The 72,089-nt window shown below is 38.8% G+C and overlaps 1 protein-coding gene across 1 annotated transcript; it reads right to left on the bottom strand.

Moving 5' to 3' along the window:
• Positions 1 to 38,553: 38,553 nt before the first annotated feature.
• Positions 38,554 to 39,956, bottom strand: LOC149159631 (putative xyloglucan galactosyltransferase GT11). Its single transcript, XM_089434368.1, has one exon. It carries the CDS (start codon positions 39,946 to 39,948, stop codon positions 38,554 to 38,556), a length of 1,395 nt encoding a protein of 464 aa, XP_089290494.1. The 5' UTR covers positions 39,949 to 39,956.
• Positions 39,957 to 72,089: the final 32,133 nt, after the last annotated feature.

The raw sequence follows: 72,089 nt of genomic DNA, 5'->3' as shown, positions 1-72,089 counted from the left end.
CCGTCAGATCTTCGCCCGTCCATCCAACGGTCGATGATCATTTCACACCCCCCTCCATCGTCGAATGTTAACTCGTAGGGACAGGGAGGTTTTCCTGCCGTACCATTGCCACACGTCGCGCTCTCGGCCTGATCACTTGCCCTCCACCCGATACCGCCCAGCCCCAAAAGCGGTGCGGGAAAAACCACTTACCACCGCCCTCTATTGATGTCATCCACTAACGTCAGTTGTCCTTTGCTGATGTCACTCGCCACGTCACCATCCGTCATTGTCACGTCACCTACCCCATACTTCCACTGACGTCATCTGTCCTTTAAATAAAAAATTCCCGCCAAGCTTCATTTTTGTCGAATAAAAAGGGTAAAATATCATTTTTTGCTATATTTTTACTGCAAACGGCGCTCCGGGCATGATATATACCGTGTTCGAAGTTCATTCTCGACCACCTCCAGACCAGAAACAGACTCCATCAACGAACGCCTCCGCCTGTCAACCGACCCTCCAGTATATGGTTTCCTCCTCTTTTGACACAGGTACCTATAAATTTTCTCAATACATGGCTATCAGCGCATCAATTTCCAGGGCTTCTCAACAATCTCCCAAGAAGTTAGCATACCAACCATAGAAAAATCTAAGTGTTATGAATCAAAAGGCGTAGAAAAACCTCCAGTATCCCAAACAAACAGGTGTTTATCCATAGTTACACTGTTACCCTTGGAAAAAGGAAATTTTGGGCGAAATGCCAGACAACGGTGAGCAAGGGGTAGTTCAAACTTAAAGTGTATCCGATCCGCATCAGAACAAGTCAAAGAGTATCAATTTAGCATTAAAGAGTGTCAGAGCAGAATTAAAGAAAGCAAATCAGAAGTAAAGAGGGCAGATCAAAATTAAAGAGCACATTTAAGATAGGCAGTCAGTGCAAAGCTACTATAGGACAGCTGCAAGTTGAACCCTAAAAGCCTGCCTCCAACACTACATCAGTTAGTTGTTTCTATTTTTATTGTAAATTATTATTAGGTTAATCCTAGATATTATCTCACAGCTGTGATGATATATTTTTTATACATATTTTGTTGTATAAATACCCCCTCCATTAGAGTATTGAGAGGATTTTTTTTGGTGTGTGTGGATTTCCTAGACTCTGCTATAATACTGAATTTTTGGAATAAAAAGTTGTTGGAAACATCTGTTGTCTGGTCTACTGGATGAAGAATTGAAGCAGAGGACTTGTCACAGAATTCTTGAATCAACCTCCGGATCAATAAGTCCCCTATATCTTGTGTTTTACAGTTTCTTGGTTTATTGTATCATTTGTGTCTCATAATCTGAATGATTAAGTAAAGGTTAATTTCATAATTTGCTTGATTTCACTTTGTATTCAATCTTTATTATTCTCTGTGTTTTCTTCAGAATTAGAATAAACAGTGAACTCTTAATTGCTCATGTTTCATGATTCTTTGACGTTGATTATTTGGTGAAGAATTCTTAACTGCTCTTTGTCAATAATCATTCATTTTCCCTCTTTCAATATGTTGAAGGATTCTTAACTACCCTTCACCCATTTGAGCCCATTCCATATGTTTCAAGTCTTTTATTTGTTCCCTGTTTGACCACCTTGCTCTGTGAAGCCATCCTCTGTTAAGAAACCAAATCTAGAAGCCATCCCCTTTGACTCCATCATGCCCAATGGACTGAACTACTCAGTTTTACCCTCTTTGTTCTATTAAATCTCACCACCCAAACTCAAACAAAACCCTTGAACTTCATAACTAGCCTAATATCTTCAAAAAAAAAGTTAAATCATAAAGAGAGAGCCCTCTGTGGATACATATTGGCTAGATTTTGTATCTAAAAGATTGGTCTATGGTTACCTCAGCATTATTCCCTTTCTTACAACTTTTGGGAAAAACCTGAGTGATAACATCATTGGCGACTCCACTGGGGACTGAATAATTGTTTGTTACTATTTTTTATTTCATAAGCTACAGATGGAGCCTAAAGTTAGCCAGGTAGCCTTTGAAATTCTTTTGCTTTGCAATTGCAGAAGTAAATAAATGCTGCTTCAGTCTATCTCCGGTCTAGTTTATGGATTGAACAGTTGGTTCCAAATACTTGATCAATTCCTTTTTTCAAAAAGTCTTTAGGAAAGTTCAAAATTCCCACATCTAAAAACTCCTAGAAGAGACTATTAAAGTTGTATTGTCAAAACTATTTCAAGAAAAAACCAAAAACACACCTAGAAAATGGCTTCAGAAAGGATTCATTACACCAGATCACATCCTAATCCTAGTCCTCCACCTGTGTTTGAAAATCCTAATTTGATTCCTAGGATTCTTAGAAGACAAGAGAGCCAAGGAAATTCTGCTAGTTCACACCTTAACAAACATTTGCAGAACTCCATTCAATCTAAGCTTACCTCTGGAAGAACACCAAACCTTTCTGTGATTACTACAACTTCTCCAAGTTTACCATCAGCACCTCCAACTACTCTTTCCACTCCTCCATCTATAACACGCATTTCCATTGTTATCCCTACTCCTCCAGTTGTCACATCTGTTTCTGCAACCATGGAAAACCAATATACTCCCCTAAACTTACCTGCCAATCTAGGGGCTATGCCCCAAGACTATCAAAGTAAAATCCCTTCTTTTGAATGTACTGGCACTTACACAGCTCAACAACATACCATTAAAATGACCAACTATTTTGAAAGTTATGAGATTGATGATGATGATGTTAGAATGAAAGTATTTGTTCAAAGTTTTGGAGATGTTAGAACCTAGTTTAGAGCCCTCCCTTCAAATAGTATCAATGACCCACAAGCTCTTTATCAAACCTTCTTGAACGGATGGGGAAAGAAGAAAGATCCTCTCCACATTTTATCAGGATATGAAAACCTAAGAAGAGGCACACAAGAAACTATCCAAGATTACTGTACCAGATTCAATAATGTCTACAATGCTATTCCTCAGAATCTCAGACCTCCTCTAGATTTGGCCTTGATCAAGTTCCCTAACGCATTTGATTCTGATATGGGATATCAACTTAGGGAAAGAGCTCCTCAAAACTTAGAAAAAATGTGGAGTATAGCTGTTAGCGTTGAGGCCAACCTGATATCTAAACGATCTAGAGCCAGAGCTGAAAGGAGGACACCTTTCAAAGAAGAACCTTCTGCCTTTGAACAGAAATTGGATGCCATTATTAAAGGAATGTACAGACTTGGAGATAGAATAGAAACAATCGAGAGAAAATCCCCTTGGGATTGCCAACCAAGCAATACTAGGAGAAATCAAAATTTCAAGAAGAACCAAAATCATAACACTAGGAAGACAGGACCTGACCAAAATATTAGGCCCCCATTTCAAGAAAATTATGCTGAAGCTTCAACTTTTGACGAACCAACAGAAGACACTCAAATTAATCTAATGGGACTCAACAATGAAAAAGAAGTTTTCTTGACCCAAGAGGTTCAAGAAGCTCACAACCTTAAACAATTCCAAACTCAGTCAGGTGAATCATTTGACTTTAGGGAGGGATATGATACAGCCATTTATGAAGTCCACAAACAATACAATCTGAGGAGCAGAAGAATAGATGTCCTTGAAACTAGTAAATAGAAATATATAAGCAGCCCAACAAAGGAAAGGTCACTACCCCCTGTATATATTCTTGCTAGAGCAGATCCTAATCCTAACAACCCAATTGTTGAAGACATATTAGACAATCAGCTACCTAACAGAAAACCTTCCACTTCTATTCTTGCTAAAGAAAAAGAAGAAGAACCTCTAGAACTTGATATAGAAAAAATTTCAGCCCATAATCCCAGTCCCAAAGAAGAGAAAAACGCAGAAAATCCAGCTATCCGAAATACAAGAACTCAGACCGAAAAACCTTTCAATCTTGAGATAGAAGTAGGCAAACTAAAGATAGTTGTTGCATTATCAGAATTAGATAAACATGATCTCTACAGAAGTCAAATCAGCAGATCACTCAAAATTTCTGTGAACGAAGATTCAGTAAACGTTTTTTATGACCAACTTGAATTGATATTTGGCCCTAAAGTGAATGGAAAAACAACAGAGGGAGGAGTTCCTCCTTTCTATGTAGGTTTAAACATACATGATAAAATACTTCATAATTCCATGTTTGATTCTGGTGCTTCTCATAACTTAATGCCTAAATCTGTAATGGAGAGACTTGACCTTGACATCACTAGGCCATATAAAGACCTTTTCTCTTTTGATTCAAGTCAGGTCAAATGTTTGGGTTTAATCAAAGACTTATGTGTGTCACTAGTCCAATATCCTACCAAAACCATCTTAATGGACATAGTAGTAGCCGATATTCCACCAAAGTATGGTATTTTATTGTCTAGATCTTGGGGTGCAAAGCTTCAAGGATCTCTACAACTAGACATGTCTTACGCTACTATTTCAGTGTTTGGCCAACCCAAGAGACTATACAGAGAAACCTTAATGAAGTACGTAGTAAGTAGTCAAGAGAAACCTCAAACTTTCCCTGTCTGCTCAATACATTCAGATATGGATTATTTTATCCTTTACAATGTTGAAATTGGTCCCCCACATGAAATGAAAGGTTTAACAGATAAAATAGAAAAAATTGCAAATTAAAGGTCCAGTGTACAAATCCAAGAAATTTCTGAAAATCATGAAACATCAGATAGATCAGAAGAAACTAAAAAACCAGATCTCCCTCTTAAACAGATCCTTGAAGCTCCAAATACTAATTATAAGCAGGAAATCCTTTGGTACTTAGAATTTGATGGTTCTGTGAACAAATTAGGAGCAGGGGTCTGGGTGCACAATTTTGAAAAAAATCATGTTGAAGGCCATGCCTATAGGTTAAACTTTAGGTGCACTAATAATATGGCTGAATATGAAGCTCTGTTTCTAGGTCTTAAACTGGTCAAGAAATTGGTAGCAGCTAGAGTGTCAGTCCAAGGAGATTTGGATTTGACCATTCAATAGATAAAAGGGAAGTTCTTGACAAATGATCCCAGATTAAGAGAGTATAGAGGAATAGCTCTAGAGATCCTCAATACATTTCTAGAAACTTAGCTTGGCAAAATCTCGAGAAAATAGAACTTGCAAGCTCATAGCCTATCAAGGTTTGCCAGCACCTGTAAATTACCATTTGAACCAAATCATCAATTCACAGCTAAAATTAGACACAGGCCAGCCATACCTGATAATGTAAAGAACTGGAAAGTGTTTGAAAGTGATAACCAGATCAACAATTTTTCAACCCTAGAAGAGGAATTTTCCAGCACTAACGTAGATGGAGATACAGTTAGAGAGTTTAGTCCAGCAAATCAGATGGAAATAGAAATTTTAGCAAAAAATACAACTCAAATGCTTCATCCAACAAAATTTACCAAAGAGGAAATGCAAGTTCTGAAAGAAACAGATGTTGATGAGATTATTGAAGGAGAATCTGAAATTATCAATTTGAAAGACAATCATTTGCCCAAAGGATTAACCCCTTTGGAAGATCTCTTTGATTTCAAGGATATTCCAAAGAAACCCCATATGGAACCTCCAAAAGCAGACATTGAAGACCACAACATAGGAACTGAAGAAAATCCAAAAATGGTAAAATTGTCCAAATCTTTGCCCCCTGATCAAAAACTTAAGTATGTTGAACTGATCAAAGAATTCCAGGATGTTTTTGCCTAGAGCTATGAAGACCTGAAATCTTATGATACCTGTGTAATTCAATGTACAATACCCCTCAAGGAAAATCAAAAACCATTCAAACAAAAGCTCAGAAGAATCAACCCTATACTGCTTTCCTTAATTGAAAAAGAAATCAAACAAATGCATGACGCAGGGATAATCGCTCCAATCAGATTTTCAGAATGGGTATCTAATTTAGTGCCTACCAGGAAGAAAACAGGAGAAATCAGATTATGTGTTGACTTAAGAAATCTAAACAAGGTTTCTTTGAAAGACAACTACCCTTTACCTAAGATGGATCATATATTACAAATAGTAGTAGGTGCTTCTAGGATTTCACTTTTGGATGGGTTTTCAAGTTTTAATCAGATTCTGGTTCATCGTGATGACCAAGAAAAAATTGCATTTACAACACCATGGGGTAAATTCAAATATGTTAAAATGCCATTCAGACTTAAGAATGTAGGGGCAACCTTTCAACGAGCAATGGACATAGCTTTTGCAAAAGAAATTCACAATTTCCTGGTTGTATATCTAGATGACCTCACTGTGTTTTTTAGATCAGATCAACAACATTTAGATCATTTGAGACAAGTGTTTCTAAAATGCAGAAAGTATGGTGTTTCATTAAATCTTAAAAAATCTTTGTTTGTTCTAGAAGAAGGCAAACTATTAGGCCATAACATATCCAAAGATGGCATCAGAATTGATCCTGCTAGAATAGAAGCTATTCTGCAAATACCCCACCCCAGAAATGTCAAAGAACTTCAAGCTTTCCTAGAGAAGATTAACTTTTTGAGAAGATTCATATCTAATTTGGCTGAATTAATCAGATTGTTGAACAATATGTTAAAAAAGCATTCAAAGGTTAAATGGACAGTAGAAGCCAAACAAGCATTTGAAGAAATTAAATTGGCTTTGACTAGAACACCAATCCTTACAAGTCCAAGGTTCAATAGAGACTTCATAATTTTCTTGTTTGCATCAGAACACACTATCGCAGTTGTTTTACTGCAAAAACATGATCAAGGATATGAAAAACCCATAGCCTTTTTCAGTAAAGCACTCAAAGATGCACCTCTAAATTACAAAATCATGGAAAAATAGGCTTTTGCACTTGTGAAAGCTATTCAAGACTTCAGGGTCTATATACTATACTCCCATGTAGTAGTTGATGTGCCAAATGCTATTGTTAAAGATATCCTGACTCGGGATGGAATTGAAGGCAAACGAGGTAAATGGATAGCTAAAATATTGGATTATGGAATTGAATAAAACCTATAAAGCTGATAAAAGGATAGGAATTAGCTAAACTCATGACTAAAACAAACTTTCAAGCCCTGGATATTAATGAACTAGATAACGAACAAGAGATGACGACTCCACAAATCAGCTAGGCATTCTTAGAATCACCTTGGTATGCTAATATAATTCATGTATTATTAAACCTGTAGGCTCTTACAGGGTTATCCAAAACAAAGAAAAGGTTTTTAAAGATGAAAGCTTCAAAATTATGTGATTTAGATAATGCTATTTTTTGGAAAAATCATGAACGTATCCTATTGAATTGTTTGATAAAATAAGAAGCTGACAAAATTCTCAAAGAATTTCATGCAGGGGACTGTGGTGGACACCTCTACTGTAAATCAACTGCAGACAAAATCCTAAGGGCTGGATTTTACTAGCCAACCTTGTTCGCTGATGTAAAGAAGTTTGTCACTGCTTTCCATAAATGCCAAATTTTTGAAGGCAAAGGGAAACTGTTACCCCCACCCTTGAGACCAATTTCCACTGAAAAACCCTTTCAACAATGGGGTTTGGACTTTATTGGAGAAATACATCCTCCCTCTTCTGGCCAACATAAATGGATTCTTACTACCACAAACTATTTCACCAAATGGATAGAAGCCATCCCTTATAGACAAGCCAATGATACAGTGATTATAGGATTCTTAAAAACCAACATATTGTCTAGATTTGGTTGTCTTGAAAAGATCATAACCGACAATGCTGCTGCTTTCAAGTCCAAGAAAATGATAAATTTCTGCAGCAAATACCATATCACTTTAGGTCATTCCACAGCCTATTACCCTCAGGGTGATTATCTAGCTTAATCCTCCAATAAAAGCCTGATTAATATTATTAAGAAACTGCTGGAAGAGAACAAGAAAAACTGGCACAAGAAGCTTACACATTCACTATGGGCAGACAGACTTACTACAAAAAGATCTATTGGAACTAGCCCTTATGAGTTGGTTTATGGCATGGAGGCTATGTTTCCTTCATCTTTAGGAGTTCCTGTGATGAAATTGCTGCAAGAAGCTCAGGTGGAACCAAATGGAATTCAAAGGAGAATCAATCAGACCATCCATTTGCAGTATACCAGAGAAGAAGTTCATGAAAGATCCCAAGTGTTACAAGAAAAACTCAAGAAATTTTTTGATAAAAGGACCAAAGCAAAAGACTTCTACATTGGAGATAGAGTTCTAAGGTTGGATTCCAGGAGAGAAGACAAAGGAAAACATGGGAAGTTTGACTTCCTGTGGAAAGGGCCATTTATCATCCATGCATTGCAAGGGAACAATACTTACTTTCTAACGAGCATGGATGGCACAGAAATAGAAGAAAGACCAGTGAACAGTCGAATGTTGAAACATTACTTTGATCCAGTTTTTTAATGAATTTTTACTCTAACATGTACATAATATATCCTTGATAAATATCACTGTTTTGGATTGGATAGTAACTTGCTGGAGTTGAAACCCGAAGACAAGGCCCTAAGCTTCACAAGTATGTTGTCATACAAATAAAGTAACCAGCAAAGGGATATTTCAAAGCAAAGTCAAAGTTATGCAGAAGGCCATCTGACCTGCTGTTCTTGACTTTCCACCAAAGAAAGCCATCCCCAAGTGGAGCCACTGTTATACTCCTATACCAATAGGTGTCATATTTCATGATTGACTTGTTGAGCTCTGTAATATGTTCATCCTTTTCCTCGCTGCAAAGGTTTCCATATTATCAAAAAATAAAAAAATATAAAAAAATGTAAAGAGGTTATGCCCTAAAAGAAAAATCAAAGGGTAAAAAGAATAAAATGGTCAAAAGAAAAATTGAGAAGAAATGAACCCCAAATAAAGAAAGACCAGGAAAGTGTGCAAGTCCAAAAATCCACTACTTTTTCATTTTTTGCAAATAACCATTGTGTGCAGCTTGTTGAACTTTATGCCACAATTGATGAATGGCCAAACAGCTTAATCTTAGCTAGTTCATGTTTTGAATTTTCTATTTTAGAGATAGAGAATACAAATCTGACCAAATTGTTTAAACTTGGCAGATAAGTAGATAGGTAGAGAAGCAAAGGATCTCAACTATTTAATCGAAGCCCTTGGAAGTAATAAGTGTAGACTTAGGTAGGCTTACCATGCAAAGAAAAGAAAAGTTGATGAGGGTTTGCTAGTCTAAATTCACCCAAGTAAAGAAGGAAAAAATGCTAGACAAAGTAGGCCGGGTAAACAGATTGGTATTGCAGAATGAGATTTGTGATGGATTATGTTTCTAAAAAAGGGTTAAATTTCACTTCTATCACAAGTACATGGCAGACATTACACTTGGAGCAGCTCAAGCGAGGCAAGATTTCATGACTAACTCCCCTTCATACTTTTCCCTAAGTCATTCACTAACTTCCCCAGAGCTATTAAGATCTGCTTAATATCATTCATAAAACACTCATCCCATTTCAAAAACATTACCTAAGTAAAACCCTATTTTACTTAGGAAAATGGCAAAATTCTCCATGAAAACCCTTTTTCAGTTCTAGCCTAAGTTTTTTAACATTGGCTTAGTGCTTTCATTTCGAAATTCATATTAATTTCTAACTCTTATTATATAAATCCCATGTAAAATATTACCCTTCCCGTAATATGTATATATAATAAAAATCTCGATATCATTACATATTCCCACCCCCGGTTGAAATATAACCGTAAACGTTTTGTCGGGATTAATAGATTTATTTGGAATTTATTAACAACATAAACCCATCACGCGCAAATGGGATTAATTAACCTCTGGTTAATGAATAACCAAACCATCCCGAACCAATAGAAACACGCCCCATATGATTTATCAACATTAATTATATTGGGCCCACACAATGTTAACCTCCCGCCATCTCTGAAGCCTGTTCGCCATCAGATCGTCGCCCATCCATCCGACAGTCGATGATCATTTCGTGCTCCCCTCCATCACCGAATGTTAACTCGCAGGAACAGGGTGGTTTTTCCACCGTACCATTGCCACGCATCGCTCTCTCGACCTGATCACTCGCCCTCCGCCTGATACCGCCCAGCCCCAAAATCAGTGCGGGCAAAACCACTTACCACCGCCCTCTGCTGATGTCATCCACTGACGTCAGCTGTCCCTTGTTGATGTCACTCGCCATGTCACCATCTGTCACTACCATGTCACCTGCCCCGTACTTCCACTGACATCATCCGTCCTTTAAATAAAAAATTCCCGCCAAGCTTCATTTTTGTTGAATAAAAAGGGTAGAATATCATTTTTTGCTATATTTTCGCTGCAAATGGAATTTCGGGCATGATATTTACCGTGTTCAAAGTTCATTCTCGACTGCCTCCAGACCAGAAAAAGACTCCATCGACGAGCTCCTTCCCCTGTCAACCGACCCTCCAGTATACAATTTCCTCCTCTTTTGACACAGGTACCTGTAAATTTTCTCAATACATGGTTATCAGCGCACCAATTGCTAGGGCTTCTCAGCAATCTCCGCAGGAAGTTAGCGTACCAACCACAGAAAAAGCTAAGTGTTATGAATCAAAAGGTGCAGAACAGCCTCCAGTTTCCTAAACAAACAAGCGCTTATCCATAGTTACACTATTACCCTTGGAAAAAGGAAGTTTTGGGCGAAATTCCAGACAACGGTGAGTAGGGGGCAGTTCAACATTAAAGTGTATCAGATCCGCATCAAAACAAGTCAAAGTGTATCAGTTCAACATTAAATAGTGTCAGAGTAGAATTAAAGAAAGCAGATCAGAAGTATAGAGGGCAGATCAAAATTAAAGAGCACATTTAAGACAGGCAGTCAGCGCAAAGCTACTACAGGACAGCTGCAAGCTGAACCCTAAAAGCCTACCTCCAGCACTATAACAATTAGTTGTTTCTATTTTTATTGTAAATTATTATTAGGTTAATCTTAGATATTATCTCACAGTTGTGATGAGATATTTTTTGTACATATTTTGTTGTATAAATACCCCCTCCATCAGAGTATTGAGAGGGTTTTTTGTGGTGTGTGTGGATTTCCTAGACTCTGCTGTAATACTGAATTTTTGGAATAAAAAGTTGTTGGAAACATCTGTTTTCTGGCCTGCTGGATGAAGAATTGAAGCAGAGGACTTGTCACAGAATTCTTGAATCAACCTCCAGATCAATAAGTCCCCTATATCTTGTGTTTTACAGTTTCTTGGTTTATTGTATCATTTGTGTCTCATAATCTGAATGATTAAGTAAAGGTTAATTTCAGAATTTGCTTGATTTCACTTTGTATTCAATCTTTATTATTCTCTGTGTTTTCTTCAGAATTAGAATAAACAGTGAACTCTTAATTGCTCATGTTTCATGATTCTTTCATGTTGATTATTTGGTGAAGAATTCTTAACTGCTCTTTGTCAATAATCATTCATTTTCCCTCTTTCAATATGTTGAAGTATTCTTAGCTGCCCTTCACCCATTTGAGCCCATTCCATCTACTTCAAGTCTTTTATTTGTTCCCTGTTTGACTACCTTGCTCTGTGAAGCCATCCTCTGTTAAGAAACCAAATCTAGAAACCATCCCCTTTGACTCCATCATGCCCAATGGACTGAACTACTCAGTTTTACCCTCTCTGTTCTATTAAATCTCACCACCCAAACTCAAACAAAACCCTTGAACTTCATAACTAGCCTAATATCTTCAAAAAAAAAGTTAAATCATAAAGAGAGAGCCCTCTGTGGATACAGATTGGCTAGATTTTGTATCTAAAAGATTGGTCTATGGTTACCTCGGCATTATTCCCTTTCTTACAACTTTTGGGAAAAACCTAAGTGATAACAGGTTTGATGATTGGTTTGGCATGTGCAAGTTAAATTTCTACAACTTCATGTGAATTTTCAATTGAAGTGGCATAATCAGTCTGCTCATATGTTGGTTATTGATGGGAATCAATCTCAAATGCGGAATTTCTCTAAACAAGGATTAATTTATAATGATGATTTTGTTGACAGTGTTGGACCCGCCAACATTCAAGGTATCTCCCCGATATGAGGTCCCAATTAGACCTCACACTATTTGGTGTAGGAGTCCCACTAGTATAATGGCCCAGTTGCCAAATTCTTAAAGGTTTTCCTCGTCTTTATCTTTCAGCATGAGAGAATAATGCAATGGTATATTTGAACAACAAGGTGAGTGTGTCTGGTGAGTGTCCAACGCAACTGTGTCTAGGTTCTCTTACTGTAGAAGGAGGAAGAAAAGTTAGCCTCTAAGTGAGAGGTAATAGTTCCACCTAGGAAGAGACACACATGAACCAGAAAAACATGTCCAACATGCAGCGGAAAAGTCCACAGCAGATGCGACAGTTATTACAACCAATGAACAGGGAAATCCATCTACTATCCAGCAGAGTAGTCCACAACGGATGTGACGGTCGTTATACCAATAGGTAAGGAAAGGTTTTTCTAGTACCCTGCAGAATAGTTCACAAGGATGAGACAACAATGACAACCATTACAACACATTCCCAAAAAGATAAGCACTAAAACAATTGAAATAGTTCAACTATCTTAGTACATGTGAGAAAAAACATGAAATATAAATGCTGAAAGAATAGTATTATAAACATCCATAAGTCATGCATGGAAACGTGCTAGCCTGAAAAGGCTTCTGTAATTAAGAAAAAGTTCCAAGGCACATATTTACATTGTACATCACTAGCCCCAGTCGTGGGACATTGGAGCCACTCCTTTCTCCTCAAAGAGTTGATTGAAACTCTTTATGCTTTGTGGGAGGAGCCAAGGTGAAAATTCATGCTCTCATACAATGAGTGGGTATATATAACCAAGAGGTGATGCTTGACTCTTGTGACTCTTTGACACCCTCATGACTGTTCAACTTCCTATGAATTTTCAACTGACATGACTCTTCATATTCATGTGTGTCCATTGGAATTCCACTTTACATTACATTTGATTTACAATATCAATGGCTCATAATAGTGATGTGGCCTTTGACAACTCATGACATGACTTGACATGACACTACTGACATGGACTGGATTGTTGAGGTGGCAATGTCAAGTTGTTCTTGCTACTGAGTGATAGATGTGTTCTTGGATGTGCTTTCTCTTCAACTCTGCATAGCTTTATGATGTTGGGTCTTCAATGATCTTTGGTCTTGAGAAGTGGTTGCATTCATGTGCTCCTTTTGCATTCAATTGATAGGTTTCTTTGTTTGTCCAGCTGTAAGTGAGTCTTCAAGCATGTTTCCTCCATCTTCTCCTTCTTCATCATCTCGCCATGATCTAATAGTGTACATGTTCTTGCAATTCACTCATGACGAGATGACATCAATCCAAAAGACCCCTAGTCTAAGATGATGCATTGTTATCCATGGAATGAACCCATGACATGTGATAGGATGGAAAGAGGGCCTAGTAACTATGCATTGTGCAGTTCTAGGTGACAAGAAGAGATGCCAGTCACTGAGACTGCGCATAGCATATCTCAAGCTTGGATGAGGAACTTCTTAGCACAGTCTTTACTGAGGGGGGAAATTGCATATGGCCCATTGGGAGACAGGATTGCATAGCTAAGATAGTCATTGGTTGATGTAGGATGGGACCCTATGAGACAGATTTGTGTCATTTTCAGAGGCAAGGAGGACTGGGCAGCAGAGAGACCTGGAGGACAGATATGCACAGTTCATGAGGTCAGTGAGCTCTGATTGAGGGAGGACACTGGGGATCACTTATGCGTAGTTATGGGAAGCAAGGAAGGTTGGGTTCTCTGCTCATTGTGGGGTTCTAGTAGGTAAGGGGAGAAGCTTGAGGACTGAGATTGTGAAGTGCGCAGTTCAAGTCAGGCTGGGAGGAGTTACTGCACAATTCTAGCGATGAAGGGAGCCTGCTTAGCTCTAGAGTTTCAAAGTGCAACTACCCTAGGGGATAATGACTGTGCATTGCGCAGTTTTAGGAAGCAAGGTTGCATCACTGAGGGCTAAGATTTTGTAGTGCGCAATTCAATCAGTTTCTGGTGAACTTGTGATCACACATTTAGCATACTTAAACGACACAACACCATAGACCACCGAAACAACAAGACAAAGCATTACCCTCTATGTGGTTGTCCTATAACAAGAAGAAACAAGTGCGACACTTGATATAGACTTCAGGACGGTCGCGACAACACTTGTGTGAGAATTCTTAAAACCTTGTGTATGAGTGTGAAAGGTGTTCACATAGCTAGGACAACTGAAATACACAAAGACCAACCTTCAAAATCAGCAGAAAAGGTCCGCAAGCATGGGAAAATAGTCAAACATGCCAAAAGACGACAATTGACAAAACAAGAAAAATGGGTGAAAAGGCTCTAAGAAAGTTCATGTGTTGAAAATAACAACAAGAAATGATAAAAATAGAAGTGCTAAAAATAGCATTTCGGGATACAATCCAATTTTAGTTAGTCCCTAAACTAATATTGAGAATTAAAATTTGAATTTGATCTTAGCAGCTGTTTGAAAAATAATTAATTAATTCATCTTGAGTTAATTAGTTAGAGAAAATAAAACATGAAGTCTATGTGAAGACATGCAACAGTTATCCCTTTGATTGAGGAAATTATCCCTTAATTAAGGAGATCAGGATGAGTTGTACTTTGATTTGTAATTAGTTAGCTCAGTTAACTGAGTTAAGTCTAGTTAGATTAGTTCCAACAGTTTGTGGAACTGATTGTGAGTTCAGTTCATTAATGCATGCATGCATGTAACTAGTGTACTTCAGATAATTGAATATTCTCTCATAAATAACTCATGCATGTCAGTTTAGTCAGAGACCCATTTGAGATCAGAGGATGGGATAGTGTACTATCAATTGTAGGAATATTCCATTGAGGATATCTCTTGCATGCAGAAGGAATTCATTCCTTGAGGATTGCGCAGTTATTTCTGAGTTTGGTGAGTTCTGTGAGAGGTGAATTCACACAGGTGGTAGCCAGAGGACCCAAGAGAAACTGTGCAAGGAAAAAGGAGGCTTGGAGGATTGAGGGAAGGCATATGTTGTGTCTATTCAATCGATGAGCAGTATTGAGGGATTGTACTGAGAGTTGGATAGCTTGTGAGCTAAAGCTTTGTGTAATCCGGGGATATTTCCACTTGTATGATAATACAAATATCGGGGTTTTTAGCTAAGGCTTTCCCTAGAGTATTCTTCTATGTTCATGTGTGATTGATTTCTCATTCTCTGTTATATGTGTTCTATTTTATCTTGCTCAAAATCGATTAAGCTTTCGCAAGTTTGTTTGTAGAAGTAGATCAAGTATTTTGCTTTAGTATATTGCATTATCATGTGATCTACGGTGAAATTTCTACATGGTATCAGAGAAAAGGTGATCAAAGCGAAGAAAAATATACAAAGAAGGGAGAAGTTTGAAGTTTGAAGTTCCTGATTATAGAAATTGAATTCTTATCACATCTCAAATTTCACCAATGGCATTCAACGGTTTGAGACTCGAGTATGCCCTTGATGGCAGCTCAAATTATATAGCCTAGAAGGATCGCATGGAACTGGTATTAATAGACAATGGTTTGAAGGACTTCCTTGATCAAGAAGTCCCCAAGCTAGCAGTTTCTAATGCCCAAGAATTGGCGGAATGGAAGAGATGTGTGGCTAGAGCTAGGAGGATTCTTCTGGAGGGAGTTCGAGACCACATTGTCTCGAGTCTCCAGGGGAAGGAGACACCGTTTTCAATGTGGAAAACATTGAAGGATCTATATCAGAATAGCAGTGATCATAGGAAGTTGGCGCTGAAAGACAAGCTTCGGAAAATCAAGTGTGAAAAGGGTGACACAATCTCTACATATCTGAACAAGCTCATCACTTGCAAGGATGAGCTTGGAAGTGTAGGAATCATGACAGCCGATGATGACATGGTGAGTCTTGCTCTCCTCGGTCTTCCTAAGAGCTGGCATAGCTACCAAGACTCGGTAAATGGAAGAGAGAAACTGCCAAATTGGGAACAACTATGGTCGGATCTGATGCAGGAGGAGATAAGGAGAAGCGCCAGAGATGGATCTTCATCAAAGCATGATGATGAAGAAAATCTAGCCTTAGCGAGTAAGGGGAGGAAAGGGAAAGGGAAGGCTTCCCCTTCCAAATCGAGTTCTTCCCATGGTGGGAAGAAGATTGACAAATCGAAAATGCAATGCTTTCATTGTCATGAGGTGGGCCATTATGCTACGAATTGTCCACAAAAGAAATCCAAGAAGGGATCCTCGAAACGATCAGATGGTGAGGCACTAGCCTCACAGTTCAAATTGGATTTCACCCTCATCGTATGCATGGTTTCATCGATGGTGGGTTGTGTTTGGTACCTAGACAGTGGAGCCTTATTCCACATGACCGACGATAAGAGTTTATTAAGTACCTTGGAGGAGAAGGACCTCCAGATGCACATAGAGATGGGCAATGATGGAAAGTACATGTTTCAGGTGAAGGTACGGTTGTGTTTCAGAGGGAGCATGGAGCTTCTCTCACCCTAAATGATGTAAAGTATGTGCCCGGATTGAAGAAGAACCTGGTGTCCGTCGCTATGTTGGAAGACAAAGGCTCTGATGTAGTCTTTAGTAAAGGAAAGGCATTCCTGAGGCACATCGGCATTGGACAGACCAAGAGGATTAGGATTCAAGTAAAGAATCTCTACAAGATGGAGGTAGATGACTGTGCTACATTGAGTTCCAAAGCAGAGTTGGTGCAAAGACAAGATATTGGCAATCTATGGCATAGAATATTGGGCCAATTGCACCATGGGGCCTTGAAGATCATGCACCAGATTTCTACCGGACTACCCAAGGATAAACTGGAGCAAGTGGATACATGCAAAGGTTGTACCTTGGGTAAGTATGCAAAATATTCCTTTCAAGATCAAGACAGTTGAGCTAGAGCAATCTTGGAGCGAGTTCATACAGATGTGTGTGGACCATTCTCAATAGCCTCCAATGATAAACAAAGGTACTATGTTATTTTAATTAATGATTTTTCTCGTAGTTGTTGGATATACTTCATGCAGAAGAAGGATCAAACCTTCTCAAGGTTTTGTGAGTTCAAAACCTTAGTTGAGAAAGAATCGGGAAAGAAAATAAGGGCCTTACGAAGCGACAATGGTGGAGAGTATATCTCCCAACTGTTAGTTCCAGTCTCCGCAGCCTATCACCAAGGATCAAAATGGGCTCTTACTATGTCTGGTTTTCAGAGATTTTTTGCACATGATGTTCAATGAAAATCATATCCTAAGTATTTCCATCAGAAGAATCTCAAAAAAACATTTCCAATGGTATATCACACTCCCATAACCGGTTTCTGGATTAGAAGATATGATCGAAATGAATGAGTGATTCTTGGTTATGCATGTTTTGAGGTCAGTTGTTGCACATAATGACAAGTTTAGTACAAGATCAGTTTCTGAAATAATAGTAAGGAATTTTTCAAAACTGTAAGAGGTTTTTTTTTCCAACGCATTCCAAGTAACAAAAACCTCCTTCATTTTATGCACAGGTGCTACTATGTGGAGATATGCAGTGATATTTGGAGCCTACATTAAAATAGAGCAAATTTTTCATATTTTTTACTGTTTTAGTCATTTTAGTGCGGTGCCATTTTACAATAGATGGAAAGTAATTTTAAAAAACCAAGGATTTTTTTTGTTAACCACGAGCCATATAACAAAAGACTCTTTCAGTTTATTCACAAGTGTCAAGAATTTGAATATGTGACTAGATCTTTACAGCTCATTTTGACAGATTTAAGTTTTTAATGATTTTTTGTTTTAGAGATGATTTTGTGGCACAGATTCCGAGTACTTGGAAACTAATTTCTAGAATTTGAGAGAGGTTTTTCTCCAACATGACCTTATCTACAAAAACCTCTTTCATTTTTGTAACAAGTGCTATTTTTTAGGAGATATTAGTTCATATTCAACACCTATTTTCATAAATTCGGTCCAAGTTTAATGTAACTAATTCTATTTTGAAGAAGATGGTTGAGCTCAATTCCCTTAGTACAGGGATGAGAAAATGTATATATTTGATGAATTTCAAAGTGCAATGGTTCGATTTTGGAAGCAGAGAGGTTGTCTTGGCTTTGTGTAAATCTTTTCCTAAATATCATTTTAATAAAGCAGTCTTTTGCCCTTTGGATCTGGGATTCATCACGGTGCTGATGTTTAGTATGTTTTTCCTATAATTCATTTACACATTATGTTTTTTCTGCCTTGTTACAGCATTATCTAAGTGATATGTTAGGAATTCATCCATAATGATGCTCATTTCGTGATGATTTTGTTGTTAGTTGTAATGGTTGTCTTAGCAGAATTCATCCGTTGTTAGATGCTCTGTTGTGCAAACTCGTGATTCTCTTTTGTCTAAAGTTGTTGTTTGCAGATTCATCCTTTGTCTGATGCCTGCAGGGTAGTGATATTTCTCGCATATACTTCTCACATTTACAATCTTGACTTGGTTGAACATGGCACTTAATTTCCCCCAGGTTTGTCGGCAGAAACTGACATCGATTCCATAGTCCAAATCATCCTTTCTCTTGTTGTTTCGACCCAAAAATTTTCAAACAAATCCAATAAAATCCTTTGAGCTACTATACCTAGCCTAAAATCTATATTTGATTTAGTCATCTCAACTGAGATTGACAAGGAGAGAGCCCTCTCCCGACCTGGTAGGGCTAGCTACCAGGTTAAGCTTGGTTTGTGGTTATCCTAGGATTGCCTCCCTTTAGCCTGAGGTCAATCTAGGCTCTAACACCAATGGTTTAAGGACTTATGTGCAACAGAAGGAATTAAGCGGGAGTTGATGGCACCCCATAACCCACAGCAGAATGGGGTGGGCGAAAGGAAGAACAAAATGATTGTGGGAGCAGCTTGGGTGATGCTACATAACCAAGGCCTACCACTTCATTTGTGGGCTGAGGCATGCAATACAATAGTATACTTGCAGAATAGAATCCTACATTATATGCTGGGGATGAAGACACCAGTGGAGGCCTTCTCCGAGAAGAGACTAGATGTGAGTCACTTCGGGATCTTTGGATCATCGGTTTATTGCCATGTGACCAAAGATGCACGAAAGAAGCTAGAGCCAACAGCGGAGTTGGGGATACTTGTGGGGTACACTGATACACCCCACAACTATCAGGTGTTCTTGCCTACCAGTTAGAGGACAGTGGTATGCAGACATTTGAAGTTTGACAAGAAGAAGGCCATGTGAGTTTCCCTTCAGAGGAAGCTCAAGTTGCATGTAGAGGAGGAACTTTTGGTTCCTAAGGAGGAGGAGCCTCAGACTGATGCGAAGCAGCCGCATGTAGAGGATCCAGGAGTGGAGACATCCACTCATGCAGAGTCTTCGAGAGATGGGTGGAAATGCTCAAGGGAATATGATAGAGTCATGATGGATGCGAGAGAGAATGTGGAGATCCATCCTCTCAGCGCAAACAGAGGAGATCACCTGAGCGGTACACTAGTTACATGGCCCTTGTTGGGGAGTGTGTAGAGATTGAACTGTCTTCCTTTGAGGAAGCAGTGCAACAACCAATGTGGGTTGATGCGATGGTGGAGGAGTATGACTCCATAGTTCGAAACAGTGTTTTGGATGTTGTCCGAAGACCAGAGTACAAGTTAGTGGTGAGTTCCCAATGGCTTTACAAGGTAAAGCAAGCAGCTGATGGTAGTGTGGAGAAACATAAGGCAAGGTTTGTTGCCCATGGTTTCTCACAGGTCGATGGGATTGACTATGATGAGACTTTTTCTCCTGTAGCAAGGTACTCATCTATCAGATCGATGTTGGAACTATCAACACAGATGGGTTGGAAAATCCATCAAATGGATGTGAAGATTGTGTTCCTCAATGGCACAATTGAGGAAGAGGTGTACATAGAGTAGTCGAAAGGATTTGAAACCTTCGATCATGAGTCACATGTGTGCCGACTCAAGAGAGCTTTGTACAGGCTAAAGCAAGCACCTCGTGCTTGGTACACCAGGATAGACAACTATTTCACCAGGTTGGGATTCACAAAGCGTGAAGCGGATGCGAACATTTACCACATCATGGTAGAAGGTAAGCCATTGATCATTGTTCTTTATATTGATGATATGATATTGACAGGTGATGATCAATTGATCAAGTCTTGCAAGGAGGACCTTGCAAGATAGTTCAAGATGAAATACATGGGTCTCATGCACTACTTTCTAAGCATGGAAGTGTGGCAAAAGGATGGGGAAGTGTTTGTGTCTCAAGGCAAGTATGCCAATGAGATACTCAGGAGATTCCACATGGAGAAGTGCAAGCCCATGCAGACTCCTCTAGCAGGTAACTGGAGGAAGGAGGATGCTACTTCAAGTGAGGTAGTAGCTGCTACTGTTTATTGGCAGCTTGTGGGTTCATTGATGTATTTAGTGAACACATGACCAAATTTGTGCTTTGCCGTGAACCAGGTGAGTCAAGCTATGGTTCATCCTACAAAGATGTTTTGGAAGGCAACGAAGCATGTGCTAAGATACCTCAGAGGCACATCTCAGTATGGATTATGGTACAGACGGATAGAGGGAGTGAAGCTTCAGGGCTTCACAGATGCAGATTGGGCAGGGAGTCCATCAGATCAGAAGAGCACTTCAGGAGGAATTTTCAACCTTGGTTTAGCTATAGTTTCTTGGTATGGCAGGAAATAGAGGTCAATTTCACTTAGCTCAGTAGAGGCTAAACACATGGCTGCCAGTCAGGCAGCATGTGAGGCCAATTGGATGCGGAAAATTCTAGTTGGATTGCTTGATCAAAGGATGGATCCAACTATGATCTATTGCGATAATTAGAGTTGTATCAAACTCTCTGGGAATCTAGTATTTCATGATAGGTCCAAGCACATCGATATCCGGTATCATCATCTTCGGGACTGTGTGGTGAAGAGGATCATGTTGTTGCTATATGTTTCGACCAAGGAGCAAGATGCAGATATTTTGACTAAGGCATTATCAAAATGTAAATTCGAGTTCCACAGAGACAGGATTGGGGTGACAGATAATCCCTTTCTTGTTGAGAGGGAGTGTTGAAAATAGCAACAAGGAATGCTAAAAATAGAAGTGATAAAAATAGCATTCCTATAAATAGCATTTCGGGATACATTCCAATTTTAGTTAGTCCCTGAACTAAAATTGAGAATTAAAATTCGAATTTGATCTTAGCATCTGTTTGAAAAATAATTAATTAATTCATCTTGAGTTAATTAGCTAGAGAAAATCAAACATGAAGTCTATGTGAAGACATGCAACAATTATCCCTTTGATTGAGGAAGTTATCCATTAATTAAGGAGATTAGGATGAGTTGTACTTTGAGTTGTACTTTGAGTTGTAATTAGTTAGCTCAATTAACTGAGTTAAGCCTAGTTAGATTAGTTCCAACAGTTTGTGGAACTAATTGTGAGTTCAGTTAGTTAATGCATGCATGCATGTAACTAGTGTACTTTAGATAACTTAATATTCTCTCATAAATAACTCATGCATGTCAGTTTAGTTAGAGACCCAGTTGAGATCAGAGGATGGGAAAATGTACCATCAGTTTCAGGAATATTCCATTGAGGATATCTCTTGCATGCAGAAGGAATTCATTCCTTGAGGATTGCTCAATTATTTCAGAGTTTGGTGAGTTGTGTGAGAGGTGAATTCACACAGGTGGCAACCGGAGGACCCAGGAGAAACTGCACAAGGAAATAGGAGGCTTGGAGGAATGAGGGAAGGCATATGTTGTGTCTATTCAGTCCATGAGCAATATTGAGGAATAGTACTGAGAGATGGATAGCTTCTGAGCTAAAACTTTGTGTAATTCAGAGATATTTCCACTTGTATGATAATACAGATATCAAGGTTTTTAGCTGAGGCTTTCCCCAGAGTATTCTTTTGTGTTCATGTGTGATTGATTTCTCATTCTCTGTTACATGTGTTTTATTTGATCTTGCTCAAAATTGATTAAGCTTCCGCAAGTTTGTTTGTAGAAGTAGATCAAGTATTTTGCTTTAGTATATTGCATTATGAGGTGATCTACAGTGAAATTTATACATCATGAAATGAGCTCATGTGTTTGCAACAATAAAGGGAAAGACAAAGGAAGGCTTTGAAATTTGAGTGTAAGCCAAAATTTTGGAGGGTGTTGCAGTCGCTACAACACTTGGCAACATGCTGGTTGAATTTTAACTTCTCTATCTTGGTTCCCCTTTTAGTGCAGGGCCTTGGTCCTTCACGGAGTATTGATTCATTGTGTAGATTACTTTGGCTTCCCCACTTATCTGATGGGCAGACATGGTTCCCTTGCTACCTTCTCAGTTGAAAGCATCATAAGATTCAGCTAGATCACAATGTTTCGAATTAGGAAGGATAGTTTAGCTCGCGAGCTTAAGATTTTTAGAGTATAGTTTTTCATCTCTGGAGTTGCTCCACTACTAGTAGGCCTAGACAATAGCCTAGCAGAGTCATGTAGGAACAAAATCATTTCTCCACTGCTAGTTAGCTTGGAGAATGCCCCATGGATTTGCTTGCTCCACCTCTCTACGCAGGAAGCCTTTCTCTTCTTTCACCTTTATTTATTTATTTAAAGAGAAATGTGCATCAACACCTATTTATTTTGGGGCTGAAGAGGGATCTTGACTTATTGAGAGCAGGAGAGGTTGTTCCTTCAGAGAAGCATATAAAAACCTCTGATTTAGGTTTTCTCATTTATATTTTTCCCTTCTCCATTTCTAATAGTTGGATAATCTTGAAAATACCAAAGAATAAAACTGAGTATAGGCATGAGGTTCCCCAACTAGACACAGGTATATGGTTGGACCAAAACTCTCCTTATGGACAGATCGAATTTTCCATCAGAAATTCATCAGCCAAAAGTTGCAACCAATACAAGGAAGATGGACACAGGATTGACCAAGGGCTACAGTGTCACAAGACTCTTTGAACTTCATCCACACACACACTTGGAAGTCATAACGCAGTAAGGCACAACACTTATTTTCATAATCAAAACAACATAAAACCAAAGAAAACGTATCAGCAAACAATAAAAGACTATGTACATAGTGCAAGGCACAACCCTAGATATTCATTCAAAATATTGTTTTAAGTCTTGACCATTGACAATGAGAGAGTCAATCTTCTCGTCAAGTGAATGAAGATGATGCGTGTATTAGCCAAGATTTTCGTGGATTGTGTAAGGACCAATCCACTAGGATTGAAACTTAGTGTGCTTACCTTTATCCTCGTGGGATTTGTCCCACTTCAAGACTAGGTCACCCACACTTAAGTTAGTCTTCCCTACAAAATTTATGTCAAACCATCTCTTGATATGACTTTGATGGAGTGAATTTTTTTATTTTTCTTTCAACCTTTCTTCCTGTAGCTTGTGCAAAGTGTCCATCCTACATTGAACTAAGAGACATGGCTTTCCTTCAGATTCTTGGGACAATTGGAGAGAAGGCAAGTAGATGTTTGGAAGGAGGATGGCTTCCTTTGTGTACACCAGGAAGTAAGGGGAGGTATTTAGAGAAGGCTTAGGTGTGACTCGATCATCTTATAAGGCAATCACCAAAGCGAAGTACTAGTTTTGCTACTTAGATAATATGGTCTTTTTGATGATACGAATGAGGTTCTTATTCGTGGATTCGGCAAGACCATATGAATGAGGTTCTTATTCATGGATTCATCAAGACCATTCCCCTTTGGATAATATTTAGCATAATGTTTCAAGTCAATACCATTTTCCAATGCAAAATCATAAAGATTTAATGAATAAAAGTACGTTGCATTGTCAAAAACAAGTGATGTAGGAATGTCGAACCTGGGGATGATATTATGCTACAGAAAGATGATGATTTCTTGATCATTCACTTGTTTTAGCTGAATTTCCTCCATCCATCGCATGAAATAATCAGTAGTGGTCAAAATATAGCGGTTCTTGTTTGATGAATCAGGGAAAATTCCCCAATTATATCCAAGCCCCACTATTGGAATGATTCTTCCACTACAATGGGCTGCAGTGGGGCTACTAACTTCCGATTTCGGTCAGTGCACCTTTGATAGACCAAACACTTGTGGGAATAGGCATGAGAATCCTTGAATAATGTAGGCCAGTAGTAACCAACTTGCATGACTTTGCGTACTGTAGTGTTTCTTGCAAAGTTTCCTTTGTCTAGTCTGTCGTGGAGATCACGTAAAACCTTGTTTGAATCATGTGCCTCCAGACACCTGAGCAATATCCTGTTGTGGTGCTTTCTTGAAAGCACCCCATGCACCAGATGATATGATAATTCTTTGAGTTAGAGTGCCCTCTTCTATTGCATATAAAAATGAGAGGGCATGGTGCCATTCTCAATATACTAATGCATATCTGCATACCAAGAGTTTATGTCTAAAGCAGGAGAGTCTCACTCAACATTGTACATTTAGATTTATTTCTCCCAACCTGTGAGTTCTTCTTCTTCCTCTTGAACATTGACTACTTCTGCTGCTAACTTGCAAAAACCATGACTCTTGATGGTGTGAATTAGTTTGATTGCAAGATCATATTCATGTAATCTAGTCATCCAGTTCACCCTTCTCTCACCCAACTCTTGCTGAACAAGCAATGATTTGAATGCTTAGTGTGGGACAAAGATAATACAATAATTTTTCAATAGATAGGTTCTGAAGTGATTTACTACATTCTATATTGCATAAGCTTGCTTGTCCATGGCAGGGTAGTTTAGTTCTGGTCCTTGCAGGCTTGCGCTCATGAAGGAGATGGGTCTCTCATTGTTCAACTCATCCTTTTGAGTGAGCACAACAACAAGAGAAGTGTTAGACATGAAATTTTAGAGCAAGAAGTCCTTGTTGAAGTTTGGACTGTACAATGCTGGTGCTTCTGCTATTTCTTGCCTAATATGGGTGAACACGTCCTTTTCCCTTTTATCTCATTTATAGACTACATCCTTCTTGATAATCTTCTGTATAGGCTTGACAATCTGAGCATAGCCAAAGATGAGCTTTTTGAGGAAGTTGATCTTCCCCAAGAAAGACTACATAGCTTTCTTGTTCACTGGGTGGGGAATCTGTGTGATGGTTTGAACCTTGTCCGGATCTACCTTCATCCCAATTTTAGAAACAATATGTCCAAGCAGGTTACCCTCAGACACTACGAAGATACTCTTCCTAGGATTCAAGGATATCCCATATTTTTGGTATTGATGAAATTTTTTCTTAAGGTGGCACAGGTTATCTAACGTTTGTTTGGAAAAAAGTATTACGTCATCGAGGTAGACCACTATGCTTTGTCCAATAAGCCTATGGAAGGAGATGTCTAATGCAAATTGAAACGTTGCACCCGCATTGACCAACCCAAATGACATTCGATGAAATGTGAACGTGCCCCACTTAGTATAGAATGTAGTCTTTAGCCTGTCATGCTCTGCTACTAGAACCTAGTTGTATCCCGAGAAACCATATAAAAAAGAAAACATTTCTTCTGCAGATATTTTTTACAATATCTGCTCCATGGACAACATTGGGTAATTATCCTTGTTTGAGGCATAGTTAAGATTGTGGAAATCTACACACAGGCGGATCTCCCCAGACTTCTTCCTTACAGGGACTAAGTTAGATACCCATGTCGAATGTCTCACTTTGTAAATGATATGAGAATCCAGCAACTTCCTCAATTCCTTATATATGAGGGGCTCAAGTGTTGGGTGAAATTTCCTTCATTTTTTCTGAAAAGGCTTGGCCCCTTCTTGAAATTTGGTATCACATGTTGGATTATTCGTGTGCCATATGTCATGAGATCATCGTATGTCCACTCGAATACATCACAACACTTCTTGAATAGGAAGATGAAAGCTTGTCGTTGTTGTGGTGTACAACAAGTACCGAGATTCACATACTTTAGATCTTTTTCTGTCCCCAAATTGATCTCCTCATACGACAACGTAGAACTGTGGGTTTCGGCATTCACAGGTGCCCGGAAACGGTTATGCATGTCATATAAATTTTCTAGTGATATCGCACCCTTTGGGATAAGGTTTCCTTTGATTGCACTAGCTGTGCCATGAAGAGTATTCTCGTGCTCATCCTCATCAATTGATGCATCTTTGAATACGTCATCATTGGCCATAAAGTACAATATTTGTTGGTCATCATAAAAAACATGTAAGTTAGTTATGTTGTCTGGGATAGATGGTTTATATAAAATTTCAATTTTAAAGTTGTCCCTTAATGGTAACATCCTAGCAGTTGCATTTTCCAAGACATTCACGGCTACATTACGCATTATTGGTACTGAAATGATATTGAAAGCTTGGAAATAAGAAATAAGTCACCACACCTCTTGTTGGTAACTCTTAAGACGAGATGACACACAGTGTATAGTGTTACGTACCTGACACACCATGATTTTGGAGTCACCTACCACTTTCAAGACAATGACATTGAGTTCAATGGATTTTTGTAAGCCCAAGATGAGTGCTTCATACTCTGCGGTGTTGTTTATGCACTCGAATTCCAAGCGACTAGAGATTAAGTGTTTTCTTTGTAGTAGGTCTATTAAAACACAACCAACTCCAGAGCCCTCCTGTGTTTTGGATTTGTCAAAGTACATGGTCCACATATCATCTATACAGGGACTGCTTACCGCACTAGTACTACTACTACTTACTATACAAAGTTCATTATTGTTATTTGGACATGGAGGGAGGTCCAACTATGTGTCTGGTGGGACTAGGGATGGCTCTGCAAGATAGCCACCCAACTGTTTCTCTAGAAAATAATTGTCGAAAATAAGTTCCATGAAAGCCAATGGCTTGTTATGTCCATCCAAGGGAGTTACGTTGTGCTTCATGTATCTCTTTGACGGTACTCGGATCTAATTTTTCCTACCCTTATACGGAAGCAATAAGTGTGACCAGTCAGTGGCAAAATATCCTTGTAGTTTATTTGACCAGTCTCTACTCAAAACTACCCTATATGCTTCCGGGATGTCCACAATTACAATGTTGATGCACTGATGAACTCGTTTGTCAGAGGATAATAGAATGATCACATCCTTGAGTTCACTAATTTTTGGGACACAAGTTCTGTCTAGTTGGATGATCTATGCATTTGTCTTACTCCATTGAGCATTGATCTTCTTGGCCATGGAGAGCGGCATGACATTGACTGATGCACTGGAATTAACTAAGAAATTGTGTACATTGAAGTTAAAGATTTAAAATGTTAACAAAAATGGTGGGAAGAGTGATTTTTCCTCAAGGGAAAGCACATTAAGCACATATGTGAGGGTTTCAACAGACTTACTAGATCCCTTGTCTAAAGAGGTAGCATCGCTAGTAGAAGTTTTCCCAAGTTCTTGTAGAAGAATGTCCTGTTGGTTCATGATTTTTGTGAGTTTGAACAGAGAGATGTTCGAGGCAAACCTTCTTCATGTCTTCTAAAATGTTTTACTCTATTGTGGTAAGACTAAGCTGTCCGGAGGTGGTACTGAGTTTACAGTTTTCGGTGGAATGGTTTTGTCTTTCATACTGGTGGAAACACTTTTCGTTGGAACTATCTTCTCAGACTTGCTTTGAGTGTTTTGTGTTGAGTTAGCCAGAGGAGTCATTTTTCTTAACAAATTTTCCCTAAATTTTTGTTTTGGCACCTCAATCAGAGTGGTCGGCCCCTAAGTTCTCAAGTTGTATCAATTATTCTACTTCTGGGTCGGGCCATCACTCGAAGGCTCCTTATCGATAGTGCTTTTCTGTGTTGCAAGAACATACTAATACATGTTTACTACATGCCCAGTTCTTGGAGCTCCATCAGCTGCAACAACTTCTTCTTCTTCATGGTTACTCTGGTTGTTCATCAACCATAAATGTGTCAAACAACTGCGCAACAAGACTACTCATTCTGAATGGTGCTCATGATGGAACTTGTAGTATGTATTTGATCCGGATTTGAACAGGAACGCAATAGATTACAAAGATAACCATAAATACAAAGATGCAATAACCATAAACACATAGATGCAGCGGAAATAATGCTTCATTTCATTAATAGAAAATACTGAAATATGCTTACAACCAGAAATGGAAATAAACCAGCTAGGGCGATGGTAGCTTATCTTTGAGAAGAGATGTGTGGCTACATGCCTTTGAACTGTTCCGAACTGTATTACAATGAGGCTCGAAGGCCTATTTATTGTTGAGAAACAATGGAAAACCCTTCACATACCGAAACCTAACCCTAGAAGATGAAACGCCAAATTGTGGGCCCCGTTTGGGTAAATTGGTACATCAATTTCCCGGGGTTGTAACTTTGGCATACGATCTTCGTTTGACGCGTACGATAGCTCGTTAGAAAGATCTATCCGAGTACTACCACTTTGGGTGGGAGGCAACATAGGGCTCGGTCACCCCAGAATTCCAAAAAAACGTCGTTTAGGGCCTCAAAACGGCTCCGGAAGTTCAGGACCCGAAAAACTGCTAAAAATAGTAAACTGTGCTACAATTTAGGAAACTGAAAAGACTGAAAGAGACAGTTGTGAGGGTCCAAATGGGTTGGTGGGTGGCCACCAACATCCACCTGGATCATTCCTCCCCCCTTAGGAAGCAATGGTCCCCATTGCGTTGAGTTCCTCCATCTGCTGAACTTGTCCTGCAATCTCTGATGTGTCCAGTGATGGTGGGAAGCATGGTCGCCGATGGTCCACATTGAACATTTGGTGCAGGCGAAGGAATGGAGGAATGATGTGCTCCAAAGCATTGTTCCCCATAGCCTTGGTACTGCTGTAAGGACCATGTCGGAGTGGTCTGAGCTTCTGATGGGTTCTGGTAAGGCGTTCTTTCTGTCGATGCAACCAGACTTTGTTGCCCACCTGAAACTTGTGTGGTACCCCTGTGGGTGAGGAGAAGTTGTTCCTATGTTCTGTCATGACCGTATCCCTTTGCTGCTGCTGCCACGTGGAGGAACCCTTCGCAGGGGTCATGGATGTAGCAACGATCTTCCCCTTATTTTGGGAGTGAACTAGACAGATGAATTTCCTGGTCTGTGATATGAGCTTGCTGCCTTTCTTGGTAGTGATCAAAGATGTGGCGGTAGGTGGGGCTACCTCCGGTATCCTGTATAATGAATTATTCAAAGAAATAATGACAGCACGAGGCCTTGACTCATACACAGCATGTCGCCTCCACAAGTATGGCTGGCCTAATAGTACATCACAAACATCCAGAGGTGTAACATCACACAATACCTCGTCTGTGAAGGGTTTGATGCTGTAGGGAAGGCGGCACTGCTGGCAAACTTTCAGATCTCGTCCTTCGTGAAGCCACTCGATACTGTACGGCTGCGGATGCGGTGTAGTCGGTAGGCCCAACCGCTTCACGACCTCTGCTGAAACCAGGTTCTTTTGGCTACCACTGTCGACAATGAATCGCAGCGGTGAACCCTTCACCCACATCTGTGAGTGGAAAAGACGCTCCCCCTCCTCTGGATCTTCGGGCTCATTTTTCTTGATCTTGGCGGTGGCAACAGTGGCACTGGGATCCGCATCAATGATCTGCTTCCCTTTACCATTCCCCTTGTCGGGTTCTGGTTCAGGGTCGGAACATGCATCTGATTCAGAAGCCTTCAACTCGGCCACCAGCGACTGCTTGGTCCGACACTCACTTGTGTTATGAGTGGGACTTTTGTGGAACTCACACCACTTTCCTGTGTCCTTCTTCGGCTTTGTGGTATTGTTCTTTTCTTGTGGCTTTGATGGGTTGTCTTGGGTTACCCCGCCTTGGCTTTGTCCTTTGGGCTTCGGATTTGCAGATCCAAAGTCTCGCTTCTTCTGTTTGAACTTTTGCTCGATTTTGACAGCGTATCGGTATGCTGTGCCGAGTGAGGGGATGTCCAAAAACACCATCTCTTCCTGGATGTATCTGTGCAGGCAGCCACGGTATTTGAGTACCAGATGCAGCTCAGAATCTTTGATACCCAACTGTGTGCGAAGGGTATGAAAAATGTTTGTGAACTCCGGCACATCTTGGTCTCGTCCCTGCCGCAATGTGGTCCATTTGATGTATTTGTCCTCATAGCTTCTGATAGGGTAGTACTGCTCCTTGATGGCATCCCGAAAGTCATTCCAAGTGGGTGCGACTGAAAATAGTGAGCCTGTACTTTCATCCTTCTGCTCGCAGTAGGTTTCCCACCAGTATTTGACGTGGGGGGCTGCTTTGAGAAGAGCGAAAACAATCTTTTCCCGACTTGAAAATTCATGAACAGAAAAATACCCATCTAGCAGATTTAACCATTTATCTACGGCATCTGCATCTGTTTGACCCTCGAAGATGGGGATTTCAAAATTAACTTGTACCTTAAATGGCGTGGCATTTCCAGAGTCGCTGTTGGAAGTCGATGCGTCGCCTCTGGGTAGCCGCTGAAGGATCTGCGCAAAGCTATCCATCATCGCGTTCCTTTGCCGCTCGAGCGCTTCTTCGAGCAAGATTTTGATAGGATCTCCTGCCCCCTCGTCTTTCCTCTGATCCGCCATGGGAGGCCGTCGGGATTTGCGAGGCTGGTCTTGCAAAGGTTCGACCAGTTCAAGCCCTAACTCCTTATATCCCGACCTCGTTGGGGACATGCAAAGAAAAACAGAGAAAAAGCAGACCGCTTTGATACCACTGATCCGGATTTGAACAGGAACGCAATAGATTACAAAGATAACCATAAATACAGAGATGCAATAACCATAAACACATAGATGCAGCGGAAATAATGCTTCATTTCATTAATAGAAAATACTGAAATATGCTTACAACCAGAAATGGAAATAAACCAGCTAGGGCGATGGTAGCTTATCTCTGAGAAGAGATGTGTGGCTACATGCCTCTGAATTGTTCCGAACTGTATTACAATGAGGCTCGAAGGCCTATTTAGTGTTGAGAAACAATGGAAAACCCTTCACATACCGAAACCTAACCCTAGAAGATGAAACGCCAAATTGTGGGCCCCGTTTGGGTAAATTGGTACATCAATTTCCCGGGGTCGTAACTTTGGCATACGATCTCCGTTTGACGCGTACGATAGCTCGTTAGAAAGATCTATCCGAGTACTACCACTTTGGGTGGGAGGCAACATAGGGCTCGGTGGCCCCAGAATTCCAAAAAAACGTCGTTTAGGGCCTCAAAATGGCTCCGGAAGTTCAGGACCCGAAAAACTGCTAAAAATAGTAAACTGTGCTACAATTTAGGAAACTGAAAAGACTGAAAGAGACAGTTGTGAGGGTCCAAATGGGTTGGTGGGTGGCCACCAACATCCACCTGGATCAGTATTCGTGCCAATTTTCTCGATGTTCAGAACCATATTGGAACTCTGTGTATATTTTTTCGATTGATTTTTGTTGTTTCCGGAAGCTGCATTCTTCCTCGGTGGGTGCTTGGGGGGCTTGCTGCTCACGATGGTCTTGCTTGTCCTCTATTTAAGTTCAACCATTTCGGTAGTTAGGGACTTGACGAGACGAGTAAGGCTTTCAATATTGTTCATTTCCTTTTCCTTGGCCTTGCTCACATAGGTCTGAGACCTCTTCCCCGTGTCCTTGGAGTCCTTGGTGGGTTCATCATCTGTGATGACTCCAATAGCGTGCAGGTCCTCTACAGAAATATCCTCCTCAGTTTTTTCTATTAGAGTTGGTTTCGCAGTTCACTTAACAAATTACGCAATACTGGTTGGCAAGGCATAATTGTAGTAGCCGATGGTGATGGAGTCATGAGGTTTCGTGTCTTCTAAAAACTTGTTCAAAATACGATTGAACCTATGATTGAAATATTTGACCATTTCTTTCTGCTCCATCTTGATACTACCCAAATCCTTCAGTAACATGGCAGGGGTCTTATCCTCAACAAACTTCTCAAGAAAAATTCTTTTGAATGCCCTCCAATTATGGATGGAGTTTGGAGGAAGGCTTTGGTACCATACAAATTCTCTACCATCCATGGTACATGGAAATAGTCTACATGCAATGCCTGAGTGTTTGCAGATGTACGTAAAAATTATCTAAGTGATTTTCCGCCTTCACTATCTTGTCAGGGTCATATTTTGTTAAAATCTTCTCTGCGTGTCTTAGCATCTTGTGCAAGACACCCGGATGTGCCAGTGGGCCCTAAGTCATCCAATCTAGATTTTGGTATGCTATGTCATCTTCTTCGTCATCCTCCTCTTCCTCTTCTTCTCCTCTATTTCCTTCCCCTCTACCTCCTCCGCTGAAATTTGAACCCGAGAGTAAGGGACTAACTCCTTCTCCTTCGTGAAAGAGTGGAGGCTCCTCTTCCTATTCAACAACCTTTGCTAGTTCTTCAAGAGTGGCAAGGATCACTTCTTCAACAGAGGAGACCACTACTCCTGTGGGGGTGGTTTTTCTCTTCTTTTGAGAATATGAAAGAACTATTACTCCCGAAATCAGTCCAACAACGTTTGCAAATTGATGGGTGATGGGGCAGAGAGCTCAAATCTAATGGTATGAGATTTCATGTCCAGCTCTGGGCGGTGAGGAAATGCCAAATTCAAAGTTGTGAGTAGGGGAGAGGGAGTGAACGTTATTTCCTTGACTAGAAGATGGATGAGTGGGGTTGGTGGGACAATCAACCATATAATACTGGCAACCCACCTAGCACTAAAAATGTTGACGGTTCTAGACCTGCCAACATTCAGGGGATCTCCACGATATGAGGTCCCAATCAGACCTCACACCGTTTGGTGTAGGAGTCCCATCCGTTATAATGGCCCATTTGCCAAATTCTTAAAGTTTTGCCTCAACTCTGGCTATTAGCATGAGAGAGTAATGCAATGGTATCTTTGAACAAAAAGGTTAGTGTGCCTGGTGAGTGTTCAATGCAACTGTGTCTAGGTTCTCTTAATGCAAAAGGGAGAAGAAAAGTGAGACTCTACGTGAGAGGTAATAGTACCACTAAGGAAGAGACACATATGAACTAGAAAAACTTGTCCAACATCCAGTAGAATATTCCATAGCGGCTGCGCATTAGGGGACTTTTAAGGTCTAAAATGGGCCTCCTAATAAAAATGTATAACCAAAATAAACTTTATCAGAACTAATAGGATTCAATATGATGATGTTGACCATGGGGGATGATTCACCATTTTTGGAGTAAAAGAGTAAAAATATTAAAAAATAATAGAACTGCTTTTTCAACTTGTATTTTTAACTTATATCCCTAAGGTTTTACTCAATTTCGAGCAGGAGTACTTGTTTGATGCAAAATTTAATTCTTCATCCAAGGAGTACCCATGTTGCATACTTTTGATGGACCCTGCTACACGAAAAATGAGAAATACATGAAAAACGTGATTGCAATCACATTTTTCATGTATTTCTCATTTTTCGTACAGTAGGGTCCATCAAAAGTATGCAACATGGGTACTCCTTGGATGAGAAATCAAATATTTCATCCAACTAGTGTTTCCGCTTGAAATTTGAGTAAACCCATAGGAAGATAAGTTGAAAATATGAGTTGAAAAAATATTTTTTTTCCTTTTTCCCTCTAAAATTTGATGATGTAATCTAATCAAAATTCCCCTAATAATAGTCATTACAACTAATGAACTGGGAAATATCTCTCTACCATCCAACAGAGTAGTCCACATTGGATGTGACGGTCGTTATAACCGATAAGTAAGGAAATGCATGTCTAGTATCTTGCGGAATAGTCCACATGGATGTGATAGCAGTGGCAACCATTACATCATATTCCCAACAAGATAAGTAGTAAAACAACTGAAATAGTTCAACTATCTTAGTACATGTGAAAACAAACATGAAATATAAATGCTCACAGAATAGTCTTATAAACATCCATAAGTCATGCATGGAAACGTGTTGGCCTGAACAGGCTTCTATAATTACGAAAAAGTTCCAAGACACATATTTACATTGTACATCACTAGCCCCAGAAGTGGGACATTGGAGCCACTCCTTGCTCCTCAAAGAACTAACTGAAACTCCCTATGATTTGTAGGAGGAGCCAAGGTGAAAATTCTTTTGCTCATACAATGCAGGGGTATATAACCAAGGGGTGATGCTTGACCCTTGTGACTCTTTAACGACCCTCATGACTGTTCAATTTCCTATGACTTTTCAACTAGCATGAATATTCATATTCATGTGTGTCCATTGGAATTCCACTTTACATTACATTTGATTTACAATATACATGGCTCATAAGAGTGATGTGGCCTTCGACAACTCATGACACAACTTGACATGACACTGCTGACATGGACTGTGTTGCTGAGGTGGCATTGTCAAGTTTTTGAGTGATGAATGTGTTTTCTCTTCTCCTCTGCATAAATTGATGATGTGATGTCTTCAATATTCTTTGGTCATGAGAGGTGGTTGCATGCATGTGCTCCTTTTGCTTGTTGTAAGTGAGTCTTCAAGCATGTTTCCTCCTCATTCTTCATCATCTTGCCATGATCTAACAGTGTACCTAATCCTATAATTCACTCATGACGGGACAACATCAATCCAAAAACTCCCTAGTCTAAGATGATGCATTTTTATCCATGGATTGAGCCCAGGACAGGTGACAGACTAGAAAGAGGGCCCAATAACTGCGCATTACACATTTCCAAGTGACAGGGAGAGAGGTTGGTCACTGAGACTGCGTAGAGCGAGCTGAGGCTTGGTTGTGGAACTTCTGAGCATAGTCCTTACCGAGGGGGAAAATTACGCAGGGGCCATTGGGAGACAAGATTGTGCAGTTGAGACAGTCAGTGGCTGATGAAAGATGGGACCCTAGGAGATAGATCTGCGCAATTTTTAGAGGGAGCGAGGACTAGGTAGCAGAGAGACCTAGAGGACAAATTTGCGCATTTCATGAGGTCAGTGAGCTCCGACTGAGGGAGGACACTCGGGGGCACTTCTGCGCAGTTCTGGGAGGCAAGGAAATTTGGGTTCTCTGGGCATTGCAGGTTCGAGCAGGCAAGGGGTGAAGCTTGAGGACTGAAATTGCGAAGTGTGTAGTTAAATTTGGCTAGGAGGAGTTACTACACAATTCTAGGGATGAAGGGAGGTTGCTCGACTCTGGAGTTGCACAGTGCAACTGCCCTAGGGGACAGTGACAGTGCACTGCGCATTTCTAGGCAGCAAGGTTGCACCACTGAGGGCTGATACTACATAGTGCGTAGTTCAATCGAGGTCTGATAAAACTAAATTGCCGGGTCAGGAATATTTTTAGAGAAATGGCTAAGTGCAAGAGGAAGGTGAACTTGTGCATAACTTGAACTTGTGATCACACACTTAGCATACTTCGACAATGTGACACCATAGACCACTGGAACAACAAGACAAAACATACCCTTTGTGTGACTGTCCTATAACAAGAAGTGACAAGTGCGACACTTGAGATAGACTTCAGGACGGCTGTGATGACACTTGTGCAGCAGTGCTTAAAATCTTGTGTATGAGTGCGACAACTAGGACAACTCGAATACACAAAGACCAACCTTCAAAATCACCAGAAAAGGTCCACAAGCATGGAAGAATAGTCAAACATGCCAAAAGACGATAGTTGATCAAACAAGAAATAGGGATGAAAAGACTTTAAGAAAGCTCATGAAATGAGCTCAAGTGTTTGCAACAATAAAGGGAAAGACCAAGGAAGGCTCTAAAATCTGAGTGTAAGCCAAATTTTTGAAGGGTGTTGCAGTCGCTACAATAGATTCCTCTATTTTAGTTCATCTTGTTGTAGTTGTGACTCTAGCCGAAGAAAATTATTTTTGTCCTGTGCACTTTTTCAAATAGGTTTGAATATCCATGAGAGTAGGTTGGGTAATTTTTATTGCATTGTCAAAGTAGAGAGAATTACAATATTCAATCATTCTAATGTTATATCAATTTGACCCTTTCACATCATGCATATGTCAAACAATTTGTTAAGAGTTCAAACTCAACCATTGATAAGAAGCTTGGATGTAGGTAGTTCTGTTAGTTCAAATGCACCAAAAAATGATTTCACAAATCTATCAATAATGTGAACTAATGACAAAGCTTGACATTATATCTATCCATTGTTGTCAACAATACTCCAACCATCACATGTGTAATTTTGGAGCTAGCAAACAAGAGAAGTTAGAGTATTCAACCCTATAGTGTATTAAAATTCTAGATTACAACATCATAGTCATGTCTAAAAAGTGAATACAATATCAAGAACGAAATTTGAGATTTGTTCACAACCATTATTGGAGAACTTGGAAAAAAATTTGTGTCCATCAAAAACTGGTCTCTTTGTAGGTGTAGGAGAACTGAATTATTTGACAAGATATTTGTTGATGACAACTTGGATGAGGAAATCAATGGCACAATAGTGGATCCATATCTCTTCCAAAAAGTCATCAGATCATGTACTTAAAATAACTAAATCATGCATTGGGGGTAGCTAATATTATGTTGCTGAAATAAAACATTTTGAAGAGGATAGATTATTCATATCCCCACAATTGCAACCCATACATTAACACAACCAAAAAAAATGCTTCCTTGGCATTGCTTTCAATCCATTGCCTAGTTGATAGTAGAAACAAATAGTAGATTGTACTACAACCTTCAGTATCAATAACAATGACACAAATCCAGTCACCCAAAGACGCATCACAGGCAATAACCCATATTAGGGTATGCAATAGGCTTCTGTTGAGTACAATGCTAGAAAAGATCAACCATGTGTTATCACCAAGTTCATTCTCACTATCACATGGACGAAGAAAGCCCTATCCTGGTCAGTAACAGAAATTGGATTGAATTTTTATCATATCGCTTTGAGCATGGGGTTGAGCAACATATGAATGCAAATGTGGGGTCGAGCAACATATGAATGCAAATGTGGGGTCGAGCAACATATGAATGCAAATGTGGGGTTGAGCAATTTCCGAACTTAGACATGGGTTGAGTAATTTATGAACATAAGATCGAGCAATGTTATAGAGGAAATGGGTACGAGAGGACATCGATGAGAAGAATATATTAGGTCTTAACAAGAGAGAGGCGAGCATGAGGTGAGTTACCTAGTTATGTTTTGCGTCCAAGCTTTGAACCACTAAAGAGTTCCCTCTATATTGCAGATGCTAGCCTTGTAACACTTGAAACCCTCTAGGAATGGATATGAAGTAAACTGCAGAACGGATGGCGGATTTGTTGAGATCTTAATCATCCTCACAAGAAGCCTCGAAAGATGTCCTTTGTGAGCTCTGTTTGTTAGATAAATGGGGTGAATATCATTGCATCTCAATAATCGAGGCAAAAGTCATATGAGCTATGTTTCCGAATAGAAGAGAGACAACGGGTTTACCAAGGTTTTTCACAAGATAAAGAAACAACCCAAAAAAAGTTGTTTTTTCTGACAGATTTTTGGTTTAATCAGGGGAAATTTTAAGAGATCGGGTTACCATTGTGAAGTTGTAGAATTTAGGGTGCTAAGGATTTTTTATTATGCTGAATTTATTTCTACAATTAAAATTGTGATCAAAATATTAAAAATTTAAGATTTTGCAATCCAAAAATTATTAGATTTCACCCAAAAAATATATTCAGAGCAAAATTGTGACCAAAACAAACAACAACACATTGTCGTGAAACAGATAATATGACAAAAGGAAAATGGTCATGCCTAGAAAGAGCCCCTAGAGAAAAAAAAGTGGCATGAATGAGGGAGAGGGAGGGCAAGAGAAAGAATGTTAAACCTTACAAGGCAGATGTAACAAGGTTTGGACAATACTCCTAATTAGGTTTAGTGCCACAAATTCATGGCTCTCATATAATTATTAGAATTAAACACAAAAAAAATAGACCTAAATACATAAGTGTGGATTGCATTTATTAAAAAAACATATATATAAATAGATATATATAAACACATTTTTTATTGTAGTTTTAAATTTATAAACCCATTTTTTTTATAATTCTTAAATTCATATTCTAAAGTTTCTTGGACTTTTGCTAATAATTATTGATATTTAATTGAGACATTTCCCTTAATAATCCAAATTTATATAACTCAAATTAAATTTCCAAAACTCAAATTATATTTCCAACTCGGGAAAACTAGATTGAAATAAATTTAATATTAAAAATATAAACGGAAATTATAATAATTCAAATATAGAGCAATAAAACATGCATACTTTTACAAACTTTGCTAACTAAAATATTACCGAAACACTTTCATCAACTTAAGCTATTAACTATACAAAACCAGGTCCCATATCTCACAAAGAAAAAGGCTAGTAAATTGATTTAATATCTTTATAATTATTTTATTATTATAAAAAAACTTAACCTAATTTATAAATTTTTAAAATCATCATATAAAGTAGGAAAATCAAAATAATTTAATAATCACTGCATTTCAGTGTATTTTAATGAAAATACACCATATTTATAGAAAATTGCATATTTACCTAATCTCTGAATATTTAAAATAACTCTGAAATTGCAAAATTATTAGCAGCAAACTTCCTGCATTACAGGTTGCAAATATATAATGTTGGTAATTATGTTTCATGCTGAATTGAACCATAATCAATATCAATATCAATATCATTAAAAAGTAGGGCAGCCTTCTTCTCTGCCTCATATTTGGCCGCCTGCTTCTGCTCAGAAACCTTATGCAACAACCGCTCCACGCTGACGTCGAATGCATCTTCAACCGACTCCGCCGCCTCTGAATCGCCGGAAGTTGACCTCGCCATATAAATCACACGGGGAATCAAGCTCGCCACCTTGTCTTGCATCTCCGTTACCCGCTCTGAGCTGAAACCCCTCAGCACTCGCTCCACGACCGACTCGTCGTAGACCACGTCGTCCTGCGGAATATACACTGAATAACCGAAGTCGCTTTCGTCGCCGCCTGTTGGAAGGTGCCACGTGTACTGCGTATAAGCGGAGTCCCGGTTGAAGAATACCGGAATGCATCCGGCTATGATTGCATCAAAAGTCGACCGGCGCGTGGGGGTGTCACCGGGAGGCTGCAGGCAGAAGACCGACTCCATGAACGCCCGCATCACCGGCTCCGCTTCCTGGCTGCACCGCGCAGCCCTGCAGTCCAGGAGCCGGCAGCTGCCCGGGGACCGCGTGCAGAGACGCATGAGCAGGCTACGGAAGCCGCCATCGTCGGCATAGGGCCGGATCGATCCGGCGAAAGCGAAAAGCCGACTCCGTGTAGATTCACGAACACGGGTCATCCAATCCTGAAGCTTTTGGCTTGACGAGGGGTGAAACGAAGTCGGGTACGGAATGGCCATCTCATTGGGCTGCCACGAGCGCCGTTCGATCATGAGCAGAGTCATGTTGCGAACCCCGGGAAGCTCCAGCATGCCGGTTCCCCACCCGCGCCTGACAACGAAGTCCCAGGCCGTGCGACCCATCACCATCAAATGATCTCTCCCTCCGCGCCGCTTCCACTCGTCCCTCTCTCTCAGCCACGACATGAGATCTGCACCGTGCGAAGGCTTGCGTGCTCTGTTGGGGCCAGCGAAATAGAGGTATCTGAGCGCGTCGAGTCCGGAGTAATAGGGCACAAATACGGCGTCGGCAAGCGCTGGATCGAGCGTCAGACAGCGGTATTGCTTCATCCTCTGGTGAAATATGATCTCCAGCATGTAAGAATCCGTGTGGAACCAACCGTCGCCGAGGGAGCTGTTATAGGGCTGCCCGAAGCCGCCATTCGCCACTCGCGGGCATATGTTGAGCCATCGCGCAAGCCCATACTCGCACTGTTTCAAGATCTCTGCATTGAATTCCGCGGGAAGCTCATACATGAAAATCCTTCGACCCCTGCAACTATAATCCACAGACTGCATCGATAACTCAGAAGCGTGGAGGGGGATCCATTGCCATAGTAGCGTGAATAACAGCAACAAAAAATTCATGTGCTTCATTTTTTCCATTGGGCCAGTTCTGCATGATCAGGGAATGAAGATAAATGGAATTAGTGCACAGAATTTATATAAAAGGGCGGGCCGGAGAAGAGAACCCTCGGGATGGTCACGAGGCGTCGTGGGAAAAGGTGGAGGGGGACGTTATCGGAGGAATCTCGGGAGGCGGGGACACGTTTCGGAAAATTTATGGCCAGTTGGGGGTTTGCAGTACGACATGGGGCTTAGGAGAGGAGTAGTCTTTAACAGATGCCGAGCTTTTGTTCATTTGATTAAATTTTACGCCACCCTGATTCTCTTAAGGTGTGGGATGTTGAAATTTTGTGACCTGTCAAACTTGAGCTTTCTCCGCAGTCCGTGAAAGGCGCTATTGGGGTTATTGATTAAGAACTCATGTCTGGATCGTGGAGAATTGGTGAGCACGTCTGGGGTTCATGGTTATCCGGGCCCTGCATATTCATATTCAAGGGTGGTAGTGTGAAACTAGATTACTCTAGTGCGTGTTCATAAGGATAATGTCAGTTGATGGTAATAAATGCATTCTCACCATAGTATTCATTTCAGTTATAGACGGATGTGTAACTTGGTAAAGAGTTTTGAGGATGGGTGGAGTGGAATATAAATGCATTCTCACCCAAGTATTCATTTCAGTTATGGATGGCATTTCAGTTATGGATGGAGGTTAAGTAATTATTCATTTCAGTTATGGATGGAGGTTAAGTAATTGGAAAGAGTTGTGAGGATGGGTAGAGTTTTCACTGGAAATGTTGACATTTTCATTCATACAGTTGGGCTCAACATTTCCATTCATACAGTTGGGCTGGTTGATATGGAATGGTTGTTTAATGCCTTTTGTTTTGATGATCCGTAAAATTTTTATTTGAAATATTGAAATTTTTGTTCATGCAAATGATATCCCTAAATAAATAATCAAAGTTATGAAAGTTATTTAACAAATAATTAAAAATCTAAGTTATTTAATAAATAACTAAAGTTACGAAATTTATTAACTAAAATTTTGAAATGAAAGTTATTTAATAAATAACTAAAATTATGAAAGTTATTTAATTTTTTCTAAATGGTATAAATATTTCTTTTTATAAAAACAAAATTAATATTAATTAAGAGATGTAGTCTTGAAACAGTTTAATTAGTGATCAAAATGATATGAAATCATTTAAATTGAAAAATTCAAGATTCCATGTTGTAATTTAATCTATAAAAAAAAACCCAAAATATAATAGTAAAAGATTGAGTCAACTCCTTATCATACAAAAATGATACTGATTCAATTATTAATTCTTCTAATTCCACAAAAAATATTAATTTATAAATATAATTAATTATAATATATAAATTTTAATAATATATAATTATTATATTAATAAAAATAATTATAAGAGAGTGATATTTCATAATAACATAATGATTAATTGTTTGAGTCGTTAATATACTTATTATTATATTTGTAATTCCACGTACACCATGGATGTACCTCGTTCCCATAATTTTTAGTTTTAATAAATTTTAATTGAATTAAATAAAAAGTACTTTTTAATAATAATTTCATATTATAACTAAATATCATAAATATATTTAAATCTGTTATTTATACAGAGCTCAATGGCCTAAAGCACATTATAAATGCTTAATCATATATATATATATATATATATTGGATACACATTATATCTTTTTACATGTTTTTTATTTGATTTAATTTGAATTTGAATAAGGTTTAGATTAAATATGTTTTTTATGTAAAAATATTTTTAATAATATTTTCATATATATGTGATGATTAATTTTCAGTGAGAGTGAGAGGTCTATGGAACTTTAAGAAAAGAAATTAGTTGAGATTTTTTAAATTATTATTTTTATAATCAAATAGAAGGGAGGACTATTCCACGATCAGTGTAGTTATAGTTATCCTCGCTTAACACATCAAGAAGGTTGGAAGTTTGACACATGTTTTGGAAATGAGAACGGATGTGAGTGAGGGTCGGACAGTTCAAGAGAAAGTGATTTTCATCTTCAACTCTCTTAGTGTCATACAACTGACAGATTTTTTTTTCCCAAGGTGTTTTGGGGATAGATCAACGGCAAGTTCCACTTCGAAGCCCGTGGGAGTTAGTTTGTATCTTCACAATATTCATTTTCTTCTTAACACTAGTCAAGACAAGGATGTAATTATGCTTAGTGAGAGTGGGGTTGATCACTTCCTTATAATACCTTAACTTCCTTTTCCCCTCAAGCTCTATAGCATCCCACAAATTGTCCTTAAATTTGAAAGTGATAGTATTTTTAATATAATCTTTATTCTCCAAAATGATCTCCTCCTTTACCCCCCAATAGTTGAGTCATACCTAGGCATCTTTGTGCCAACCCCACTTGAGCCAGAGGTGGGGGTTTTGGCTAGAGATAGAAGCAATTTTGGGGAACCTCTTGGTTTCCATGTTGTAAAGCTTCTTTTTATACATCAGATAGTGAAACATAACTATGCTTTCAATGGGGGAAAGACTAGCTTCAATCAAGAGGATATGATAGGGAGTATTACCTTTAATCTTGAGGTTGTATGTTATAAATTTCTTTTGGATCATCTCGATCTTCCTCCATGATTCTCTAGATATACTACAACCCCAAACTTCACATCCATATAAAATCACGAGGGTGAAAAGAGTCTCGAAGTGGAACTTTCTTTTTCTCCAAACCCAAAGATTATTCGTCATATAGTTGTTTAAGCTCATAATAAGCTTTCCAGCCACCAATGATTCTTTTCTCAATGCTATAATTCCAATTGAGTTGATGATTAATGTCAATACCTAAGTATTTGTATGAAGAAACTTTCTCCAAGCAATTGTTATCGTAGGTGAAATTATCATGGTTAATCTTTTTGGACTTAATTATCATGACTTTAGTCTTGTTGGTATTGAAATTCATACTCATCTTAAAGTAGTAATCATGTAGGATATTAAGTTGTTTTTCAATATCATCATGGCTTTTGCCCAAAAGAACAATGTTGTTAGCATAGAGAAGAAGAGTAACGAGTAACACATCCCGCAACTTTGAGACAAGCTTCAAGCTTATTAATGTAAATACCAAAAAGTGTAGGGGATAAGGGACACCCTTGCTTAACGTTGATATTGCATTTAATTTCTTTAGACCATCCTTTAGTGGTCTTAAGCTTGGTGACAACATTCTCATAAAGACAAATCACAACCACCCTCAACTCAAGAGGGACCATTATCTCTTCGAGTCTTTGCCATAACTTATCTCGAGGCACCGTGTCGAAATCTTTCCTAAAGTCAACAAAACAACATAATAGATCGAACTTACTATTGCGGCATTCCTTAGCAATGATCCTAAGAGTGACAAGATGGTCAATAGTTGAGTGGTGTCTTCTAAAGCTAGCTTTCCCTTTAGCCCTTTTGCCCTAGTTTTCAAGCCATATGCTAATCGTTTTTTCCAAAATGAGCCCATAAAGTTTGGCTAAGATGTGGCTAATCATAATGGTTTGATAGTTAGAGGGAATGTTTTTATCCCCACTTTTAAAGATAGGCACAATCAAGATTTCTGTCCAAGGCTTAAGGAAACCATGTTTTATAGCCAGATTGAGAAGTTTGTGAATATGAGGAATGAGGATAGACCTTCCCATTTTGAAAATTTTGGCTTGGTAGCCCTCAATATCCCTGGCTTTCCCATTGGTGAGTTTCTTAATCCTGAACTCCACGTCTTCCAAAGAGAAAATATCCTCCTCTATAGGAGTATTTATGAAGCTTTTCATGGTGTCCAGAGAGTCATAGAGATTCTTAAGATAATTATCCCAATTCTTCAAGGGGATTGTATTATTTTCTTTTATTTTACAAACAAGTATATTCCTCCAAAACTTTCTAGGCTCAATTTTAGAAAGGTGGAGAAGACGCTCTTTCCTTTTATTAATATAAGATCGTTTCTTTTTTTTTATAAGAGCATTTTACATATTTATTTTATCAAGCTTTTCAATTTTGTTAGGGGAATCTCTTATCACTTTTTAGGCAGTTTTACAATTGTTATTGTTGACACCTAATCCTCTGCGATTGGGTGAATTTATGTAAATAGTTAAATTAGGAATGTGTACAGTCATCAGAAGATGAATTGAGCAGTCACACCCTTTGTATATAACAATAGCTACCTAATGAAATAAACAGAATCAATTTTACTGCCAATTGGAGTTATTGCCTTGCCTGACATGGTATCAGAGCCAGTTCTCAAAATAGTTGTAACTCCCTTCATTTTTTGCTACTGTGGGTTGTACGTTGGTCTGAGCACTGCCTACTGAGCGCTGTCCTCTGACGTTCTAACCTGAGCACTGTCCTCAACGCCTCTGTCCTCTGCATTGTAATTCATTGCCTCACGCGTCTGTCCTCTGAAGGATTAATTTGGTGAATGATTACTTGGTGCGTCTGCATTTTTTGAAGAACGCCTCTGTCCAGAGCGGAAGGCTGACAAACGATTTTCGGTGAATTGGTATTGCGTTTTACTGCATTTTTGTATGCATTTGACTGCAATCCGTGTTGCGCTGGATTGCCATGGGAAATCGTGATATGAACGCTTGAATTGACTGTGTATCATTGCGGTGTTATATTGAATGCTTGAATTGACTGTGTATCTTCAATGAACATACGTTTTGAATGCTATTTCAAACAAATACGTTTGTTGTTGTTTCAAGTAAGTTCAAATGTGGCCTGACATGGTATACATTTGCTGCTGTTGAACTGCACATTTCCCTGTGTACCTGGAAGTCGACGTCCTTGGAGTAGGCCTTACCACCGAGGGCGGTACTGCTGGCGGCTTGAATTTCCGGATCGGTCACGGAAAGCTCCCTCGTACTTGTCCATGTGATTCATAAATATTTGCAGTGCGGAGTTAGAATTTTTTGACTTTCTGGAATTCGGACCAGTGTTGAATGGTATGGCGCCGTATGTATATTGCTATTCTGTTTATAAATATCTATTTCTGTATTAAAGTTTTGTTAGTGCGGTGCGTATTCATGAATGGTGTAGCTTCTTATTGGATGGGTGCATATTCATGATATGCGCCACCTATTGTTTCATTCGGAAAAGTCCTCCCCTCAAGAAGAGATTTTCGATTGAACGAGTATAATGTTGGCGCAGCGGAAGCGTAACATTCGAATGGTGTGTGAGAAAGTTTGCTGAACATTTGAATGGTATCAAATAAATCTTGAATGCTGCTGTTTCAAATAAGTTTTGAATGGTGTTGTTTCAAATGCGCAGTTTTTAAATTACTGCTCAGTTCAGTTTGGTGCGTTTGTCTATTCAGTTTGGTGCGGTGACCAACATATGTTCATGTGTGTAAGAATAATAATATATTATATGGAGTGATAATATATTATTTTGAATGGAATAAAAGTGAACCTGAAATTCATTAAGTTTCTTTATGGCGATATGTTATATGGTATATGGAAGGTATAGCATATATATTTGAGAAGTGGAAGGTATAACATATATATTGTTTTCTATCAACAGAAGTAACTTTTTCTTACAGAATGCATTCAGTCATCTCCATGGTAGGAATAGTTCTCACTGGCAAGGAGAACTATTCTGAATGGTCCCGGATGATAAAACACACCCTCATCTTCAATGAGTTGTGGAAAGGAGTGTGTGTCGGAGAAGGAGACAAAGACCCAGTATAGCCTACCTTAGACAAAGAGCTCGTCATTTGGGAAAACAAGAACAACAAAGCTTATGCATTAATCGCAGCATCTGTAAATGAAGAGGTGAGTCGCCATATTTCGTCATATTCAACTACCTTTGAAGCCTTACAAAAGCTGAAAGAACTCTATGACTCACATTCTGCACTTGAAGTTGTTCAGCTCATGATTAAACTCTTCACTCTTGAACTGCAAAATAATGATCCTCTTGCTCTTGCATTTGAAGTAAAGTCTATAATGCATGATATCAATTCCACTAAGGTTGAGCTGGATATCCCTCTTATTTATTTTCTCAAGGCACTCTATCCTACTTACTCCAATTATCTTGAGTCTTTGCAAGCAAATGGAAATCTCAAAGATATAACCTTTGACTCTCTTGTGAAAAAGTTTGCTGAAAGAGAGAAAGCTTTTGGAAAGAAGATAGCCCCTGAATCTTCTGAAGAGACTGTGTGCCTTGCTCATAAAGAAAAACATCCTGCTCAAGATTCTATAAGAAGAAGAGGTGGACGAAGAGGAAGAGGATGATATTTCAGAGGCAGGGGGCTAGACATTCTCAAGGAGAAAAGGTAGATCTGCACTGCATTCGTTGCAAAAGAAATGGATCACATGATGCCTCTACATGCAAGCTACCATGGGACAAATTGAGCAGAAAAGAAACCAACAGAAATGTAAAACTGATGATACAGACAAAGGTAAAGCACATGAATCCGCTCACTATATTGAGGCACAATGTAACATTGGAGTAAATGAAGATTTGTTTAATGCTTCACTTGCTTCCTAGAAAAATGATTGGTTGCTTGATTCAGGAGCAACCTGTCACATGACTCATAGAAAAGATTTTTTTGAAGATTTCACTGACAATGTTGATGGAGCAGTATACTTTGCAGATCAATAAAAAATCAAGCCATCAGGGCTTGGCACAATCAGGCTTAAACTGCCTGGTCTTCCAGAGTTTCTTCTGGATCATGTTCTATATCTCCCACAACTCAAAAGAAACTTGTTGTCCTTGGTCCACATCCGCCAGCAAGGTCACTCCATTCATATGTTTGATGGCAAGCTTGAGGTAAGAAAAGCATCTAACCACTCACTTGTCATGAGGGGAATAGAAGAAGAAAGGCTTCTCAAACTGCAAGGAACCTCTGTTCATGCACCACATTTCTCATATATTTCTCATCATGAAGAAGGTACACTTCCATCAAGTTTATTATGGCATGCTAGATTTGGACATTTAAACTATGACAGTCTCCACTTATTGAAGAAAAATGGTGTTGCTGGTTTGCCTACAATTCCTAGAAATCTTAAGCAATGTGATGCTTGCATTCTAGGAAAGCATAGCAAACAGCCTTTTCATGATTCACATTCAAGAGAACATAGGAAGCTTGAACTTATTCATTCAGATTTATGTGGTCCAATGTCTGTTCCTTCTGCAAATGGAAATAAATATATCATGACATTTGTTGATGACCACCAGAATGTGTTGGGTTTATTTATTGAAGAACAAATCTGATGCTTTCCAAACATTCAAGAATTTTCATAAATGGATTGAAAATGATGCACAATCTCATATTGGGTCTATTCGCACTGATAATGGAAAAGAATATACATCAAATGAATTTGAAAACTATCTTCACCAACATGGGATCAAACATCAAACAACTGTGCCTTATAATCCCCAACAAAATGGTGTAGTTGAAAGAATGAATAGAACAATATTGAATATGGTACGATCCATGCTTTTCTTCAAAAATGTAAAGATAATGTTTTGGGCTGATGTTGTTCTATGTGCTGCATATATAAAGAATAGATGTCCATCTAATGCTATAAGAAACAAGACTCCTTATGAATTGTGGTATGGACATGTTCCTTTGGTAAAACATCTCAGGGTCTTTGGTTCCACCTGTTATGCTTTGATACCAAAGGTACATAGAAACAAACTTGGTGCTAGAAGTCGTAAGTGTATCTTCCTAGGGTATTCAAACACCTCCAAAGCATACTGCCTCTATGATGAAGTAAATAAAAAGTTTGTTGTATCTAGAGATGTAATTTTTCTTGAATCATCCAAATCTGACAATGTTGTTGAGCGGCAACTTGATCGCTTGGATAGATTTGCAAAAACAAAATCATTTCAAGAATTTGATAATCAGATTCCACATCTTGAAGGGGGGATTCCTATACTAGATCAACATGTGGAATCTTCTTCTGAAGAACACTCTCCCCCGCATGAAACTCCAACAACGGATGATGCTTTAAGTGATGTAATTGATAGAATTGGGAGACTCAATCTTGATTCAGTCCCAACTCAATCAACAGAGCAGCCTGGACCATCTCAGAAAGGTCCCCCAAAGTGGCTGACAAAGACACTTGAAAGTGTTCATCCTGATGAAATTGGAAAAACAGGAACCATAAATTCAAACCGACAAAATGGAGGTGATGTAGATGACTCTAATTCACCTGTTGATATGGATGTTTCTTATGATTGTGAATTGAACTTGTCTACAGATTTTGAACCAACTTCCTTTAAAGAAGATGCTTCTCATGATGAATGGAAAGAAGCGATGCAAAAGGAGTATGATGCCCTCATAAAGAACGACACTTGGAAGTTGGTTGATCCTCCATTTGAAACCAAACCAATTGGCTGCAAGTGGGTCTACAAGAACAAGTACAAAGCTAATGGCTCACTTGACAAACACAAAGCTAGTCTTGTGGCAAAAGGTTTTGAACAGAAAGAAGGGGTCGATTATGAGGAGACTTTTGTCCCCATAGCAAAATGGTCCACCATCCGGACACTCTTTGCACTAGCAGCCCAGAACGGTTGGAAAGTCCATCAAATGGATGTAAAAACTGCTTTCTTGAATGGAGATCTCAAAGAGAATGTTTTTATGTCCCAGCCTAAGGGATTTGATGTGAAAGGACATGAACATAAAGTATGCAAACTTGTGAAGTCCTTGTATGGCCTCAAACAAGCACCGCGAGCCTGGTATGAAAAACTCACTGAGCATCTTCTGAAACTCAACTTCAATCATTTTGATCTTGATGATGCAACTTTATTTGTCAATAAAGTTGGCAAAACAGTTGTATATCTTGTGATATGTAGATGATCTTTTAATGACAGGGAACAATGAAAGCTACATTGCATCCATAAAGAAGGAATTGGGGAAAAGTTTTGAAATGACTGATTTGGGCTATGTTCATTACTATCTTGGCATTGAAGTAACCCAACATCCAAAATCCATATTTCTTTCTCAAAAGAAATACATTGGAGATTTGTTAAACAGATTTGGCATGACAGAGTGCAATCCTCTTACTACTCCAATGGAACAAAACTTAAAGCTCACATCTATTGAAGGAAAGGAATTTGAGGATGCAACAAAGTATAGATAGCTTGTAGGAAGTCTCAACTACCTTACTACTACCATACCAAACATTTCATTTGTTGTTGGAATCCTCTCCAGGTTTATGCAAAAGCCTTGTGAGGGACATTGGTCTACTGCAAAAAGAGTTCTAAAGTACTTGAAGGGAACTCAAGACTTTGTAATCAAGTACACACAGGTGGATGACTTCAGTTTGATCGGATACTCTGATTCAGACTTCGATGGAGACAAAGAAACTGGGGTATCTACTTCAGGATATGCTATGAGTCTTGGATCAGGAGCTGTCTCTTGGAGATCACGCAAACAATTAGTTCCAGCAGATTCCAAAACAGAAGCAGAATACGTGGCAGCAGTTGAAGCAACAAAATAAATTGTGTGGCTCAGGAAAATTCTTGAATATTTGCAGGTAAAACAAGTACAATCAACTCCACTCATGATTGACAAGACCTCTGCAATAAAGTTGGCCAAGAACCCAAAGTTCCATGATTGTACAAAGCACATCAATACTAAATATCATCTGATCCGACATCATGTTGAGGCCAAAACAATCCATCTCCGTCATTGTTCCACAAATGAGCAAATTGCAGAGATCTTCACCAAAGCACTTGGAAGAGAAAAGCTTGAAAGATTTAGAACGATGCTTGGACTCACCAACATCCCTTCAGATTAAGGGGGGGAATGTTGAAACCTAATCCTCTGCGATTGGGTGAATTTATGTAAATAGTTAAATTAGGAATGTGAACAGTCATCAGGAGATGAACTGAGCAGTCAGACCCTTTGTATATAACAATAGCTACCTAATGAAATAAACAGAATCAATGTTACTGCCAATTGGAGTTACTGCCTGGCCTGACAGTTATCATACCAAAGGTTGGAAGTTCTATTATTCTTTTTATACAATACCGTGGTCGAGAACTCATTAATGGTGGTGGAAAGAATTGTAATAAAATCATGACAAGAAAGATCAATATTATATATATATATATATATAGAAATATAATATACTCTGTAAAAGATTATAAATAGTTTATTTTTTATTTTTAGTTTATGTTTCTTAGTTTGATTTCTATACGTAGAACAATTAGTTTCCAAAAAAATTAACTATTCAAAAAAATGAAATTATCCAATTTTTGTGTTAAGATCCGCATAAAATTTCACATGCTTTTCATCTCAATTTATTCTTCCACGAGCCTCGCAAAAATATGTAATCTTAGTGATTAATCAAAATTGTTGAAAAATAATTTCACCGAAGGGAAATTTTAATTAAATTGGAAATAAACAAAGTGAAATAGAAAAACATAAGTTAGTTGAATATTAAAATTGCATGAGTTGGACATTTGGATTTATCCTATTATTTTATCATATCTCATTAATTTTGATTCTTTCACACATTAAGTTGTGGCTTATTAAGATGTTAATCTGGGAATTTTTTGGATATCAATATTAATATTGTAGTGGTCTTTTTGTTTTTTTTATAGAAAGAAAAAATGTTGATATTTTCATTAATATGAAAAACACCAATATATAAAATACATAATTTAATATATACGGTATATAATTTATTGTTATATATAATTATGATTTATTTTTATGATTAGATTTTAATTTGGGTGTTTTTGGGTTTACGATAGGGCCACGGAGCTAAAGGCAGATCCTTCACCACTCGAAATTGGGGTGCTTCCCTGCAGCCTTGAGCGAAACAAGAATGAGATGGATGGAATGATGAAAGGCGCTGCTTTGATCAGTCTGTAGCTAGGAATAGGGGTTTATAGTGCCACCTAGGTAGTTGACCTCATTGACTAATAAACAGTAGTGGAAGTAGCAGATCTCATTGCAAAGCTATCAGCAGTCAATCCAGTTCCATATCCCGTAACATACCCGGTTCGAAAGTCTAACTTACTATGATGCTACTAGAAGCTTTGTTCCGGCGTATTTTATTTGATTTTATGGTTGATTTTTCACTTTATAAATAATGTGTTAAAGGTATTGGATGTCCTGTGAACAACTAGGGGTTTCCCTAATGTTAAGTTTCAATTAGGCCTGATATTATTTGGGATAGGAACCTTATCCAATATGTGGGTCTGGCTGTCACCATGAATGTTTCGTTCCTGGATGTCAAATGTGATGATATTAGAGTGAGGACAAGAATGAAATCCCCATACAATGAGACAAAGTCAATCCAAGAGTGACAAACTACAGAAAGAGATAGAAGAAAGTCACAACAACAATAGAAATAAATATTCCATGAGAAGGACTAGTGAACCAAAACCACCTCAAACATACATGATCAAGAACATATCAAAGGTTAATTGCAAATTAGTTCACAATAGGTCACTAACATGGCATGGAATAATTAAACATAGATTCAAAAGAAAACACACATGCAACAACTACAAACTAGTCCATAACATATTTCCTGTATGAAAGCACACATACAAATACAGTGAAAATACCAAATAACCAATACAACCACTATGAGTAGGCATAGGAATCAATGCTATAAATGAAGAAATTTTTATTGATGTCATTGCCAATACAAGTACATGACCTGTAATTCACCAAAGCCCAACAGTGGAATATGGGTTTCTCATACCATTATCCAATGCTAAGCCCTAGCCTCACCAAATCTCACCCTACTAACAACCAAGAGCTAGGTGCCTCTAGCTCTCAAGTAGAAATCAACTATCTAATGCTAGTCCTAGCTCAAGTAATCTGTCCTTTCATATGAGGCATAAGGGTACATTTACAAAAGTTGAGGTGATTTTTCACCTATCGTGACCTTTGACCTGCTCTCACAACTCTTGGACATCCTCACTTCTCTCCCATGTATAATGACTATTACATGTTCAAGTGATATCTATATAGTTTTTGGCTTTATGATGATAAACAAATACATTATAATAGTAGATAAATTGTGAAGAAAATAAAGAAGGTTGTTGGAAACCCTAATGCTTGTTGTCAATGTTGTTGCAATAATATCATGACTCATATAGATTGATGAATAGGGTGGCAATGTTCATTTCTTGTGTTAAATGTCCATTTTTCTGCTAATACACATACCATCAAGGTTGACACAGTGCCTCGGGCAGTTAAGTGGAGCCAATTTTCATGTTTGTTAAAACCCTAATTGCACAGCTGCTTGTAAGAAGCCTTAACATTATCCATACAAATATTCTAACTAAAAACAAATGAAATCGGTCATACATACTCTCCAACAAAGAATAACATTAAAATTGTAGTCAGTTGAACAAAATAAAGACACTAATTGAAACTCTTTTATAGTCCCTTCATATTATGGCATGTGCAACATCACTCTGACTTCAAAATGATCATAGCCAATATTGATTGTGCTTTTCTTCAGTGTCCCTTTGGTCCTGTGGTGGCTTGAGGATCATGCCTTTTATAAACATGAACCTCAAAATCCTGAATCTTGACAAACAAGGAATTTGGATCCCCTTTTAACCAGCAAGAAGTTAAACCTCTTATGTTTGAGGATTGAGGATTTATATTTTGTTTGCAGCTCATCATCACAGAGTACTTGCCTGTATAACTGAAACTTTTTATTGATGCCATCAAGCAACTTTCATTAAATGCATTCAGATTGTACACATAACCTATCGTCTCCTTCTTAGTAACAGGCTGTAGTTTACCATCTTCAATTGAAAATGCTAAAATTAGGCCCTTGTTAAGGTAATACATATGCTTTTCTAGCACAATTATGGGAATAATAGCAAACAAGATGGTAACAACTCTGACTTTTGACCTACTGTTCATTTTATTGAAACATTGAGCTTTCCAGCATAGAGTAGAGTAGTTATGACCAACATTTAAATTTTTGCCAGCCACTTGAAACATTGAGCTTTCTAGCCTAGAGTAGAGTAGTTGTAACCAACATTTAAATTTCCGCAAGGCACTTGAAAAATGCCACAATTCCTTTGGCAATTAGAGAATTCCAAGAAGACCAATGTAAGGTAATACATATGATTTCCTAACACAATTATGGGAATAATAACAAACATGATGGTAATAACTCCTGACTTTTGACCTACCATTCATTTTATTGAAACAAACATTGAGCTTTCCAACATAGAGTAGATTAGTTGTGACCAACATTTAAATTTCTGCAAGCCACTTGAAACATTGAGCTTCTAGCATAGAGCAGAGTAGTTGTGACCAACATTTTAATTTCTGCAAGCCACTTGAAAAATGTCACCATTCCTTTGGGCAATTAGAAAATTCCAAGAAGACCAATGCCATATCTTAACAAGACAATTATCTAGATTAAATTGACAACTGAAAAACTCTACTTTTTCACATAGGACCATTTTTATATTTCTCAATCTATTGTATGATGTTTACACCCTCGTGGTCTATATGGTTTAGAGCTGCATCACACAACTTTACGACACAAAGCTCGGTAATGGTTTTGGCGAGACCAATAAAATATGTGATTGTTATTTCCTAGCTTTGGATTTAGTTGACTGCAGTTTGGGCATGGCTGACTAAGATGAGGCGAAAGTTCCACTCGATCCAGTTGTTTAGGTTGGCAATCAGTTATAGCCCTCCCCCATTTATGAATATGTTTTTGCTCAAATAATATGCAATTTCCACCGCTGAAGTGGTCATATTCATCCACTGCTTTGTTGCACCTATAACCAAAATACTGAACACAATTATATCAAGTCATCTTATTACAGCCCTCGGTTTTGTAGATATCCATCTTGCACGATGTACATTGTTTTGCATCGCAAAGTATATTCTTCACACTAAGTAGTTAATTGATTAAGTTATGCTCCCTTTTTCTCTTCTTGGAGCCCATCTAGATTCTAAACTAAATTTCGGTGCTCCTACAATATACGAAGCCACATCTCTATGGTCATACAAGTTTTCCGTACATGTCATTGCTCTTTGCAGAGACTACAAAAACTGTAGAAGCACTTGGCACATTGTGCATGATGATATTCATCCTCCAAACACACTGACTCATAGCAAGGGCAACATACAACATCCATCATTGAATTAAATGTCTTCTGCAAAAACAAGGATTCCCACTTTTCTAATGCCTCATCCCCAAAACGTTTCTTCGACAAGCTAGGTGGAATAAGAACTTCACTTAGGATATGGATATAAAAGGGAGAACGAGAGTGGAGAACCCTTCGTAGGGTCATCAGGCATCGTGGGAAAAGGTGGAGGGCGGCGTTATCGGAGAATTCTCGAGAGGCGGGGACACGTTTAGGAAAATTGATGGCCAGTTGGGGGTTTGTATTACGACATGGGGCTTAAGAGAGGCCGAACTTCTTATTTATTTGATTAAATTTTACGCACCCTCATTCTTTTAAGGTGTGGGATGTTTAAATTTCATGACCTATCATACCTGAGCTTTCTCCGCAATCTGTGAAGGGCGTTATTGGGGTTATTGATTAAGAGTTCATATCTAGGATCATGGAGAATTGGTGATGGGACTAGCCGTCTCAACCCTTATAGTCAATCAATAATTAATTTAAGATTAATAAAAATAAATAATGTAAATAGTCATATGGGTTGATTGCACAATTAAAAGGTGTGTACTGTGGTTGTTGTGAGGGGACACTTGTCCTTGCCTCGAACTCTGCTCTCTTGTGCTTTTCTTACACCCCAAACCCTCATTCATTATGGCATTTCGACACTGTGGTTCTCTGCTATTTGTTGTGAGGGTTTATTGACTGTTACTCTGTGCTTGTGAGGGTTATGGCAATGGTGCTTGGTCCGCGCTTAGCCACGGGCCCTTCTGCCTGGAAGTTTGGTAACTTTGTCAACAACTCTTTGTCTGCTGACTGTTTGGCCTCACCTGGGCACTATGCTAGTTGTTCCATCGACTACTGTGGAGAGTCTCTTTCGTTCTTCAGCTGTTGTAGCTTACCCTCTCGTGGGCATTGTTCCTGTTACTGTTGTCTCGACTTTCTCTTTGTGCATTTGCTGTTTAAATGTTTTGTTGCTCGCATGGTCGTTTCTCTCGTTAACTGGTTTTTATATTTTTATGGTTTACAGGTTGCGGTCACAAGGGACCAGGTCCTCGGCTTTACTCGTCACTGGGCAAGGTAAGCCCTCTGGTTCATGCTTTAGATCCTCACAATTTTTCTTCCTTACTAAGTGCAGTCGCTCCTTGTGAGCAGGGACTCCCTCTTGTGGTTGCGACCTAGTTATGGGTTCTTCTCTCCGGCGCCATCCACTCCTCTGGTAAGCCTTCAAACCCTCACCCTCTCTGCTTCATGCTTCTTCTGTTCAATTGGATAGTCAGACCACTAACGCCTCTTTGCTGGTTTTGTCTGCATGTGGGTTGTGGCTCTAGACGCTTGTTTCCACACTTGTTGCTGCCAGGTGAAACCGGTAGGGTCGCTCCTCGATATTGACCCGTGTGTTGTGACCACCAACAACCCCCCTCCTCCTTTAGTATTAGCAATAACACTAAAGAAGTGGGGACCCTTAGTAATAAAAAATCCAAAAAGATTTTATAATTTTTTTTTGTATTATACTCCTCAAAGATACATCATACGAAGAAGAGCGAAGCATTTCTTTATGAGCACATTAAAACAACTGCGAAGAAGCGGCACTAAATTCATCACATCACGTACATTAAGAAGTGCCCATAAGTGAGAATCTTAAGAAATCTCCGATGGCCGATATGCGACATCGCATATCGCAACGTCGCATAAAAAGCACACGAATAACTTGACAAATTGCAGCGATCTGCGATATGCGATCCGCGATGCTGCGATCAATGTGATCTGCGATAAATGCGATGCTCCGATAAATGCGATCTGCGATCAATGCGATCTGCAATAAATGCGATCTGCGATAAATGCGATGGTCCAATAAATGCGATCTATGAGTCATAGAAATTACCCATCGCAAATTTTCCTCGGCTCAGCACCCAAGAAAAGCTGTCCCTAAACCAAAAATTGAGCGCACGACTTAAAGAAAATTAATGAATGGCCAAGGTATTGATGAAGGACAGTTTTGTGTTTTTCGAAGAGTCAGTTCATTGTGGGTGTCATGATTTTACACATTCGTAGAACTTGAAGCTTTCATGTCAAAATTTATTATCATTACTTTTTCCTTTGTGTGAACTGCAGGAAACATCTAAGGAAAAAGGGGAAAGCGCCAATGCTCGAAGAACAGAGAAGAGATGCTCTCATAAACGGATATCGCATGCAACAGAAACGCAGATTTCAGAGTGTTACTGAACAGATGCTGATATCAATAGTCGATTCGACATTCAAGGTCAAAAAAAACTCACAAAAGCAGCATGTTTGCAAAATTCTGAAGCTCATGTCCGGTAAAGGAAAAAGCGCTAAAGGCGGAAAACACACCAGAAAGGCCCAAATCAAAGAACGGAGGCAGTTTTTGATGCGCGATTAGCGCCTAGCACTAATCGCTAAGAAAATTGTTCAGAAAGCAAATTCCCTAACTTGCTTAGTCATCCATGAGTCCGGGAGCCGAGATAGCAAAATCAGAGGCATCTAAGAGGAATCTGGGTTGTTACCAAGCATACACGCAGTAAATTCACTCAACCAGAAGATGATTCTCAAAAATATCTTCTAGTTTACTAAAAAGAGGCGCCAGCGCTTGCCATTTCTATTTTCGTAGCTCAAACAAAAGCAGAAGACGACCAGCCGACTCTTCCCAGGCAAATGTTGCATGCTCATAGCACTAAGGAGTAAATGCAGAAATAGTTAGAAATTAGATTCAATTTTTAGAAATAAGTTTACTTAGATAAAGGGCGGTCATTTTGAACCGTATCCGAAATTTATGTAATTAAGTTATTTTAGTTAGCAGTATTTAAACCCTTCTCATGCATTTGGAGAAGGGTCCGGAAATTTGTCAAAAACTTGTCCTCAGAACATGCACTTCTGCACCCTCAGAGGAGGTTTTGATGAATGAATGGATCAAGGTTTATTAATTTTTGCATTTGATATCTGCTACTGATGTTGCACTTCTGTACTCTTGGTAGATATCAGAACAAGGAGAGATAAATCATTATTACTTGAAGCTTATGAGTAGGACCAGTCATAAATGGTACTTTTATCTCTTGGCCATTTCTGCTTATATTCTTGAAGTGATATACAGTTTTTAGTTGTTTATATATTATTGCATGAATGTGTGAGTTACCATTTGGCACTTTTGTATGGTGGGGTCATTTATTTATGTTTGATATATGAATAACTTATTATGCGATATGTTGTTCACAACTGTTTTGCCTAACTTTTTATGCAAAGTGGTTCATCTTAATTGATTTCCATTCTTATGATAGCTGAATGATCTTTATTACCAATTATTGTTTGAAATCTCTTTAGATCGCATAATAGAAGAAATACACCTCGGGTTAGCATAGATTAGATGTGCTGTTTTCATTAGATTACAATAGCATAGAAATAGATTAAAGTAGCTTAGATCAGAACTCTTAGATCAGCATAATCCAACTCTGCACACACACACCCTTAGATTGGGAAACTAGTCCCATTATCCCTAGTCGGACCCGCTATACCAAACAGATAAGGAGCTGCCAACCAAGGTCCGGACCGGGTGGGTATCCCCCTTGTTGTCGACCCGATTTTCGAGGCTTCAACATATTTGGTGCTAGAAGGAGGGGCCGAACTATGAATGGCACTTAAATCAAAATCTAAATACCATTCTAAGAGTAAATTGCCCTTATCATCTCCCCCAACTTCCCCAGTATATTTAAATCCAGAATCAGAAGTTGCTCGAGTATCAATCGCTGCTGCACACCTTGATATTTCAGACCAATTTACCATTAAACCTCCTGAAGTTGAATCTATGATTCACAAACTTCAGGGATTTTCCATTTCTCCTCAGAGGTCTGATAAATCTCAAAGCAGTGTGACTTCACAGTACAATCCTGCTCATCCCCTAACGAGATTGAAAAGTGAAAAATTTGGCATCCAGCCGACTGAATTGCCTCTTCCCACCAGGAAAAGAGTGAGGAAATCACCACAAGAGTCTGACAGTGAGACTCTTTCGCCTACATTACCCATTTCAACTACCTCACTGCGAAGTCAACCACCCACACCTCCATTCCAAAACATCATTCATCCGTCTACCACAATCCCTCTTCAATCATCCACGATCATAGTATCCTCATCTTCCCAACCGCAGAGATCATCTCTTGCACTTGTCTCTACTAGCAGCTCAACGATGGCCCAATTTCCATGGAACAACCCTGGGGCAGTCTTGATGCCTGCACCCTTGATCCCAATACCGGCCCATCCTGAGAAATGGCTGCCTAAATTCAATCCAGAAGCAGGCATGCTAGTAGAAGAACACATAAACAATTTCATTCTTTCTATCAATCTCAACGGAGTTACTAATGAAGATGTTGTTGTTCGGCTTTTCCCCTACACACTGCGAGGAACAACCGGGTCATGGTATTTTTCATTACCTTCCGGGTCTATCACAAGTTGGGATATCTTCCACAATCAATTCCTTATCAAGTTTGGTGATGACAGATCAACAACAACATTAATCAATGACCTATCTAATCTTAAGGCCCAAGCTAAAGAACCTATCAAAGATTTCGATTTACGGTTCAATAAAATTCTCAACAAAATTCCTACTGCTTCCCAACCCAGCGAAGAAGTACGATGTGAATGGTATATTATTGCTTTACCATCAAACATAGCAATCTTCGTGGATAGAGAAAATAAAACAACTTTAGTTGAAAACGTGACAAAGGCGATAGCAGTAGAGAAACACGTAATAGCCCTGGAAAAGAGATCCGCGATAGAGGAACGAAAGTCTAAAAAAGTCGCCTTCAAGGAAGACTCCAAGAAGAAACAAACAAAAGACCCTTTCGATTTGGAAGGATTGCAGAAAGTATTAAAGACCATGTCTAATGAGATGATTGACATAAAAAAACAAGTAGCAGAAACTTCTTTAAAAAAGCCCTACAGAACTTTTAAAAGAGGTCCTTCAATAGATGCAAAACCACTCAATGCCATCTCCAATGCTGAAACTAAGGAAGAGGAAGAAGAAGAAAGTGCCACTGAAGGGAAAACCGATGACGAAGAAGTTGTAGAATTACAAGGAATGTGGGATTTCATCCTCCCACAAGAAGAGGATCAAGAAGTATTTCCGGTTAGCACACAAAGCAAAAATCAGATTTATCCTCCCCAAAATACCCCTAAGCAGAAGGGCGCAAGCCCTACAACAAAAGATAAAGTTGCAACAAAGAAAGCAACAACTAAAGCGACTCAGTCTAGCCCAGTCCGAGCAGATCAAACAACTCCATCAAAAACACTGATAGTGTCAGATGAAATGGAGTACAATATTGTTGATGACATGAAAAAGACTAGGGCTAATATTACCCTTTATGAATTGAGCAAATTGAAGCATCAACTGAAGATAATGATGAAAGAATTACATGCTGTGCCTATTGTACCTTTTCCTGCCGCTGTACTCTCTCAAGCTTCCCATAACATGGGAAGACCTCCAGCCAACGCGATCAATAAGATTGATCCGAATGATATCGCCTTAATTGGAGGAAGATCAATATCTCACACTCCCCCGTTTCTTCTTACTTACGATATTTTCAACAAAAATGTGCACAATTGTCTGGTAGATTCCGGTGCTTCTTCGAATATTTTACCCAGATCAATATGTGCTAAGCTAAATGTTCAACCACAAAAATCCGCAGTGCGTATAGTTCAGCTCGATTGATCTCAAGTCGAAGTGATTGGTGAAATTAATCAAGTAACCATAAGATTGTCATCTAACCCGAAGGTATGTCAGGTTATTGACATTCTAGTGGCCGATATCCCAGAATTATATGGATTAATTCTTAGCAGGGATTGGTCCGAGAAACTCCACGGATACTTTGCAACCGACTGGTCACACATGTGGTTACCCTATAACGGTAAACCGATTCAGATAAAGGTTGAACGAGAATTACACCAGAAGTACATAGTAATGGAATTAGAGGGAGAAAATGAAGCAGTATCGTATAACAGCAGTATCATAGGCAATTACTCGGTAGATTCTTTTCTCAGTAATTTAAATTTTCACCCATCACCTTACTTAGAAAATTCAGTTTTGTCCCAAGTCGAAATTTTTTCCCAAACTGATAGTTCAAAGTGTGTTAATTTTGTAGATGAACCTGTAAATACATCTTTGTTTTGGAAATTATATTTCGATGGCTCTAAATCTAACGAAGGAGCAGGAGCAGGACGTGTTCTGATTAGTCCAAAAGGAAACAATACCATGCTTACATGCAGACTCGAATTCAATTGCACAAACAACACAGCAGAATATGAGGCCTTGGTGCAAGGCCTATACAAAGCAATCGGGTTAAACGTCAAGTATCTTCAGGTCTTTGGAGACTCTGAGATTATCGTCAAACAGGTACGTAACACTATACATTGCCTATCAGGTCATTTAAAACACTATCAATCTTTAGTACAAGATCTGACTGAGCATTTCATAGCATTTAATATCTCTTCAATCCCGAGACTCCAAAACGCGAGTGCAGACCTTTTGGCTAACGTAGCCTCTAGGCTTATTCCCTCCGAAGATTTTAGTCCAGATAGATTCTCAATAGAATTAATCTTTAGACCATCCATCCCTGACAACATTACAAATTGGAGAGTATTCAATGACGATCCTAATATTGTAAATTTCCTCACTTCTGAAGGATCCTACTCCAATCAAATAATTGACGAAGACCATCACGATCGACAAACACAACAAAATAGCACTGATAATGCTATACCTAAATCGGTGGTTAAGTTAGAAGACTTGTACGATTTGAAAAATCGGTTTAAAAGGTCTACCAATTCAAAGCTCTACAGTTCAACTCTGAACTATGAATTAGTAAACCTAGGAACCGATGATAAACCACAAAACATTAATATGGGCATAGGCCTGGCCCCTGAAGAAAAGCTAGCGTATATTCATCTTTTGAGACAATATAAAAATGTTTTTGCCTGGAATTACGATGAGCTGAAGACATACGACACTTCTATCATTCAACACACTATTCCTATGATTAACAACGAAAATCCTGTCCAACATAAACTGAGAAAGATCCACCCCAATTTAGAAAATCAGATAAAGACTGAGCTAAATAAGTTATTAAAAGCCAGAATAATTTTCCCCGTCAGACATTCCAAATGGGTCTCCAATATGGTACCCGTTAGAAAGAAAAACGGAGATATTAGAATCTGTATCGATTTTCGGAATCTTAACAAAGCCTGTCAAAAAGACAATTTTCCTCTTCCACCTATGGAACAGATATTACAGGCAGTAGCAGGCTCAGAACTAATGTCTTTCTTGGACGGATTTTTAGGATATAATCAAATGCTGGTGCATCCCAATGATCAGTTGAAAACCACATTCAGAACTAAATGGGGCACATACGCATATCGGAAGATGCCATTCGGTTTGATTAATGCCGGCGCTACATTTCAAAGAGCCATGGAAATCGCATTTAAGGGTTTAGTCAACAAATCTGTAGTGATTTATTTGGATGATATAACAGTGTATTCCAAGAAGCGAAGCGACCATCTCAGAGATTTAAAGCAAAATTTTCAGCGATGTTTAAGGTATGGGATTTCACTTAACCCGAAAAAATCTTTTTTCGCATTAAGTGAAGGAAAACTTCTAGGATTCATAGTGTCAAAGTCTGGTATTCACATTGATCCTGACAAAATCAAAGAAATCTCAAAAATATCCCTACCTCATAATAAAAAAGCCATGTAATCTTTCCTTGGTCAAATCAATTTTGTAAAGAGATTTGTCCCAGATTTTTCACGAATTGTGTCTCCTTTGCAAACCATGATTAAAAAGAATTCAAATTTCAAATGGGGTCAAGATGAACATGAAGCATTCGACCTGATCAAACAAGCTATTATTAATGCTCCATCTTTAGCAACTCCGAATTTTTCAGAATCTTTTGTTTTATACACATTTGCCTCAAAAAAATCATATGCTGCGATTTTAACTCAAGCAAATCAAGAAAAAACAGAAGCTCCAATTGCGTTTTTTAGCTCAAATCTACAAGGTGCTGAACTCAATTATTCAGACGTAGAGAAACAGGCCTATGCTGTTTTCAAAGCAGTTAAATATTTCAGACCTTTCTTACTCAAAACCCATATTAAGATCATAGTACCGTTTCCAGCGGTAAGAAATCTTCTAGTACAGAAGGATATGGGCGAGAAAAGAGCGAATTGGATCACTGCTTTACAGGAATATGATCTTGAGATCAAACCAGCAAACATTGTAAGAGGTCAAGGCTTCTGCAAGATGTTGGCTGGAGCATCGCAAATCCCTGAAATTTCATCCGAAGAGGTACAAATGTATGAGGTAAGCCTGAACGATGCAGAATCATTGTATGCTGATATCATTTATTATCTTAAGAACGGGTATGCTCCATCACACCTGGATCACACTAAGAAAAGAGCTCTGAGATTGAAAGCTAAACAATATCAGCTCATAAATGATATTCTCTTTAGAAAGAATTATGATTATGTTCTTCTTAGATGTCTTGAAAAATCTGAAGCTGAAAAAGTTTTGTAGGAACTCCACGATGGACCAGCAGGCGGACACTATGCTGGAGATGCTACTGCACATAAAATTTTACGTGCAGGATATTACTGGCCTACGCTGTTCAAATATTCACACAGTTACGTGAGGAAATGTCAAGTCTGCCAAACTACTACTGGAAGACAAAAGAAGTCGTCCCTGCCACTATAACCAATAAACATCGAGCAACCATTCAGCCAGTGGGGCTTGGACATAATAGGTGAGATCGTTCCTCACTCTTCTAAGCAGCATAGATACATCCTCACGGCAACAGATTATTTTACTAAATGGGTAGAGGCAGTTCCTCTCAAGACAGCTAATTCTGAAAATATTATCGAATTCATAGATCAATTTATAATCACTAGGTTTGGATTAACAACGGCTTTAATATTTGATAATGCATCATACTTTTCTGGAAATGCAATGACTGTGTTCGCACTTAAAAGGGGATTCAAACTAAAATATTCGGCCAATTACTATCCGCAAGGTAATGGGTTAGCTGAGTCAACAAATAAAAACCTAATCAGGATTATTAAAAGAACAGTTGACCAGAACCAAAAGAATTGGCATAAAGCTTTGATAAACGCTTTATGGGCAGATAGAATAACAAAAAAAGCTTCGATCGACACTTCCCCCTTTAATTTAGTTTATGGGAAAGAAGCGGTTCTTCCAACTCACTTAGTCATTCCCTCTTTGTCTTTAATACAGTACATTGATGAAGTACCTACTTCCTCCATACAGCTAAGACAAATGGAAATAATCAAATTAGAAGAACAGTGAGAACAAGCTAAGAGAACCCATGCTCATCATCAAGCGCTAATAAAATCCTCTTTCGATTCAAACAAAATGACCAGAAAAAATTTTCAGATGGGAGATTTAGTTTTAAAATGGGATAAGGCTCATGAAGGAAAGGGAAAACATACAAAATTTCAAAAGATGTGGCTTGGTCCTTTTTATATTGTTGAACTCATAGGTCCATCAATGTTTGTCTTACAGGATCTAGCAGGTAGAAAGGATTCTTTGCCTGTTAATGGTCAAATCCTTAAAATATATTTTCCATAGAAGATTATTCTTCTATTTTGTAGAATAGTTTTGTTTTTTTTTTTTTTTCCTTTTCTTTTTCATAATAAAAAACCTGTTGTTAATGGTTACTATCGGTATTCGCGAAAAAGGGACCAATTCTCTTTCAGATTTTGAGCTTTTCGCTTGTATAAAAAGAAAATTTTTGAAAATCTGATCTTTATTATTGACAGACACAGTTAAAAAAAACTTTAGCCTAGATATGATATTAGTTTCAACTTCAAAAAATTGATGAAAGCAACCTTTAGCGAAGGAATTGTTTTATATCAGCACAATGAAAGGTATCAATAACAAAATAAAGATTCTCTGTAAAACTGCTATTTGCAAACTCTATTGTTGTCGTCCAGAGCTTTCTTAAGGGAAACAATGATATGCTCCCTGTTGAAGAAAATCGCAGCATTCAGAGGGACAATCCAAGAAACACTATATCTCAAAGAATAAGAGGTCTCATCACGAGTCGGCTTATCATGATCACAGATATTATAACTTTACTGACTTTGCCAAACACTGTCCATCAAAACAGGGCAATGACTCAAGATTATTGAAATCAAAAGACAAGGGGTCTCATCACGAGCCAGCTTGTTCAGAAAAAGTGTAAATCAAGTGAATGACTGTGTCATAATTTGGCTACCAAACCAAGACATTATTCTTTAAAAATAAAAAAGGAAAAAGTGTCAAAATGGATTTTTCTTTGAGGGTTGTAGATAACCTTAAACAGGATAAAGGATCATTGCTGGGTAACAGGTAACCCTGTTGAGGCTATGGACGCCTGCTGGCAGCATTGGCTCTACCTACGGCAAATGAGCATATTTTAAGGCTGGCACACAGAGAAAACTTTATTTTTCTTTACATGACCAAGTAATGGCTAATGTAGATACAAGGACAAGACTAAGGAAGCAAACAATTAGAAAAGAAAGAAGTTGAAACAAAATATCATTGATAGAATAAGGCATAATGTACTCTATCTGTCCATAACAAAGTTTAGATTTATGAAAATTTTTCTGTTTTGGAAGTTTAAAGAATTCAATAGAAAAGCAGAGATAACTGGTTCTTCCAAGTGAATCGCCATTGTTGTGACCACCAACAACCCCCCTCCTCCTTTAGTATTAGCAATAACGCTAAATAAGTGGGGACCCTTAGTAATAAAAAATCCAAAAGGATTTTATAATTTTTTTTTGTATTATACTCCTCAAAGATACATCATACGAAAAAGAGCGAAGCATTTCTTTATGAGCACATTAAAACAACTGCGAAGAAGCGGCGCTAAATTCATCACATCACGTACATTAAGAAGCGCCCATAAGTGAGAATCTTAATAAATCTCCGATGGCCGATATGCGACATTGCATATCGCAACGTCGCATAAACAACACATGAATAACTTGACAAATTGCAGTGATCTGCGATATGCAATCCGCGATGCCGCGATAAATGCGATCTGCGATAAATGCGATGCTCCGATAAATGCAATCTGCGATCAATGCGATCTGCGATAAATGCGATCTGCGATAAATGCGATGCTCCGATAAATGCGATCTGCGAGTCACAGAAATTACCCATCACAAATTTTCCTCGGCTCAGCACCCAAGAAAAGTTGTCCCTAAACCAAAAATTGAGCGCACGGCTTAAAGAAAATTAATGAATGTACGCCAAGGTATTCATGAAGGACAGTTTTGTGTTTTTCGAAGAGTCAGTTCATTGTGGGTGTCATGATTTTACACATTCATATAACTTGAAGCTTTCATGTCAAAATTTATTATCATTATTTTTTCCTTTGCGTGAACTGCAGGAAACATCTAAGGAAAAAGGGGAAAGCGCCAATGCTCGAAGAACAGAGAAGAGATGCTCTCATAAATGGATACCGCATGCAACAGAAATTCAGATTTCAGAGTGTTACTGAACAGATGCTAATATCAATAGGCGATTCGACATTCAAGGTCAAAAAAACCTCACAAAAGCAGCATGTTTGCAAAATTCTGAAGCTCATGTCCGGTAAAGGAAAAAGCGCTAAAGGCGGAAAACGCACCAGAAAGGCCCAGATCAAAGAACGGAGGCAGTTTTTGATGCGCCATTAGCGCCTAGCGCTAATCGCGCATCGCTAAGAAAATTGTTCAGAAAGCAAAGTCCCTAACTTGCTTAGTCATCCACGAGTTCGGGAGCCAAGATAACAAAAGCAGAGGCAGCTAAGAGGAATCTGGGTTGTTACCAAGCATACACGCAGTAAATTCGCTCAACCAGAAGATGATTCTCAAAAATATCTTCTAGTTTACTAAAAAGAGGCGCCAGTGCTTGCCATTTCTATTTTCGTAGCTTAAACAAAAGCAGAAGACGACCAGCCGACTCTTCCCACACAAATGTTGCATGCTCATAGCACTAAGGAGTAAATGCAGAAATAGTTAGAAATTAGATTCAATTTTTAGAAATAAGTTTACTTAGATAAAGGGCGGTCGTTTTGAACCGTATCCGAAATTTATGTAATTAAGTTATTTTAGTTAGTAGTATTTAAACCCTTCTCATGTATTTGGAGAGGGGTCCGGAAATTTGTCAAAAACTTGTCCTCAGAACATGCATTTCTGCACCCTCAGAGGAGGTTTTGATGAATGAATGGATCAAGGTTTATTAATTTTTGCATTTGATATCTGCTACTGATGTTGCACTTCTGTACTCTTGGTAGATATCAGAACAAGGAGAGATAAATCATTATTACTTGAAGCTTATGAGTAGGACCAGTCATAAATGGTACTTTTATCTCTTGGCCATTTCTTCTTATATTCTTGAAGTGATATACAGTTTTTAGTTGTTTATATGTTATTGCATGAATGTGTGAGTTACCATTTGGCACTTTTGTATGGTGGAGTCATTTATTTATGTTTGATATATGAATAAATTGTTATGCGATATGCTGTTCACAACTGTTTTGCTTAACTTTTTATGCAAAGTGGTTCATCTTAATTGATTTCCATTCTTGTGATAGCTGAATGATCTTTATTACCAGTTATTGTTTGAAATCTCTTTAGATCGCATAATAGAAGAAATACACCCCGGGTTAGCATACATTAGATGTGCTGTTTTCATTAGATTACAATAGCATAGAAATAGATTAAAGTAGCTTAGATCAGAACTCTTAGATCAACATAATCCAACTCTGCACACACACACCCTTAGATTGGGAAACTGGTCCCATTATCCCCAGTCAGACCCGCTATACCAAACGGATAAGGAGCTGCCAACCAAGGTCCGGACTGGGTGGGTATCCCCCTTGTTGTTGACCCGATTTTCGGGGCTTCAACACCGTGTTATCATTTTTTGTTTCACGGCTTCATCATTCTTGTTGTCTGGTAGTTTGGTTAGGTTTTTGAGAGCCTCGGCTCCTCTGTTCCTCATTTGCTATTGGGTTGCCTTCGGGCTTCAATCCTTCTATATAGTTTATGTTTGCAACATGTATGGAGTCATTATGGGTTTTCAAACCCTGGGTTTGCTGTCAGTTGTCTTATGTATGGGCTCATCTCATCTTAACAATTGTTGGTCTAATATTCTGTAACTTATTTTCATGTAAAGGCTGTTACTTGGAAAAGGAAAAAAAAACTTTATATGCTTGTGGGTTACCTGTGTATGTAATGCGATTATTTTAATGTTGAGACTATTAATCTTTTGAGGGTTTCTCCATATTGATTGTCTGCTCTTCGTATGTCTGAAACTCATTGCTGGCTAGAACTATGAATTCGACTCTCTGTTATTATGATGTCTTCGACTGTTGCTTGAATTGTCCTCAAGACACTCTGTTTGCCTGGATGACTGTTAGGAAAGAAACGCTAAAACAGGAAATGCACTCTTATGATTTTTCAGTACACACAGTAATTAATGGAAAGAGATAATAGTTAGCTGCAAATGGATTCAGATGTTTGTAACAGAAAATTTCTTTTTGTCTTCTATTCTATATCTCATGAAATCGAACTCGTTACAATTTTGGTGTATTTTCTTTTAAGCTATTTTGAAACAGTTTCTCACAACTGTGGGTAGTTACATATATAGTTGCATGGTTATGATAACTGTTCTTTTTCTTATCCTATTGTAATTTTATGAAAGAAAAATAATTAAATAAAATAAAAGAAAAAGTTGAATGGAACAACGTCCAACTAATCATAATGTTCCTAAATGTTATTTGACTAATAAAATAAAAACGAAAGTCCCTAAATGTTGTTTAACTAATAAATGGAAATGAAAACTAAAAGGTTACTGTGAACTTGTCTGTCTTAGCTGAGACCAAATACCCCAGCCATGATACCCTCAGCTGGATGCTCTTGCATCAAGCTCCCAGGGTAATAAAAATTCATGGCTCCGGTCCATGAGCTCCTCGACTGAATACCATGCACGCTGTATTTGTCCTGCGTCAAGCCAGGAACTGTCCTCGATGGGATGATTCTTCCACTTGACAAGGTACTATAGGTACTCCTTCCTTCGAGTCTGCCTGGCCACCTGAGTATCAAGGATTCTCTCGATCTCAAGGGGCTGAGCTGAAGGCATTTGCCTCATCCATGAGTTACTTCCTTCCTGGGTGTCCTGTTTTGGCCGTGTTGAACTATCATCTTCTAGACTGGCAGTGTATGGAAACAAATCTGCCACATTGAAAATGGGCAATATGCCTATCCCTGGAGGCAGCTGTAATTCATCAGCATTGGCAGAGAATTTACACATAGTTTTGCATGGGCCAATCTTCTTATACTTCAGTTTGTTGTATTCACCCTTAGGAACCGTTCTCTGTGCAAATGTGCGAGGACTTCATCCCCCACATTAAATTGTGTCTCTTGTTGTTTCAAATTTGCCTGCTACTTATACTTTTGAATACTGTCCTGCAATTTCAACTTTGCCTGCTCGTGTAGGTCATTCATTGCTTTAGCGAAATCTTCCCCATCAGCACTTCATCTTTCCAGTTGTCCTAGATCCCATAACTCATGCACTCTGCGAGGATGCATGCCATACAAGATCTGAAAAGGACTGTATCCCATGTTGTGATTCAGTGAATCGTTGCAAGCAAACTCCGCCTGGGCAAGTACACGATCCCACATCTGTGAATTTTCTCCGATCAAGCTTCATAGCAGGTTTCCCAAGCTCCTGTTCACCACCTCTGTCTGCCCATCAGTCTATGGGTGATAAGCAGAGCTGAAACTCAATTGTGTGTCCAACTTCTTCCATAAGGTGCGCCAGAATGTCTTATAAATTTCACATCCCTGTCGGAAACAATGGACTTAGGTAGGTTGTGCAACCTGACTATCTCCATGAAAAACAAGTGTGCTACGTGAGTGGCATCACTGGTTTTTTTACAAGGGATGAAATGTGCCATCTTTGAGAACTGGTCTACTACCACCATCACAGAGTCATAACCTCATTAAGTTCTAGGCAGACCCAAGACAAAGTCCAAGCTTTCTGAGTCCCACGGTCTACTCGAAATAGGCAGTGGTGTGTAGAGTCCCGTGTTCTGACTGTGTCCTTTCGCCAATTGACACACTTTACACCTGTTTAAAATCTTTGCACATCCCTTCGCATCTTCGGCTAGTAATAAAAGTGACTGAGCTGATCTAAGGTCTTATCAATGCCGAAATGTTCGGCAAGACCTCTGCTGTGCTTCTCCCAGATGATGTTCTCTCTCATCGAACATTCGGGAATGCATAGCTGTCCTCCTTTAAACAACTTCTCCTGTAAGTTATAGTCCAACCATGGACTATTATTCCTCAACAAAGGGTTTTGGCAGGATTCATAAGCCTCTTTGAAATCCATATCTGTCTGATACAAGTCTGTCAAGTGTTCAAAACCCAGCACTTGTATCGTGCTCTCCTGCAAGAGCAAAACTCTCCTGCTCAACGCATCTGCTACCTTGTTGGCCTGTCCATTGATATGATTCAAAACAAACATGAAACTTTGCAAGTACTCAACCCATTTTTCATTCTTGTGTTTCAGCTTATGCTGCTGCATAACATACTGCAACGCAGAATTATCAAAAAACAAAACAAATTCATTACCGAGAAAATAGTGTCTCCAATGCTTCAATGCTTGGACGATAACATATAACTCCTTATCGTAAGACAAGTATTTCTACTTGCTTTCGTTCCATTTTTCATTGAAATAAGCAACTGGTTTGTCTTCCTGGCTAAGTACGGCCTCAATGGCTATACCAATGGCATCACAATGGACCTAGAAAAGCTTGTTAAAATCAGGCAATCTCAGGATTTGTCTTTCAGTGATCTTACTCTTCAACATCTGGAAGCTTTTCTCTGCTTCTTCAGTCGAACGGAAAGGCTGACTTGCCTTTTTAATAGTTTCCAACATAGGTCCGCAGATCTCACTAAAATTCCTTATAAACTTATGATAAAAACTTGCCAACCCATGAAAGCTACATACCTCGAACAAAATCTTTGGGGATGACCAGCTAATGATAGCTGCAATTTTCTATGGGTCCATTTTTAGCTTATTTTCTACAATCACAAAACCCAAATAAACTAATTCCCTCTGAAGAAAGAACATTTTTTCAAACTTATCAGCAACTCGTTTTGCTGTAATTTCTCCAGCACACTTCAAACATGTCGAAAATGTTCTTCTTTGGTTTTACTGAAAATCAGTATATCATCAAGATATACAATCACAAACTTTCCAATGAATTCTTTCAACATCTCATTCATCAAACACATAAAGGTAGTAGGGCATTACTTCACTTGAATGGCATCACCAACCACTCATACAAAAGATTGATTGGGTCATTAGCAGCCTTCTTTCCATCGGATCGAACCAATGAATAGCCTAGTTCCTTCCCACCCCTCTTACTACTTCTTAGCTTACTTTCTTACCTACCTAGTGAATCAAGCCATCCCACCTATCATAACTAATTTGGTACACCACTCTACTCATGCCCTTCATTGGTTTTGAAAGTTGTCTTCCATTCGTCCCCTTCTCTGATTTTGATATGGTGGTATCCACTCTTTAGATCGATTTTCAAGAAATACGCTGCCTCGCTCAAATAATCCATCATGTCATCCATCTGTGGCAATGGAAACCTGTACCTGATGGTCATCTTATTGATGGCCCTCAAATCTATGCACATCTGCCACTCTCCTCCTTTCTTGGGAGCTAAAACTGTTGGAACTGCACAGGGACTTAAACTATTATCATAATATTATTTTATCTAACTATTATCATAATATTATTTTTATTTAAAGGACTGGTCCTCTCTAGGGTAATTTTTTCCCTTAGATATAATTTTTAATTATTTATCTTTAACTGACTATTATCATGATTTATTTTTAGGTACTAATTGAACATAACTGTTTAATTATTTATTAATATTTTTTTATCATAATATTATTTTTATTTGAAGGACTGGTCCCCCTAGGGTAACATTTTTATAAAATAAGGTTTTTGATCCCGGTACCTGGTCAAAAGTAGTTGTTAGTCTTTTTAGCCGTTGGAGGCTTTGCTATGTCTATTTAACCTGCTAAGCTGGATTTGTTTTTTCAACTTGTCCTGATGATGAACCACACTGGTTGGTTCGAAATGCATCGACAAATGATGTCTAATGTGATCTTCGTTGAAAAATCTTTTGTAAACTTGATATGGATCACAGAAGCCTAAACTCTATTATTGAATCCCTAAACGGAAAATCCATCACAACCAAGGTCCATCATTTTGAACGGGCACGCTTGCAGGTTTCAAGGTTGAAGACGGATCTAGCTTTTCTTAAAAGATGCAGAGACTCCTCCATCATCCCTGTCTTTGCCCGGATTAATCATCGCCTTAACACTCCCCAAAACCATCAGGTTTTCCTTAAGGCGAGTTTGGCGTTAATTAGGGCAGAAATCAGTAGGGTCAGGAAATCTCTGAATCTGCTGTCTCGGTTTCTTTTGGGTTTGCATCTGGATCTTGGGAACTTGTTTTCATCTTCCCTTTGGGCCAGAATAGATGCCTGTTCAGCTCTGAAGTCCCTTCGGTTAGAAGAGATTCGGAAGCAGCATCAAGCTTCTAAGTTTCAGAGGCTTGTTGAAAATTCAGCAGTTCAGGATAGATCTAGGGGAGCAGCTTCCCGGAGCCGCATTTCTCCTTGCCAAATCTCTGCGCTTAATAGTTGGTTATCTGGCAGCTCTGTTGATGATCGTGCTGCCCTTTCCTGCAGATTGGGGTTTGGCTCCCAGGAAAGCGTTCTTTCAGGTTGCCGCTCTGGTGATAATGATTGCTATCCCTCTAGCGACAACCACCCAGATCTATCTTCCTCTCCAAGCTTGGGACAGGTAGCGTTTGGCAACAGTAGCACGGCGGTGGGTTCTTCAGTTTCCGTGCCTGCGCTGAGGGTTTCTGAGTCTACAGAGCCCGGTATAGATTTAACAGGCATCGGGGGTTCAGATCCGGGGGCACCTAATTCTGATCGCCCTTCGTTG

The sequence above is a fragment of the Pinus tabuliformis genome, chromosome 5_2, assembly GCF_031772625.1.
Source record: "Pinus tabuliformis cultivar Carrire ecotype Pingquan chromosome 5_2, CPIR1, whole genome shotgun sequence".
Lineage (NCBI taxonomy): Eukaryota > Viridiplantae > Streptophyta > Pinopsida > Pinales > Pinaceae > Pinus > Pinus tabuliformis.
The sequence above is the reverse complement of the archived record's forward strand: the minus strand, read 5'-3'. Positions and strand labels throughout refer to the sequence as shown.

What these genes read in the sequence shown, in the direction of transcription:
- LOC149159631 (XM_089434368.1), bottom strand. Translation starts at nt 39,948, where the DNA reads ATGGAAAAAATGAAGCACATGAATTTTTTGTTGCTGTTATTCACGCTA.